Below are 72089 nucleotides of genomic sequence, written 5' to 3' on the forward strand. Positions count from 1 at the left end.
TGTAGCCTTAGGAGCTGCTGAAAGCCCCCTGTAGCCAGCAGCTGCTGGCAGTCACACAATGATACTGCTGCTGGAACACCAAAGACACTGAAGTTAATCCTTCCTCTCAAAATCCTATCAGTGATTTTAAGGGCTTTTATGCTGAGTGAAGTAAACAAATCCTAAGAAGTCACATAATGTACAATTCCATTAAGATACTATTCTTGAAATGACAAAATGATAGATATGACACACATATTCATAATTGTGGGGGTTGGGGAAGGTAGGGAAAGGGGTGAGCGGGGAGTGACTACACACAGGTTAAATGAGAGTGATCGTGGTGAGGGTTGGGGATGGTAGGGGAAGGGGTGAGCAGGGAGTGACTACACACAGGTTAAATGAGAGTGATCCTGGTGGGGGTTGGGGATGGTGAGGGAAGGGGTGAGCAGGGAGTGACTACACACAGGTAAAATGAGGGTGATCTTGGTAGTGATGAAATTATATTTTATTTTCCTCCTGTGATTGTTGGATAAATCTACATATGTGATAAAATGGAATAGAGATACGTACATATTTTACAAATGTCAAATACCTGATTTTGATATTGTGCCAGAATTATGTAAGGAGAAATAATTGGAAGAAATTTAATAAAGACTACACTGGGCTTCTTCATGGTATATTTTGCAAATTACTGCAAAAACATTATTTTAAAATAAAATAAATAAATAAATGAATAAATTCTCCCACTGGCTGACACCAACTAAAATTCAGTTGGTAGGAGAGTCATTTGGTAGGAGAGTCTAGAAAATTTAATTATTAAGTGTTCAGGATTCAAGATTTTTTTACTATAAAGCAGAACAATGAGAGATAGGAGTGAAACAGTGTATATTAATGAAGAAGAAAAATGGCATAGTATAAAATCTCTCTAATATATACCTATTGGTTAGCAAATTCAACTGTATTTTTAAAAATATGAAACCTACACATATTTAATTCACTTATTCTATAGAAGTGTATGTAGTAAATGCATTCTATAATAAGCATAACAATGGTGTTGAAAGCTCTAAACAAGTAATTGGGGAAAGTAATCTCAAATGGCTTATATTCAGAAAACAATATGCTAGTCCTTATGATATTCTCGCCACATGTTAGATGATCAGTAATATTTGCTAAGTGAATGGCTGAAATGAATATCCTAATCCTAAGTAGCATTCTATTGTGACTTTTTTTTTCTGTTTATATTACCAAATATTTAGAGTTTTATATTATAGTACTATGTAGCTGGGTGCTGAATTTGAGGGTTCGTGGAGTAAGAGCCTGGAGTCACACAGCTAATTAAATAGCGTATCACCTTAGCTCTGACTTTCTAAACAGGCAAAATATATATTCTTTTGAAAAGAGATCAAAAGTCTATTTTATTACGTAACTCAAAATGTCAAATTCAATTTCTTCTTGTTTTGTCTTTTTTAAAGATATATTCCAAGTCAGCAAAGCCTGAGAATAACTGAACAAGAACCAATATTCTTTTCTTACCCCTTCATTTGTACATTAACTTGTATTATAACCTGTATTATAAAAATATTTGAAGCTGAACTACTGGATGCATATCCAGATACATGACATCATCTCCAGAGAGCTACCCATGTCTTCTTATAAAATGAAGGCTACACTTAGTAGACTCTGATGTAATGAGAGACTTCTAATACACCAAGAGTTTAGATAATAAATAAATATTAAATTGCCTAAAGTGCTTTTTATATATGAATTAATATCATGTATTTTCATCTTTAGGTTAGTCACATAGACACTGATAATCAATTGATAACATTGATTGACTTACAAAATAATTTACTTTGCAATTCTACTTCTTGCTATTTATGCTAGATGAATGAAAATTACATGTACACAAAATCCTTTAAACAAGTATTCATAGTAATATTATCCATTATTGCTAAAAATTGGAGGTCTAGATGTCCCAAAGTGGCTGAATTGATAAACAGACTTTGGAACACCTACTGACAAAGACCCTTTCCATTGACCAGAACATCTGTCAGCCTCCTCAGAATCCTACTTCTTTCTGACGAGGCTCCAATCCAGGTATCTGTTCTTACTTAGCCCAGTGCCTCTATTTGTTTAGTCCAGTTTCAGCAAGAATCCTGCCTGGTCAGTTTAGCAAAAATCCCTCACTGTTGGTAACCGACTATCTTTAAGGTCTGCTCAAATTCCCAATTCCTCATCTTGATATCTACTCATTCTCATCGACTTTCAGCAAGAATCCTGACAAGTTGGTTTGGCCAGAATTCTCCCTAACCCCATTGTTTGCTCTTAGTAATTTTCGATCCGCAGACCTCATTTCTGCTCCTTGACTATAGGTCTCCACTTGCCCTCCCTATATCCAGAGCCAAGACCAATCTTTCTTTCCTACTACAATATCTCATTGCAGTTTTTCCTGTATATGTCATAATGAGCTCTTCTGGAATAAAGTCTTTCCTACTGATTTTAACATGTCATGTGTACTAAGTTCTTTAACATTGCATGATGATATACTATTCAACAATAAAAAGGAAAAAAATATGTATACACAAATAAATCTCAACATTATTGTGCTAAAATGAAAAAGGCCAATCTGAAAATGTTTTACATACTGTGTGATTCCACTAATCTCTAAGTGGAAAAAGATAAAAACATAGGATCATAGAACAGATAAGTGGTTGCACTGGATGGGTGAGGAGAAGCGTCTGAATGCAAAGCATTCTTGAGGTGTTGGAACTGTTCTGGATCCCGTGAGTGAAAGAGATTATAACAGTCTATATATGCCTATAAACCCCTATAACTGTCCAACAAAAAAGTGACTTCTTATATTGCATTCAAAATGTTTAGTAACCAATATATAAAAAAATATATTCTACGGCCAGGCGCGGTGGCTCACGCCTGTAATCCCAGCACTTTGGGAGGCCGAGGTGGGTGGATCACGAGGTCAAGAGATCGAGACCATCCTGGTCAACATGGTGAAACCCCGTCTCTACTAAAAATACAAAAAATTAGCTGGGCATGGTGGCGCGTGCCTGTAATCCCAGCTACTCAGGAGGCTGAGGCAGGAGAATTGCCTGAACCCAGGAGGCGGAGGTTGCGGTGAGCCGAGATCGCGCCATTGCACTCCAGCCTGGGTAACAAGAGTGAAACTCCGTCTCAAAAAAAAAAAAAAAAAAAAATATATATATATATATATATATATATATATATTCTCGTATTAACCATGTGTGATACTCATTTTTATCACAAAGTATACTATAATACAGAACTTATGTTATTCTCTTTTCTCTGTAATCAAGATTAAATTTGTGAAATAAGTTAACTTGTCTTTATGAGCATCTTTCCCAGTTTTACTTCTTTTCTCCTTCTGCCTTATGTGCCTTATTAGAAATTGATTATTTCTCTTTTCCTCTAAAAATCAATCATTTCTCTCCTAACAAATCACCTGACAGTGTGAAATAACAAATATTGATTGTATGCCCATTGTTTACAGGAAGGCTTAAATGAGTGAATAAAATAGTAAGCTCCGTCCTTGGGATATTTGCATTTTAATGAAAATAAAAGTCAAAGCACTGAGCCAAAACCAAAAGAGTAAGGATCTAATTTATAACTTTAGATATCAATGAGCTCATTTTGGGTAATTTTTGGGAGATAAGAAGACTTACAGGAAATGGTTATGATTCTTTACTTTCCCTTCCCACAATGGCAGTCACATACTCAAATTCTTTGAAAATCTTGTTTTTTTTTCTTCTTTAGAAAAATGACTAGCTGCAATGAAAAGTTTCCCTAGTATAGATAATTTTACCTGACCTCTATAATATGAGGAAAATTATGTGTTCAATATTTAAGTTGATATAATGGTCAAAAAGAAAAAAAAAAAAAGGAAAAAGGCAATTTAATCTACATGATGATAGTGGTGATTTTGCAGATTAAACCTAGGTTTATCTGATGCAATATCTAAGCAGGTCAGTAATAGCACTGAGCTATTTCTTCAATACAGAAATTTCTACCTGAAAATGTTTATTTGAATGTTCAATCTGCTGAAATGGCCTCTTGTTTTGGCTTATAGCTACTGTTGCTCTTTCCTTTGATAGCTTCCAGTATTGCAAAAATATGTTTTGAGGGACATTCCTGTAAAAAAATAATACTTGCATGGACCGTGGGAAATCAACAAAATCATAGATCCCCAGAACATACTATCATCATGAGATCAATAATTTTATTAGAGGTATTTTAGGGTCAGATTTTGGGGACCATATAATAGTACTGTAGGAAGCATTACAGTATTTTTTGGAAATATAAATAAGTATAATGCAGATCAGAAAAACAAGTGAATGCTCAGATTGAAGATTTTCCTAAACACTCTCTAATTATTTCTTGCATGTTTGCAAAAATATTATTTCACAAATTGTAATGGAAATCCTATGCTAGCTGATGAAGTAGCAGAAACACCTAATTTGATATTTTCACCAAGATAGAGGTTTCTCCAGAAGTGACTGAGAAAAGTTATTTTTCTCTATGTGCCCAGAAAAGATACTTAGAACCAAGTCAGTATAGGGAATATCTCTGAACTATATTTTCACAACATTAATGTTTCATATAATATAATAGTCCTTTTTTCTCCCAGAGTGGGAAAAAGAAATAAAAATTTTCAATTTTTTTCTGTTCTCATCAAAGATTTTGAAGCATGTGGAGTCAATCTTTTGTAAATATTGAAATTTTAACATATAAATGCACAGATTATAAAGAGAAACTTATGAAGCAATTCAGCTTTACATGTAAGTGATTTTATTGCTCCATTCTTAATTTGTATATAGATTTTGTAATGAATGCCCAATATTTCATGGGTTAGAAAAGTGATTGCTTTTTTTGTTGCTATCTAGGTAGGACTTTATAATTTTCTTCTATTTATTAGTAATTTCAAATATCCAAAGACACCTACTGAAACCTTGTAAAAGCATAAAACCAAGACTCTAGCCAATACATATGGGTCTGGATTTTTATTTTTTTTTAATTATTATTATTATTATTATTATTATTTTTTTTTGAGACGGAGTTTCACTCTTGTTACCCAGGCTGGAGTGCAATGGCGCGATCTCGGCTCACCGCAACCTCCGCCTCCTGGGTTCAGGCAATTCTCCTGCCTCAGCCTCCTGAGTAGCTGGGATTACAGGCACGCGCCACCACGCCCAGCTAGTTTTTTGTATTTTTAGTAGAGACGGGGTTTCACCATGTTGACCAGGATGGTCTCGATCTCTCGACCTCGTGATCCACCCACCTCGGCCTCCCAAAGTGCTGGGATTACAGGCGTGAGCCACCGCGCCCTGCGTGTCTGGATTTTTAAGGACACATTAATAAGAAATGTAATTACATAAAATAGAAAATTAAATTAATTTTTTAAAAAAAGAAGCAATAAAAGGAAACCAAAGTCTGTTTGGTTTATATTTGGCTATATCAAGAAAATCAATCAAAAAACAATCTGTAGAAATGAAGTTAGAAAAGATTTAATTGAAAATGAAAGATTATACTGAGTAATTGAAAATAACTGTCATGGATGAATCCCTTTTTCTTAGGGTTATCCAAGTAAAGCTGTTTTACCATATTAAGAAAGTAACAGATTAGAGAACACCTCCCTCTCTTTCAAACTACATTGCCAATATAAGACTGCATAATGAAGTAAAGTGTTTATTTATAATACTCATTATTGGAAAACCAATATTCCTAAAAATAAATGAAAATTTAAAATTTAACCCCGTCCAATAATACAATTTCTATTATAACAGCATTAAACAATTCCCTTCCATCAATTCTTTTATATTACAATCAGAGGCCTACACAAACTACAAAAATGAAAGTCATTCCACAAGTGAAGTATGGTTTATCTGAATAGAGTGGTATCTTGCTGTGCAAAGTTATCTATCTGAAACATTTCATTGGAGTTATGTTTACTAAAAATAAAAATTATACAGACATAAAGCTGACCTAGAAATTTTGTTCTAGAAAAAAAAATGGGGTAAACCGGGTGCGGTGGCTCACGCCTGTAATCCCAACACTTTGGGAGGCCGAGGCAGGTGGATCACGAGGTCAAGAGATCGAGACCCTACAAAGGATGTGAACTCATCGTTTTTGATGGCTGTGTAATATTCCAAAACCTAAAATGCAATTAAAAAAAAAAAGAAAGAAATCTACAGAACTTTCCACCCAAAAACAACAGAATATAGTATTCTCATTACCACATGGCACATACTCTAAAATGGACCACATAATCAAACATACATTAATCTTTAGCAAATTCAAAAGAACCATCTCTCTGTAAAAAAAAAAAAAAAAAAAAAAAAAAAAAAAAAAAAGGAGATCAAGACCATCCTGGTCAACATGGTGAAACCCCGCCTCTACTAAAAATACAAAAAATTAGCTGGGCATGGTGGCGCATGCCTGTAATCCCAGCTACTCAGGAGGCTGAGGCAGGAGAATTGCCTGAACCCAGGAGGTGGAGGTTGCGGTAAGCCGAGATCGCGCCATTGCACTCCAGCCTGGGTAACAAGAGTGAAACTCCGTCTCAAAACAAAAAAAAAAAGGGGGTAAAAAGAATATTAAGTTCTCAATACAGTATAATTTGACTTTAATTCCTTTTTGTGGAATTACCAACAGCAATGTGCTTCAATTACTTGATTTAAGGAAAATTATAGTAAAACAGTATCACAAAAGGTAAAAGTAAAATTAAGTGGTTTAGAAAATCATAAAGAACTAATACAGCACATTAGTTAGGAACAAACGTCATTTTTGAGAAAATGTTGAGAGTTGTATAAAGGAGAGTGGATAATTTCTCATTAATAAGATATGAATCAGAATAGATTCCATAAATTTATCAACACAGGTATTATATCCAGAGTAATTATATTATATAGTTTCCATTTTTATTAATTGCTTTTTAGATTTGTATGTGATGCATAAATAATAATCGTAAACACATAATTTTTAAATTTATAAATGACTAATTGAGGTACAATGTGATGTTTCAATGCATATATACATTTTGTAATGATCAAGTCAGGATAATTACTGTAACCATCTTTAATCACTTTAAACATTTATCATTTATTGGTAGTGATAACATTCAAAATCTTCTAGTTATCTTGAAATACACACTGTATTATTTGCTATAATCATCCTACTGTATAATAGAACATTTAGAACTTATTCTTCCTAACTGTAATTTTATAGCTGTTGACAAATATTTCGTTCCCCTTCACCTCCCTTACCCTCCTCAGCCACTAGTAACAGTTACTGTACTCTCTAATTTTATGAAATCAACTTTTTTTAGAGTCCACATGAGTGAGATCAGGCAGGGTTTGTCTTTCTATGTATGGCTTATTTCACTTAATGTAATATCCTCCAGATTCATCCGATTCATCCATGTTACCAAAAATGACAGGATTTTATTCTGTTTTGTGGCTGAACAGTATTTCATTGTTCTTTATTCATTCATCTGTAGATGAACATTATGTCGATTACATATTTTGGCTATTGGGAATAATGTTACAATAAATATGCAAGTATCTCTTCAAGATAGTGATTTCATTTCCTTGGATTATATACCCAATAATGGGATTGCTGGATCTTAAGGCCATTGATTTAATTTTCATCGTTATGTTTTTAATTTTCAAAGATACCTCCATACTGTTTTTTATAACAGCTGTATTAATTAATTTAATAGCTTCCATTTAATGTTCTATTATATTTTGGAACTGGAGCCTTTTAGGTATGTTCTTAAAGGAATCACACTTATTAATCAGTTTACCCTTCTTTTCTCTTGGAATCAAATAAGATTCTAAATACATTCAACTTTCGATTTCTTCCTTTTGTACATTTCTCAAACATTAAAACTTTGTTTTACTTACATAGGTTTTATTGTATTAACTAATGAACAATTATTAGTTAATATTTTTTTTCTTGGAGAAGTAGAAAGGATGTGACAGGGTTAAATACAATTTAGGTTAAATTACGAAGAATAGGTTACTCCTAGAACTGAGCCACCATAAATAAAGTCACTATTTCAAATTTACTTAATTGTTGAATTCTATCGAATCGTAAAATTCAAAATAGTAACAGCTTTTAGTTCTGCTGCCTTCTCTCTACACTGAGAAAGCTACAAATACTACTACTTCTATTTTCACCCTCAGCTGTATTAGACACTCTAACGTATTAAGTGCTCTTCTGAGTTCCAAAATTATACATTTATATGGTATAACATATTTCCAATAACATAACATCAAATGACATACATATTAATTTTTCTATAGCTCAAAACTCTTTGATGGACATATACAAATCTGTTTTGTAATTTATTGTGAGAAATACAAATGGTAAACTGTTATTTGTCTTTAAAATACCGACTAGTAAATGATTAAAGTTTAAGATTTAGTTGAATGAATTAAGGATTCTTGCATTAATGAATATAGTAATCTAAATGGGCTTTTATAAGGAGTTAGAAGGACATGTTATAGAAGATCTAGTAGCAAAACCAAAAGGATGGCAGAAATGAAAATCCATTAGCTAAAATGCAAACTTACCAATATTTAACAACAAAACCTCTAGGTTTATAAAAATAATCGTTTGCCTATGAAGTACTCAGTGAACAAAAAGATACTTTTGTCACCAGCTGGCTTCATCAGAGCTCTATTGTACAATTAAGAAATTAAAGGCATTTGATTTTTCTTTTACCTTTAATGAACAATTTTCTTATTTCTTGCCTCTTTGGTTTGCCTCCAGAGAACTAGTCACAATTCCCTTTCCCAAGAGAATTTTTCATTTGAAGAAACTAATAAAAGGAAGACAGATTAAATGTATGTTGCCTATGAGATTTTCATGACTACAGAGGAGTAACAAATTCTATGAACAGATTAAAAATACTCAATTTTCAAAATATAATTTCCAGTGAGGAAAACTGAGAAGTTTGTCTAAAGTTCAGTCTCACTGTCACTACTTATTTCACAGGTTTGCACAAATTACCATGGGATAAATTGCTGCAAAAGAGAAATTTCTAAACCAAAGTAATCCTTTTAACAGCATTTACTTATTTGTCATACTTCCAAGAAATTTGCCACTCTGAACATGCAGTGAGAAATGTATAGGAAAAATGTCAAAGCTAGCAGTCAGAGAAATCAAAGCAGGAAAAAAATAAGAATTTTTATTTTATTTTATTTTATTTTTTTAATTGCATTTTAGGTTTTGGGGTACATGTGAAGAACATGCAAGATTGTTGCATAGGTACACACATGGCAGTGTGGTTTGCTGCCTTCCTTCCCCTCACCTGTATCTGTCAAGAAATAAGAATTTTTAAATCTCTGAGTTAAGCAGAGAAGCTAGCAATAGGTTAGGACCCTAATTTGCTAAGCATTAAAATAGTTAAGCAACAATGATGAGTACAACTATTCTTCAGGGGAATTTTCAAAATGAGAGAAATATATTAAAGTTAAAACCTTGTTGTTATATTTCCTTACCACTCCTACTGTATTTAAGATAATTTTTTAAATTATTAATAACAAATAAAAGCTTTTTCCTTAGGATGTTCAAAATAAATATTCCCCTCTAGTTATGTCAATGCAAGGGGAAACAAATGTCAGATTAGAAATCTATTTTATTTTGCTTATTAACACCAAGTCTTCACCACATAGTTTGTTTCCTTCCTAGACAAATTTTCTTCCTATTTATAATTATAACTTTTTATGTATAAATATTACATTTGCATAGATAGCATTTTTAAAATGAAACTTTTTGAGTTCTTCTTTTTTAGAGAAAGCCTTTATTACTAATATAGATAATGGGAATTTAGCTCATTGTTTTTAAAATTGTTTTCATTGGTGGTGGGGAAAGGTTGATTAAAGCTTTTTACCTATGGAAGGAAGAATATATCATGTGTGAACAAGTTTAGTATTGGAAACAGCTTTAGTAACCTCATCTGAAACCCAAAAGACCCACATGAAACAAATGCAAATACATCTGCTGTTAAACACTGGTGAGCTCTAATATGTCAGTATTATATATTGATAGGCAACTGAAACTATTTTTATAAACTGTATTATTTAAGTAAGAATCTGAGCTCTCACTTCTAATAGCAAACTGCTAGTTTAGTCCATTTTCACACACATGCACAATTACTACTCTCCTTAAATATGCAAAGAACTATTTTTAGTAGTTTTTTTCCAAATAATTTTCCAAATACTTCTTCCAAATATTTCACGATGTGTGAAAACTACCATGATGTTTCATTTCCTGCTTTTATATTCTTATTCTGTACCATATAGCAAAGTAGTTGTTCTATTTGGTTCTACTAATGAGAAAGTCTATACCTACCCACAGGACCTGTAAGAGATTCTCATAAAAAAAAAAAAAAAAAAAAAAAAACAAAAAACTACTGCATATGAGATAAATCAATTCATGCTTTCACAAAAAGGAAGCTGATAGATGAAATAAACTTGTGGATACAGAGCTAGAATGAAATGCTGCAAACAGATTAGCTGAGCTTGTTGATTTTTTTAATTAAAATTGAACAGTGATGTAATTCTGTTAAATGAAGCTTATCTGAGCGTCCTTGTGATCATATCCACTTAAAACTTTAAATTTGCATATTTACTTATATATTTTATTCATAGCATTTACATTGTTTCACATTTTATAAATTTCTGTTAAATGATACAGATAGGAGATGGGGAAATACTGGGTAGAACAAGGCAGTTTTCTGGCAAAGGCCCCACCTTCATGCCTGGATGTCCATGGCCCTAAATGAGAACAGTCATTTATGTTTTCCTGCCCAAAAGTTGCCTTTTGGCCTACCACGCCTTCATCCTGTACCCATATAAACCTCAAACTGCAGGCTACAGAAGCAAATGAGCAGACAAGGAAATGAGGAGACAAGGAAATGAGTAGACAAACAGCAGAATGGAACAGCAGAGGAGAGAAAAGAAGGAACATCTGAAAGCTGAGGGGAGTTTGGCTGGAGTCCAACAGAAAGCAGATTGGTAGCGAGATGGCCAAACTCCAAAAGAAGACTATCTTCCCACTCCACCCCACTTCCAGCTCCACATCCATCCTGCTGAGAGCCACCTCCACCACTCAGTAAAACACTTGCATTCCTCCTTCAAGTCTCTGTGTGACCTGATTTTTCCAGGATGCTGGACAAGAACTTGGGATACAGAAAACTGTCACACTGGCAAAAAGAAGGAGAATCCACTGAGCAAGCTAACACAAGAAAGAGATAAAAACAGAGTCAGAGATATGTCTAACAATATCAAGAGACATACTACATGAAAAATAAGAATTCCACAGAGAATAGAAAAGAAAGGACACACAAAAAATTGAACATTGTTAATAGCAATTTTCCAAATTAAATTAAAATTGTTAACCCACTCATATAAAAGTTTAATAAATACCAAGAAGGATATCCTGTCAACATTTTACATTGTAAGTCAATTATAGATTACAAGCTCTATTGAAGATATATGTTTATTTTTTAGAAAATTTGTTAAAATTTAATGACATTTTACACAATAATATGCAGAAAGTAATTATTGATTTATGTAGCAACATCGATGAATCTGAAAATATTCTTTCTCTGGATAAAAGAACCAGATTAAAAAGAGTATATATTATATGGCCTCATTTATATAAAGTATTAGAAAATGCAAACTATAGTGACAGGAAGGTGATCAGTTATCGCCTTTACACAGGTCTTTGGGAAAAGGAAGCAAAGAAAGCATGGGAAGACTTTTCAGAGGAGAAACAAGGAACTCTTTCCAGTTATTTAGTTAGCTCGATGACAACTTTATAGGCTTATACATACATTAAAACTTATCACATTGTATACCTTAAATATATAAACTTTATCATGTTATGTATACTTTAATAATGCTATTGGAACTCCATCTATTTCACCATATTGATAGAATACATAAAAATGTTGTAATCTTAAAATTAATGCCAAAAAATTGTTACTATAAGAGAAAAAATACCTCTCAATAAACACAAAACAGAAAAAAACTTCTAATCTGTATAAAGGTATCTATAAAAACCTAAATGCATACTTAATGATAAGATGCTAAATGGTTTTCCATAAGACTGGAAAGTAGAATCACCTTTAATAATTGATATTGTACTAAATGTCTTTTACAGTAGAAAAGGAGGAAGAGAAAAAAGAAAAACAGAAAGGGGCATAAAATTGTCTTTATTTAAAATGGAATAATTAACACAGATATTCTTAAGAAATATACAAACAGAGAAGTTAAAGTGAATTTAATAAGACCAAAGTATATAAAACAAATGTACCGCAATATATTTTTATAAAATATGAATACATATTTGGGAAAACAAATTATGAAAATATTATTTGTAATAGCATTTAAAACATATCTAGGAATTATTTTAACATAAGATGTTCAATAGAAAATTTACAAAGTATTTTTGAAACAAACTAAGGAAACTTTAAAAGAAATGGAAAGACTAGTTTGTGGAGTGAAAGACTTAACCTTGTTAAAATGTCAAATTCCACAATTAATACAGAGATTTAGCACAATCTCAAATCACAGCAAGTTTTTTTTGTTGTTAAAGTCTAATTCTAATTTATGAGAAAAAAACAAATATTTATAATACCTACCACATGCGTAAAATGTAGTAAGCATTTAGAAAAATTAATTTCTCATCTTAAGACTTACTGTCAATAGTTAATAACAATTTTCCAAATTTAAAGACCATGTGATGTTGGTTAAATTGGTTAAAAAAACATAAAGAAGCAATTAAATAGAAAACACTATCTTTTGCAAATATTATTGGAACAATTGTGTATCAATATGGGAAAAAAAACGTGTCTTTTACTTCTACCTTATACCACCTAAAAAATAAATGAGTGCCTCATAAATGATAATATAAAGCAGAAACATATCTATTTAGAAGAAAAAGTAAGCAAATATTTGCATGACTTTTTAGTAAGTCATATTCATTATGCCCTACTAAAGGATTTTGTCATTTTTAAAGGACTATTTAAAAAATTGATAAACTGGAGTTTATCTACATTAAATATTTTAGTTCATTAAAATATATTATTAAGAAAACCAAGACAATTATACTCTGAAATAAAATATTTCTTATATGAGTGTATATGTATATAAAAATGTTTATGTTTCACAATTCAGAAATTATTTTAAAAACCATAGAAATCAATTAAAATGTCAGCAAAAGAATTGAATAGACAGTTGATAAAAGATACATAAATGATTTCTAAACACAAAAAATGCTTTAAATTATTAGTAATTAGTGAGAAGTATATTAAAATCATAAATTGGATACCCACAATAATGACTAAAATTAAAGACAGAGTTGTGACTCAGTCATATTTGATTAGTTTTTGTAATCTTATTTTTATTATTTACTTACATATAGTTTTTTTCTCCCTGGTTTAAAAAGCAATACATACTGACTCTTAAGATAACCTAGCAATAATACTACAGTCACCCTCACTTCCTAAGAGATTATTCTTCCCTTCCACTCTTTATTTTCACCTTATTTTTTTCCTGAAGCAATCATTTTCTTTTTTGCAAGATTTCAATATCAAGATTTCCCAGGTTTTTAAAAATAGGATTTGCTGAGTCTCTATTACTCGTTGCTTTTCCACTGTATTGTTTTCTCTGATGTATTGTAGAGGAATGGAGTTTATTATCTTCTAGTTTTTTCCCCTCACTTCAATAGTATCAATAAAAATATTGTTTTGTCTCAATGGTGGCAACAGTTTAATGACCACAAGTTCATGATCTTTCCTTGGGTCAGGAAAATTATAGATATTCTTTCTTTTGAGAGTCTTTAGTTTTCACTGTACTCAATCTAGAAATTATGTATTGATTCTGTCTCTTATATTAATCATTTCCTCTTGTTGGAGTTGTATCAAGTGGTAGACAAGATTTAGAGGTGTTTAAGGCTGAGAGTATTTTCTGTTTACAGAATCTTTCAGCTTTGGAGAATTTAAAAGGTATCATGAGAGGTCCGAAAAAGAAACATTGCTCTGTTGCTTAGGGTTCTTTCTACACTGCAGGCTTTAAGAAGGAATAGTAAACATAATCTTGAGATAATTTTATCTGCCCTAAAACCAGAATATGATATACACAAAGATGTGGATGTCTGAGAGAACTGGGAAGCGCGGTTTTATTTCGGGCTTTCTGTATAATATTTCAGGTAACTGAGTTTGGCAGAAGATAACTGTATCTTTAGGAAAAAATATAGAAAAAAAATCTATGACCCATGGACCGAAGATGGCTACATTTTTGTAAATAAAGTTTTATTAGCATATAAACACACCATTTGTTTATGTATTATCTATTGCTGCTTTCAATCTGGAGCAGAGTATCTGCATAGGAAACTGTAAGGCCTGCAAAGCCTAAAATATTTACTATCTGGCCCTTATAAATGCTTTCAACCCCTGTTCTAATCTCTCAAGCCCCTGGCTTGATGTATTAAAAGAGAGTTTAGAAAAAAAAATGTCTGCAAAATTTAGATTTTATCTGTTTTGGGCTTCCTAAATTATCTGAGAAAGTCAGCTTCAATTCTCAACATTAATCAATGGTGTCATAGTTCTGGTAGTAGGATTGTTTATTTCCCAAGACACAAACATTTATGGGCCAGCACTGAAGTTAAAAAACTGTAAGGACACAAGCTTTAAAACTGGGATACACAAACATCAGTATAATATCTGTAAAACATTTCGTCCTATTTTAGAAAACACATGGCAAATCAGGGTACCCATGGAGCTATTGGATTAAACTTTTGCCATTCTTAAAGGATTATATATCTGGAAAATTTATTAGTCTTTTGCCTTGATTTGGGTAGGCTTCCCCCCTTGTCAGGTTTACTTAAAATTGAATTAAAGCTTCCTGGACTCTTAATTTATTTACGTATCTCAGCCTTGCCTTCTTCAGACCACTCTACCCACTACACTTTGAAAGACCTAGATTTCTGCAACAGCATCTGACATCCTTCTGTTCCTTTCTAGGACAGGGTTGGATTTCCATGTTCCAAGTCCAATCTACTTAAATCAGGACTTAGTCCAACATATGCTTACTTCTAGTCTTCATTTCCTCAGCCATTGCATTTGCTTATATCTCATATTCATATTAATTAGCCATGGAGTGCTCTCAATTATCTAACATCTCTTCATTGCGCAACTTATAACAACTTGATGTCTAATATTATGCTTAGATTTGTTCAATGGGAAACTGAAATAGTCTTTAAAAATAGGATGTCTATGAACCTGCTTTTCCCAAGCCAAAATCTAAGATTCCTGTTTATTGCCTAATGTTAACAGTCCTTCACCGTCTCGTTGTTACTTTGTCCAGATTTGCTATCAACTGTTCATATATTGTCAATATATTTAAGAAGCATACTGAAAATTTAAAAACTCAAGGCTATTGAACATGCTTGTTTTGAGCTTAGAATTAGTAAAAATTGCATCTTAATTATGTATAACATTTTATTTTGGTTTGTGGTAGAAGTCATTTATCAAATAAAGATATTATTTATATTTATTAAGAGTTTTATGAAGATAAGTTACATTTATTCTCTCTCTATATATATGTATATATATTAAAAATCATTGATGAAGTTTATTTAATGATACATTATTGAGAGTTGGATGTCATGGCTCCCAAGGTCTATGATTTCCTTTTCTGCAATAGTGCTCATAATTCTGGTGCAGAATTATGCCGGGGCCATAAAGTAAATCAATTAGTCTTTCATCTTTTTTTTCTGTGATCTGAAGCATGTTTTCTAAGATAAAATTTATATGATTTATGGAATATTTGCTCGAACTCACCTCTGAAACCACCTAGATCTCATTGATCTTTAATGAGAATGTGCCTTGATATTTTTTTTCATCATTTGGTTTCTACATGGTTTCTTATTTTTAGATCAAACTTGACAATTTATATATTTCTTTTACAATTACTGATACCGAGTAGGCTTTTAAATTTATTAGAACTGTGCAATTCATAGTATTTTTAAATATTTCTAAACCTTATCTTTATTTCTTTTATATTTCCTTTCTTGATGGTGGTTTTGGGGCTTATGATTGTCTATTGCTCTTTGTCACTATTTTCTTTTTATTCATGATTTACTCAAAAGTTTTCCAAAATGTGTTTTTTTCACTGTGCTTCCTTAATCATCTTTATGTTGTTTTAATTTTCAATTTCCTAATTGTTTGCCTGTATTTTTATTTTTTGCTTTTTCATTCCAGATTTATGTTATTTATTTTTATCTTGTAACAGTGAAAAGTTTGCTAACTTTTAATCCTATTTTCTAATAAAACATTTTGGGGCAAAATTTTCTTCTAAGGAAAGATTTGGCTGTACCCACAAATTCTTCTTACATTGATTTTTCTGTTTTTTTATTATTAATTTTTAATAGTATGTACTTTTTATTTTATGTATACTCCGTTCACACATACTTACAGAACAATCACTATGTTGTCATCATTTTTCTAGGCAACGAATAATGAACGAAAGAGAGCAAAACTTCTTTCAAAGTTTATATTCTGCTTGATAAATGTAGATTCACAACTCTCTACAAAGACACACATGCATATGCATGCAGAGTAATAAGTGCTATTAGAAAATAATTATGAAGATCATTTCTATATTACATGGGGTGATCATGAAAGTTTATTTGATCAAGTACATTGAGCACAATTTAGAAAAATGTTTGTGAATGAAAGAAGTGAAAAGTGTCTGAACTTTTGTTCTGAGTTTGTTTTGCTTTTTTTCTCAGCAATCCAGGAAGAAATAATTTATTCAGGCAGAAAGAGTAGCAAGTGTAGCCAGCCTAGACAGCATGGTGAAACTCTGTCTCTACTAAAAATACCGAAAATTAGCCTATAGTCCCACCTACTTGGGAGACTGAGGCAGGAGAATTGCTTGAACCTGGCAGGCGGACTTGCATTCAGCTGAGATCATGCCACTGCACTCCAGTCTGGGCGACATAGTAAGACTCGGTCTCAGAAAAAAAAAAAAAAAAAAAAAAGAGTAGCAAGTGTGAAGGGCCTAAGGTTTCTGAGGAATAGCCAGGAAGCCAGTGTGTCTAAAGTAGCTAAGGCAGCAAGAAATGGTAGGTAAGGAAGAAGTAACCTTTTTGAAGCATTCCATATTTTTAGCCTCTTCCACCCTAGAAGGGCAAGCTCCTGCCCAGGCCCCATGACCCTGGAGCCTCAATAAGTTATCCCTTTGGTTGACTGGAGCAGAAAAAAAAATCATGTAAGAACATTAATTATTAAGAAGACATTTAAAAAATATAGGTATAAACATAGAATTAACTTTTCATGACACATTTTTAATTGTGTGGATTTCTGGTCAGTAAATATTATACTTTATCAGGGAATTTTTTGTTAATTTTGTTCAAAAAAGTCTATATTTCTCAATTGTATTAATAGTAATTTCTCCTAATTCTGTCAACTCTGAGCTTAAATTTGGCTTGGTGTTCACAGTGTTATCATTTTTTCCTACAGAATTGGGAAAAAATTTGTGACAGGAAGCACAACTCTACATATCACAGGTTTTCTGCTTTTATTCCCCTGCCTCATTTCTTCCCTTCATCCCTCCTAGGCTTCTTGGGTGACTGAACTGCTGCTGAGTTTTGACACTTCAGCTACCTTCTCCCAAGCTGGCAGAAATCTCATGTCTTGGTAGAATGGCCAGTCTCTACAGTTCCCACCTAACACTGAATTCCTTACGTCTCCTATACAATAAATTTCACAGGAATACGACTTGGTCTTGCCTTTGTATCTATACTTAGCTGTTGCAAAGTGCTGTGGATTTTACCTCTTCAAGGCTTATCTCTTCCTTAATATTAATAAACATTTTATATTAATCCATTGCTAGGTAGAAGATAGACAGATGGACACAGCTATAACTCTGCTTATGATAAACTTTTTCTATTAGACAAAAGTATATTTCACTATGTTCGTCATAAATTGCTGTTGGAACTTAATTTTCACTAATTTTATTAAGATTACTCTTTCTCCTTTGCCCCAACACACATGATTCTATTTATTTATTTATTCATTGTCAGAGAGAAGAGTAAAATAAAAATACCTTTAATATATTTAACATAGCGTATTTGTTTTTTAAAAATATTTTTATTTTGCTTTTATTTCTTTTGCTTAAAGAAATGATATATTGCTTTAATTTACATATAATGTGTTTTTCCTGAATATAGTGATTTTGCTTTAATTCAGCCTATAACCTACTTCAACTCTTTTTAGAAATATTCTTAAGTATGTGTTAAATCCTCAAAGTAAAAAGAAAACAATATTTTTGTTCAAATTTATGGTTTTTCAAAAGGTATGTCTGTATTCCCATGTGCTTTTCTATTTTTAAACACATGATACAGAATTTAAATTTCATCACACTCTTTTAAAAATATTCATTACTACTGAAAAAAACTTAAAGCTTAGATTTATAGCTATTTTTAAAACACTGATCTAGAGTTAAGAACAAACTAACATATTTCAAAGTTTTCTTCTCTTTACTGACATTTGTAGTTTCTTCACAGGTGATGTCATGATTTTGATTTTTTTATTGTTTTTGTTACACATATTTTAGTATCTAAATTACAAATGGTACCTGTATATCATATTTTCCATTTGTTTACATAAATAAATATTTCATAGGCCTAAATTCATAAATAACGATTTTGCTGGACACAGAATTCTTTTTTTTTTTTTTTAATGTGTATACTGTATCCATCATTTCTTCCCAGGTTATCCTTCCCCACCCACTGCTGTCCCTCCCCTGTCCCCCCAACTGCCCCCAATGTGTGATGCTCCTCTCCCTGTGTCCACGTGTTCTCATGGTTCAAGACCCATCTATAAGTCTTGAGAACATGCGATGTTTGGTTTTCTGTCCTTGGAGACAGAATTCTTAAATGGTAAATGCTTATTTGGATTTTGGTAGTCTTGCTCAGTAGTCATGTAAAGTTTAATGGTAGAAAGGAAAATTTTAAAGCTCTAGCATATTTTGTTTGTTTATGTATTTATGTATACTTTTCTCCCCTTGAATGGCTATTGGATTCCTTCGGTCTATGTTGTCTGAATATTTTCTTTGTGTGTATGTGCAACATGCTTGTGAACCTCTTCTTTTTTTATTGTAATTTAGGTCCTGGGGTACATGTGCAGACCATGCAGGATTGTTGCATAGGTACATACATGGCAAGGTGGTTCGCTGCTTTCATCCCCACATCACCTATATCTGGTATTTCTCCCCTCATTATCCCTCCCCACACTCCCCACCCCTGCTGTCCCTCCCCTAGCCCTGCCTACTGACCACAGTGTGTGATGCTCTTCTCTCTGTATCCATGTATTCTAATTGTTCAACATCTGCATATGACTGATAACATATGGTGTTTAGTTTTCTATTCTTGTGTCAATTTGCTGAGAATGATGGTTTCCAGATTCATCCATGTCCCCATGAAGGACACGAATTCACTGTTTTTTTATGCTGTGTAGTATTCCATGGCATATATGTGCCGCATTTTCTTTATCCAATCTATCGATGATGGACATTTGGGTTGGTTCCAGGTCTTTGCTATTGTAAACAATGTTGCAACGAACATACGTGTGCATATGTCTTTATAATAGAACAATTTATAATGCTTTGAGTATATATCCAGTAATAGAATTGCTGGGTCAAATTTCTATTTCTAGGTCCTTGAGGAATCACTACACAGTCTTCCACAATGGTTGAACTAATTTACACTCCCACCAACAGTGTAAAAGTGTTCCTATTTCTCCACATCCTCTCTAGCATCTGTTGTGTCCAGATTTTTTAATGATTGCCATTCTAACTGGTGTGAGATGGTATCTCAATGTGGTTTTGATTTGCATTTCTCTAATGACAAGTGATGATCAGCATTTTCTCATGTTTGTTGGCCTCATATATGTCTTCTTTTATAAAGTGTCTGTTCATATCCATTGCCCACTTCTGAATGGATTTGTTTGTTTTTCTCTTGTAAATCTCTTTTAGTTCCTTGTAGATTCTTGATATTAGTCCTTTGTCAGATGGGTAGATTGCAAAAATTTTTTTTCCATTCTGTTGGTTGCTGGTTCACTGTAATAATTGTGTCCTTTGCTGTACAGAAGTTCTGGAGTTTAATTGATCCCATTTGTCTATTTTTGCTTTTGTTGTCATTGCTTTTGGTGTTTTAGCCATGAAGTCCTTGCCTATGCCTATGTCTTGAATGGCTTTGCCTAGATTTTCTTTTAGGGTTTTTATGGTGTTAGGTCTTATGTTTAGATCTTTAATCCATCTGGAGTTAATTTTGGTGTAAGGTGTCAGGAAGAGGTCCAGTTTTTGCTTTCTGCACATGGCTAGCCAGTTTTCCCAACACCATTTATTAAACAGGGAATCCTTTCTCCATTGCTTGTTTTTCTCAAGTTTGTCAAAGATCAGATGATTGTAAATGTGCGGTGTTGCTCCCGAGGCCTCTGTTCTGTTCCATTGGTCTATGTCTCCATTTTGGTATCAGTACCATGCTCTTTTAATTACTGTGACATTGTTGTATAGTTTGAAGTCAGGCAGTGTGATGCCTCCATCTTTGTTCTTTTTGCTTAGGATTGTGTTGGCTATGCGGGCTCTCTTTTGGTTCCATATGAAGTTTAAAGTGTTTTTTTCTAGTTCTGTAAAGAAGGTCATTGGTAGCTTGATGGGGATAGAATTTAACCTATAAATTACTTTGAGCAATATGGCCATTTTCACAATGTTGATTCTTCCCAACCATGAGCATGGGATGTTTTTCCATCTGTTTGTGTCCTCTCTTACTTCATTGAGCAGTGGTTTCTACTTCTTCTTGAAGAGGTCCTTCACAACCCTTGTTAGTTGTATTCCTAGGTATTTTATTCTCTTTGTAGCAATTGTGAATGTGAGTTCACTTTTGCTTTGTCTCTCTGTTTGTCGGTTATTGGTGTATATAGGAATGCTTGTGATTTCTTCACATTGATTTTGTATTCTTAGGCTTTGCTGAAGTTGCTTGTTAGTTTCAGGAGATTTTGGGCTGTGACAATGGGGTCTTCTAAATATACAATCATGTCATCTGTGGATAAAGACAAGTTGACTTCCTCTCTTCCTGTTTGAATACTCTTTATTTCTTTCTCTTGCCTGATTGCCCTGGCTAGAACATCCAACGTTATATTGACTAGGAGTGGTGAGAGAGGGCATCCTTGTCTTGTGCCAGATTTCAAAGGGAATGCTTCCAGGTTTTGTCCATTCAGTATGATACTGGGTGTGGGTTTGTTGTAAATAACTTTTATTGTTTTGTGACACGTACCATTGATGCCTAGTTTATTGAGGGTTTTTAACATAAAGGGCTGTTGAATTTTGTCAAAGGCCTTTTCCGCATCTATGGAGATAATTACGTGGTTTTTGTCTTTGGTTCTGTTTATGTGATGGATTACATTTATAGACTTGGGTATGTTGAACCAGACTTGCATCCATAGGATGAAGTCTACTTGATCATGATGAATAAGTTTGTTGATTTGCTGTTGCATTCTGTTAGTCAGTATTTTATTGAAGATTTTTGCAGTGGTGTTCAACACGGATATTGGCCTGAAGTTTTCTTTTTAGTTGTGTCTCTGCCCAGTTTTGGTATTAGGATGATGTTGGTCTCATAAAATGAGTTGGGGAGAATTCCTTCTTTCTGTATTGCTTGGAATAGTTTCAGAAGGAATGGTATCAGCTCCTCCTTGTAAGTCCGGTAGAATTAGACTGTAAACCCATTGGACTTGGACTTTTTTTTAGTTGGTAGGCTATTAATTGCTGCCTCAACTTCAGCCCTTGTTATTGGTCTATTCAGGGATTCAACTTCTTCCTGGTGAACTTCTTCCTATTAATTTGGTTAGAATGTGAAATTTTAATTTTCAAACAGAGATATTTATTTGGATAAGAAAATTTTCATTCTTTTTCTTTCATTTGCCATTTATTGAAAAAACCTTTCAAATTATATAAATCAACATATGAATGTTTCATTAAAATATAAATATTCCATATATATTATTTCTACAGCTGTTATTCTTGCTCCATTTTGTCTTTCTTACATTTTTTTGAATTCCTATTATTTTCAGTTAATATTCTAGAACATCCCTCATCTCATCTTGTTTCTTCCCTTGAACCCTTTCATCCAAATCAGAAGTAAGTGATAGAAACAGGCCAAATCGGTGTATAGAAGACCTGGTGTATAAACTAATGTAAGCCATGTAAAAGGCTGATGCATGCATCCCAGCCAGAGACTTGGAGACATTCAGGTTCAAATAAAAAGATAAAGGAAAAAAATAACATTTCCAATAAATTTTAATTATTACTTAGGAGGTATGATGACTTGAGTGGGTGATGAATAAGAATGATATCTAAAGTCAACATATAAATTATTTGTATTCTCTATGCAAACATAGCTGCTTTATATGACTATAACTTTCATCACCATTTTATCTAGAAAAATTATTTTAATCCACAGTCAGTGGATGAGCTATTTCTCATCCTCATTTATAGTGCTAACATAGTTTCCACCATATATATAAAATCTGATAGTCCCAATAGAAATTTATTTGTGTAAATCATATTTCCATCACAAAAAAATAATACTTTCTATCTTAAATGTTCTTTGCTTGCCTATAACAGTTCTATAAAACCTGATGTTTCGGCGGCCGGGCATGGTGGCTCAAGCCTGTAATCCCAGCACTTTGGGAGGCCGAGGCGGGTGGATCACGAGGCCAAGAGATCGAGACCATCCTGGTCAACATGGTGAAACCCCGTCTCTACTAAAAATACAAAAAAAAAAAAAAATAGCTGGGCATGGTGGCACGTGCCTGTAATCCCAGCTACTCAGGAGGCTGAGGCAGGAGAATTGCCTGAACCCAGGAGGCGGAGGTTGCGGTGAGCCGAGATCACGCCATTGCACTCCAGCCTGGGTAACAAGAGCAAAACTCCGTCTCAAAAATAAAATAAAATAAAATAAAAATAAAATAGGGAAGGGTATTAAAAAAAAAAACCTGATGTTTCTCTGTGTGCTCTTTCTTTTTTTCTTACTTTCATAATCTACACATATACACAGACATAAAGTAAACATGAAGTACTTGAACTTCTGCCCTGTTCTTTTTCCATTCTTTTCTTCGGAGATCTGATTTATTCCAAAAGTACTGATTACCTAAACTGTCTATGCACTTCTTGAATCAAGAAAAAAAAATCCTTAACATTACATGCACACACTCCAGTTCTGTATTGGCAATGACATATAAAAACTTTCATTTTTCAGCTATTACTTTATTTTTATTCCTCTTTTAAATATATTTCAGTTTGCATCCTAGAGTTTATGAAAGTCATCATTAATTAATCACAATCTACTTTTCAGTAATATGTGTCACTCAGTAATAAATTCCCAATTATTCCGTTCTATACTTTGTGTTAGTTTTCTGGTATATTGTATTTTTATACGTTACAAACACGTAAGTCCTTCTATTGTGTTTTAGAAAGATGATTATCTTAAGAACAATTAAGCATATAAATGAAATTTATACTTATGGATTACACCATTTCTGTGTTCTTCATACATTTTGTAGATCTAGTTTTCATCTAGTATCTAGTATTCTATCTAATCAGCTTCATTTTAGAGAATTTCTTTTGTAAATAACTTTTCTCATTTTTATTCATCAGAGAAATAGGACTTTATTTTGAAATACATATTTTTTCTTTGAATTGAACTCTACTTTGTCTTTTTTATCCAGCACTTGAATGATGATGTTATTCCATTTTATTCTTGCTTGCATGGTTTCTGACACAAAATCTACTATTATTTTTATCTGTATTGCTCTGTCTGATGAATTCTGTCCTTTTTATCTCTGTTATCCATAGAGAGCTCCTCTTTATTACTGGACTTCAGGAAATTCCACATAGTACGTTTCTGTGAGTTGTCATTGTTTTTTTGGTTTATATTTAATGTTAATTATGTGCCCTGAGCTTCACAGATCTGTTGCCTAACACCTTCCATTATGTTGAGGAAAATTTATGACCAACATATTTTCAAATACTTTTTCTTTCCTTCTCTCTCTCTCACCTCAAGATTCCAACTACATGTATGTTAGACTCCTTGGTATTTTCCTGAAGTTCTTGTATACTCTTTTCTTTGTGTTTTATTTTCACATTTTTCCTTTTTGTGTTCAGTTTGCCTACTGTTTCTACATCGTTAAGTTCACTTGAGATTGAGTGTCAAGTCCACTAGCAATCCTATTGAAGGCGTTCTACATTTCTGAACTATTACATTTTTAAATTTTCTAGCGTGTTATTTTCCTCCAGCATGTAATTTTTATCACTACTTACAGTTCTCATTACTTTTTTGATATTTCCTATTTGTTTTACACATTGGTTATCTTTTCCACTATAGCCTTTGATGTCTTAGTCATAGTATTTTAAATTCCCTGTATGAAAGATCCAATATCTTGGTCATATCTGAGTCTGCTTTAGTTGATTTCCCATCACTTTTGTTACTAATATTTTTGAGAGGGAGTCTAGCTCTATTGCCCAGGCTGGAGTGCAGTGGCATGATCTCAGCTACCACAACCTCTACCTCCTGGGTTCAAGCGATTCTCCTGCCTCGGCCTCCTGAGTAGCTGGGACTACAAGTGCGTGTCATCATGCCAGGCTAATTTTTGTATTTTTAGTAGATATGGGTTTTCAATATGTTGGCTAGGCTGGTCTCGAACTCCTGACCTCATGATCCACTTGCCTCGGCCTCCCAAAGTGCTGGGATCACAGGTGTGAGCCACCACACCTGGCCTCCCACATGTTATTGTTTCTTACTTTGTTTCATAATTTTTGGATGAAAGCTGTTTATCATATGGAGAGTAACAGAGATAGATCTAAATAGTGTTTATGCCTCAAAATGGGTATGCTTCTTTTATTGCGAAGTCATTAGTGTGGTGGCTTTTGCAAAAGTAATCAGGAGTCAAGCTGGGTTAGTGTTTTATTCTTGCTTTTGTTACAATAATTACTCTAGTGACCTCAAATTTCTTGACTGCCCCATGCTTATAGTTAGGCTAGATTCCCAGAGGATTTTGTTCAATGTTTCTAGTTTTCCTTCCACCTTTAGGTAATCCTGGTGATTCTGTGCCTCACAGAGCTAGTCTCTCTAGGCTGTTATCCCTGCCTCCAATAATAAACTTTTGTTGTGTACTGCTGATGGTTACTTGTTAGCCTGGGCATGTGGTTCAGTGATGGCATCCTCTGTTATACTCTTTCAGCCTCAACCTTAGGCTGAGCTTCAGTCACTGAGTCTCACATTTGAGGCTTTGTCAGTGACTCTGACACTCCTCCACATGTACAAGGTCTCTAAAGGTCTGGTACTCGGACAGTTTCTACCTTTGCCCATTCCATCTGTACCTTTTTTTCTTTCTTTATTTTATTATTATTTAGTTTAATGGTTATTTACCATGAGAGAAAGAGTCCAGTATAATCAGAGCCTCAAGTTAAAGCTTGAAATAACTATCCAGTGTCTAGGTGAGTCAGACAACATAGAAATATAGGAATACATTAACTTATTTGAGTAGATCTATGTGTGTGTATGTACATATACATACATATGTGGAAAGAGAGAGAGAGAGAGAGACCTCCCCCCAAAAATAAAAACAGTGAAAAGGGAGAGACACACACAGAGAGGAAAAGGTGGTGAAAGTGAGAGAAAGTCGTATTAGCAAGCAGTAATCCAACAAATACATTGCATAAAAACCACATAGCTGAAAATGGTTAAAATAGAATATTAAGACCATGAAAAGAATGACAAAATTGTAACATTCATTGCATGAAAATACTTAAAGTCTTTCTTAGGGGTTTGGTCTATTTTCTAATTGTGCAATGCGAAATATGAGGAAAATGACCATTTTGTTAAATGTTTATTATAGTCAAGGTATCACAAAATAATTGACATAAATATTTTTGAAAAGCATTTCAGATTTGCCTTGTCATCTAGTGGTATAATTTTTTTTTTAACTTTGGGCATATGAATTTGCACCGTCTTATAGGGCTGGAGTGTTTATTCTTTGAAGTGAATGAATGACAAGTCAGCTGTTCATGATCACTTAAATCATTGCAAGAAATACTTTACCTCTTGGCATCCTGTTAGTTTTTACCTTTGTTTTTTTCTTTGTAAAAAGGGCAAGAACTTTGCCCTTTAAGTTATCCTGGGAGTTCATATTTTCTAGTATTGTATTTGCCTTGTGATTCTAACTATTTTTAAAATACCTGTTTCTGAGTCAAAATATTTTACTGATAAATGGATGCAGTCTTTTTGGCAGGAAAAAGACTAAGTCTGGTGGAGGATTTGATGTTCTTTATCAAGGTGAGATTAATGTGTCTCCCAAATTGAGTTCTGTTTCATAGTACCTTAATTCTACTCTATTTTCAATAGTAATATTCAAGTTAGTTATATATATTTTATAGATCTATTTAAAGTATCTTATGTTTAGCTATCAGTTTATCTATTTCAATATTGTCCTTAATTTGTTCAGCTTCTAAAATTTAGAACTAATAAATTTTAAGAAGTATAATTTAAAAAGCTGAATGAAACCTTTAAATGTAGATCTTCTGTGTTTAAAATAACGTTTTAAAATTAGAATTTACTCCATATGTGCTTTGCTGAAAATTTGGAACTACATGAAAATTCTCTGCAAACATAGCTTAACACACAGTATAGTAAGTAAAAAGTTGCCAGGTGAAGCAGAGATATATTCATTTTTAATATTTCAAATTGAAGTAACATGTGTTAGTAAAACTATTTAGGGTTGTTACATTAGTTGGAAAGTTACTGTGATTCTTTTTGATTGATTAAAATTGTATTGATGCATAGCATTTAACAGGTGACCCAAGAATACATTGCTATTTTTTAAGTGATATTACAATTTATGTCATATTTTGTGGAAATGTACTTGCTGACCTTGTTAACCATTTCTAATAAGCAAAAAATAAATTATGTTAACTTTCAGCTGACTATATAAATAGATTTTACAATCTTCATATTTTATACTTGCTTTAGTTTTTCCATGATATCTTTCACACAAACACTTCCAACTAAACAAGTAACGCAGAAGATGGGTATATTAGTTAAGTTTCTGCAGTGTAAGAATTAGTGGGACTCTCTCTCTATTATTGGTGTATAGAAATGCATGTGAGTTTTGCACATTGATTTTTTTATCCTGAGGCTTTGCTGAAGTTGCTTATCAGCTTAAGGAGATTTTGGGCTGAGATGATGGGGTTTTCTAAATATGCGATCATGTCATCTGCAAGCAGAGACTATTTGATGTCCTCTCTTCCTATTCAAATACCCTTTAGTTCTTTTTTTGCCTGATTGCCCTGTCCAGAACTTCCAATACTATGTTAAATAGGAGTGGTGAGAGAGGGCATCCTTATCTTGTGCTGGTTTTCAGACGGAATGCTTCCAGTTTTTGCCCATTTAGTATGATATTGGCTGTGGGTTTTGTCATAAATAGCTCTTATTATTTTGAGATATGTTCCATCAACTCCTAGTTTATTGAGAGTTTTTAGCATGAAGGATGTTGAATTTTATCGAAGGCCTTTTCTGCAGATATTGAGATAATTATGTGGTTTTGTCTTTGGTTCTGTTTATGTGATGGATTACACTTATTGATTTACCTAAGTTGAACCAGTCTTGCATCCCAAGGATGAAGCCGACTTAATTGTGGTGGATAAGCTTGTGCTGCTGAATTCAATCTGCCAGTATTTTATTGATGATATTTGTATCGAAGTTCATCAGGGATTTTGGCCTGAAATTTTTTTATTGCTGTTGTGTCTCTGGCAGCTTTGGTATCAGGATGATGCTGGCATTATAAAATAAACTTGAAAGAACGTAATTAACCAAATATTACTATGAGTTAGGGAGAAGTTCCTCTTTTTCTATTGTTTGGAATAGTTTCAGAAGGAAAGGGACCAGCTCCTCCTTGCACCTCTGATAGAATTCGGCTGTAAATCTGTCTGCTCCTGGGCTTTTTTTTTTTTTTTTTTTTTTGGTTGGTAGGCTATTAATTACTGCCTCAATTTCAGAAATTGTTATTGTTCTATTCAGGGTTTTGATTTCTTCCTACTTTAGTCTTGAGAAGGTGTATGTGTCTAGGAATTTATCCGTTTCTTCTAGATTTTCTAGTTTTCAATTGCCATTCACAATTGCTACAAAGAGAATAAAATAACTAGGACTAAAATGTACAAGGGATATGAAATACCTTTTCAAGGAGAACTACGAACGACTTCTCAAGAAAATAAGAGAGGACACAAACAAATGGAAAAACATTCCATACTCATGGATAGAAATAATCAATATTGTGAAAATGACAATACTGCCCATAGTAATTAATAGATTCAGTTCTATCCCCATCAATCTACCATTGACTTTCTTCACAGAATTATAAAAAAAGTACTTTAAATTTCACATGGAAACAAAAAAGAGCCCATATAGGCAAGACAATCCTAAGCAAAAAGAAAAAGCTGGAGGCATCACACTACCTAACTTCAAATAATACTATAAGGCTACAGTAACCAAAACAGCATGGTACTGGTACCAAAACAAATATATAGACCAATGGAACAGAACAGAGGCCTCAGAAATAATACCACAGATCTACAACATCTGGTCTTTGACAAACCCAAAAAAGCAAGCAATGGACAAAGCATTCCCTAGTTAATAAATGGTGTTAGGAAAACTGGCTAGCTGTGGGAAGTAAACTGAAACTGGACCCCTTCCTTATAACTTATATAAAAATTAACTCCAGATGGATTAAAGATTTAAATGTAAAACCTAAAACCATAAAAACCATAGAAGAAAACCTAGGCAATACCATTCAGGACATAGGCATGAGCAAAGACTTCATGACTAAAACACCTAAAGCAACGGTAACAAAAGCGAAAATTGACAAATAGGATCTAATTAAAGAACTTCTGCACAGCAAAAGAAACTATTGTAACAGCGAACAGGTAACCTACACAGTGGGAGAACATTTTTGCAATTTATCCATTGGACAAAGGGCTAATATTCAGAATCTGCAAGAAACTTAGTCAAATTTACAAGAGAACAACAACCCCGTAAAAATTAGGTGAAGGATATGAACAGATACTTCTCAAAAGGAGACATTTATTTTGCCAACAAACATGATATAAAGCTCATCATCACTGGTCATTAGGGAAATGCAAATCAAAACCACAATGAGATACTATCTCTCACCAGTTAGAATGGTGATCGTTAAAAAGTCAGGAAACAACAGATGCTGGAGAAGATGTGGAGAAATAGGAATGCGTTTACACTGTTGGTGGGAGTGTAAGTTAGTTCAGCCATTATGGAAGACATTGTGGCAATTCCTCAAGGATCAAGAATCAGAAATACCATTTGACCCAGCAATCCCATTAATAGTCATATACCCGAAGGATTATAAATTATTCCATAAAGACACATGTATATGTATGTTTATTACAGCACCATTCATAACAGCAAAGACTTGGAACCAACCCAAATGCCTATTTGTAGGGACATGGATGAAGCTGGAAACCATCATTATCAGCAAACTAACACAAGAACAGAAAACCAAATGCTGCATGTTCTCACTCATAAATGGGAGTTGAACAATGAGAACACATGGACACAGGGAGGGGAACATCACACACTGGGGCCTGTCAGGGGTTGTGGCGGCTAGAGGAGGGATAGCATTAGGAGAAATACCTAATGTAGATGAGGAGTCAATGGGTGCAGCAAAACACCATGGCACGTGTATACCTATGTAACAAACCTGCACGTTCTGCACACGTATCCCAGTACTTAAAGTATAATACAAAATAAATTTTAAAAAAAGAATTAGTGGACAGGAATAACATGGTGAATAATGGAATTGCAATAAAATCATGGAGGCTATGGATGTACATTTACAAATTATTAATACATAAAAGAATGATTCAATCAATTAAGATTTCATAATAAATTGAGAATGAAAGGTAAGCCTGACTGTTTTCCAAAATGCTAAATTATAGGCACACTGGACAAATTGAATGTGAAGAAAGACAGAGATAAATTTATTCCAAAAGACTGAATGTGGGTGCTTTGAAGATGAGAAGGAGTGTCTTGCCTCTTCTTGACGTTATTCTGAAAGAGTTTTAGAATGTTTTGGTGTGTCCTGAAATGCAAGCTACTTCATATTTATTAGATTCAAGTTGGAGAAATCAGGGCATAGGAATAACACTTCTTCTGATGGAAGGAGCAAAAATCTGAGACAAAAAGTTGAAGGTGACGACAACAGGAACATACCAGTCTATCAAGTTTCCCTAGATGTTTTCATCAAACTTCCATTCTGCAGCTGATTTTTACATATAGTTCAGGGAGGTGATTTTAGAACTTTTTCAACTATATTTTATGATAATTACAAGTTAATTTATTCATCATTCATTCATTTCACAAACACTTAAAATATTCACTTGTTTTGAAACAAATGAAGCAGAATGATGGGGTCAGCTTTTCCCTTCACATTCTCCTAAGTGTCTTCCACATTATACTCATGCAAGCTCCCTCAATACCTATGAATGCTAGTTTGAGCAAATACATCTTCAGGTTGAAGAATGCTTACTTAAAACTAAAATTTCATATTCATTTCACCCTTGCATCCCTGCCCCGACACAGAAGGCAAACTATATTGCAGGTCAGAAAGATGACATGAGGAGAAGTTTTACAGAGCAGTATAGTTGATAGAGAGAGGGAAAGTATGTGTACTGCATATCAAGTTAATCTGGGGAGAAGGTATGAAGAAGAAAGATTATCATCTGTGATTTATGGCATCAATTTTGAAAATATGAGATTAGAAATGTTTTTCTCTTATTATGTTTCTGATTGTTGGTGATCTCTTGGGTATCTGGAGACAACATAACAGGTTAAAGAAATCAGCTGGTCATAGTGGCTTGAGGTTGTAATCCTAGAAGTTTGGGAGGCCGAGGTATGCTGGTCACAAGGTCAAGAGATGGAGACAATTGTGGCCAACATGGTGAAATCTTGTCTTTACTGAAAATACAAACATTAGCTGGGCGTGGTGGCACGTGCTTGTAATCCTAGCTACTCAGGAGGTTGAGGCAGCAGAATTGCTTGAACCTGGGAGGTGGAGGTTGCAGTAAGCCAAGGTCAGGCCATTACACTCCAGCTTGGTGACAGAGTGAGATACTATCTCAAAAAAAAAAAAAAAAAAAAAAAAAGAAAGAAAAGAATAAAGAAAAATCTAGGTAGGGCATGGCAGACACCTTCTCATGTTCTTCAGTTCCCCAGCTCTATCAGGTGGACACAGGCTGAACCCAATACCTTGGCCCAAGCAAGAAGACTCTGCACTTATCTGAGAGGCTGTCCCACTGTCCTCAAAGTCCTTTAACTGTACTCTGGAAGAAACAAAGGGAAGCAGGCCCTCTTGAAGTCCACCATGCCAGGAAGCCTTGGCAAATTTAAACATGGCCTCTGCTTACATAACTTTTCCTGAGACCATGACAGCAGTTAAAATTAGTAGTAACAACATTTCACAGAAAAACAACTCATTTTTGGGGTCTAGATCTCATGAAGTTACCTGCAGCAATGAGCACAGTAAAGACCCAAGACCCACATGTACAAAGTTCCTGAATTAACAGCATAAAAGGGAATTGAGGGGTATATTCCCTTTTATGCTGTTAATTCAGGAACCTATCATCCTATAAAGGATACAGAAGAGTAACAACATTGAAGGTGAATAAATATTTACCCTAAATAGGAAAAGGTTTTCACCATAAGTAACCAGTATAAATGACCAACGTTAGCATTAGATTAAATGTTCAGTGCCAATCTAAAACCATTTTAAATTTTCTTAAGAATACTTTTTTGCAAAAATGTTTGTTTCTATAAATTTCATATCTGCCTTTCTTTAAGCATAGTCACGAAGCTAAATGCTAAAATTTAAAAAATGAATAAACATATTATTCAGCTAGGTCTGCCATTACAAAATACCATGAACTGAGTGCCTTCAACAACATAAATTTATTTTTTTCACAGTTATGGAGACTGGAAGTTCAAGATTAAGGTGTTAGCAAGCTTGGTTTCTCTTAAAGCCTCTTTCCTTGGCTTGTAGATGGCTGTGTCCTCACATGGCTTTTCTTCCATGTATGCATGCTCATAGTTGTCTCTTCCATTTGTTATAAAGACACACTTCTACTGGATTAGAGCCCCACCATCATGATCTTGTTTAATTACCTTTTCAATTGCCCTTTTCTGAATACGGTCACATTGGGGGATAAAACTCTAACACGTGAATTTTGTGGGGACAAAATTTAGGTCATAAGACATTCTAAATCTCAAAGTTCAATAGGAAAGGTTAATGTGGTAGGTAGATTAGTGGTCCCACAAGGATTTTCACATTCTAATCCCCACAGTCTACTAGCATGTTACCTTACATGGGAAAAGAGACTTTTCCGATGTGCTTCAGTTACTGATCCTGAGATGGGGAGGGTATTCTTGATGATCTGGGTGGGTCCAATGTAATCATGAGGGTCATTATAAGAGGGAGGCAGAAGGATCAGTCAAAGAAGGAGATGGAACAGCAGAAACAAAAGTGAGATTTATGCATGGCCCTGAGTTAAGGAATGCAGGCAGCCTCCAAAGCCTGGAAAAGATGGGAATTAATTATTTCTTAGAGGCTCTCTAATGAATACAGTCCTTCTGGCCCATTCTAGACTTCTCACCTCCGTAACTATTACAGTTGTATGGTCAAAAGCCATTGATTTCATGGTAATTTGTTACAGTAATAAGAGAAAACAAATACTCTATACTTTGAAGCAATTAATGGTAATATATTTTGATGAACATTGTAAATTGAAGAATAAATCATACACTGAAGGCAAAAATAAAGTTTTAGAAACTTTTTTAAAAGCCTCACAAACAAGATAAAGTAGATTATTAAAATATGAGTACAATTTAGCTAAGGGGACATGGGAAAGAAATGAATTTTAGGCAGAAGAATTTTTAAGTTGCTTCCACGTGTAGGAAAGGAAGTAATTTCAAAGGAGAATTGATTAGCTGAGATATAAGAGTTTTGAGATCTGCTGGCAATTTTAGAAGCATATGTCTATAGAGAATTGACGAGTGAAAAATCTTAAGGAATATTGGGTTATGAACAGAATGTCTTTTAAATTATTTTGTCTCTGAGCCTGACTGGAACTGTATAAGAATTAAATCTTTTAGGCGGTTTCACAACTTATATGATAGGCATCGCCTCTCAGGAAAGGAACATTTAGAAACCTATTTCTTATTTATGTGGACATGAAACTGTATAGACCAAGTACAAGCAACTGGTTAAGACATTACTACAGAGGCTTTAGTATATGCCAGACCACTTAAAAATTACACATATTATGGAGTTGCCTTGAGTACATTAAAAAAAAACTACATAGAAGATTCTTTTAAAATGATGTTTTCAAGACCAAATTTAAAAACTAATTTCAAGTGTTTTCATGACTGGGAGTGAAATACTTATAATTTTAAAAGAAGAGTAATAACATACATTTAGAACAATTTGTTATAACTTTATCAAATAAAAAGTAAACTGATGTATGTTTTAATAAAACCTGTTTTCTTGATTCTAATGCACATATCTTTCATTCTTTAACATCCCTGAAACTGTGATGTATCCTGCAATAAATGATATGGCAATTATACTTGGCAGTGTTTTGTTTTAAATTTCATCGTGATCTGAAAATATGATGGTTTATCACATAAACAATAATGACTTAGATTAAATGAATACAGTGGTCCATTACATCTTGCTTTGTTAACTAATAGATAAGTTTATACCATATAGTTCTTTAAAATATATGAAATACTGACTATAAAGTTACTATAAATAATAAAACATTAAAAATGTCAATGAGAAATTTCAGCATTAATGGAATAAATGCATATGTCTTAAAGTGATGACATTTCTGCGTGTGTGCCAAATTTCAAAATAAAGATTCATATCAATAAAAATACACCTAAAGTTTATAAACCATAGGACAGAAAAATATCAGACACAAGGGAAAGTGGAACATTTACACTCTAATTTCTCTTTATTTTTTTATCCTAGACAATAGGTAATTAAAGAAACAACTAAAAAGTACATCTGGGATCACCTAGTTCAATCACTTTGTCTTAAAAATGAAGAGACTAAGATGCATATAAAGAACTCTGCGGAGTGTGTTTCACCCACTAAAATACTGGGACAGAAACTTGGGTTTACTGGACTGAGCTTCCTGTTTTTGTTCCACTCCATCACAGCTGTGCTTTTTCCACTCTTCCAGGTGACAGCCTGGATCTGTCAGCAATTGCTGTGGCATAGAGATGAAGATGAGCAGAGTGACTAGGATGAAAAGGTACTTAATGAGGAACAAACTAAGGTATTTTAAATTGAGTTGAAAAAGTCAAAGAAGGTAAAATGTTTTAAGATTGTGTTGTGTGGAGCATAGCAGCATTTCTGTTCATTTTCAAATATTATGAAGCAGTAAGTGAAAAAAAGTACCATAAAAATACTGAAAATAATAATAATTTCCTTTAAATAAGCAATTTATTCTCCTCTGAAAATGCAGTTCCAGTTGATGAATACTTTTCCTTGAATGTATTTTAGAGTTTGTAACCAGACTTTGAGACATCATTATATTTTCTCAAACAGGTATTTGTTTTATTATCCATACTGTATGCTTTGTAATAAATAACATTAATATTGTATTTTCTAGCATCTTAGACCTAATAAATGATTTTATATACATTATCTTGTTTAATTTTTACAAAAGCAGTGTAAGATGACAGGATAAATACTATGACACCCATATATTACAAATGAATAAGTTTCAACTATTAATGATTAATGTAACTCTAGTTTTGACATATATGACTTAGCACAGTGACAGGTTTTTTGAAAGTAGATGTTTAACTTAAGAAATTTCCATTTTCAACTTTATGGTTATATATATCTGCAAACAATATATGGAAATTCCAGTTGTTCTATAATCTTGTCGACACTTATCAGTATTATTATTTTACTGTTCTAGTAGTGATACCTAATTGTGATTTTAATTTTCATTTTCTAATAGGCTGTTGAACACCATTTTATGTGCTCATTTGCCGTCCATATATCTTCTTGCATGATTTATCTATTGAAGTATTTTAACCACTATAATTGTTTTTCTTAGTTAAAATTATACTAATACTTTATATTGAGTTTTAAGAACCCTAGATAGATAGATTCAGTAAGTAAGTCATTTATGAGATTTATAAATTGCAAATATTTTCTCTCACTCTGTGGATTGTCTTTTTTTAAAAAAATTCCTTGATAGTGCATTTTGAAGAGCAAAAGCTTTTAATTTAGAAAAAAGTTAATTTATTCACTTTTATGTTTTTATACTTGCAGTTTTTATCAACTTTATATTTTTATTCTCAGTGTTTTAGGGGTTCTCTCTAAGAAATTTATGCCTACTCTCTGTAGCAAAAGATTGTCTCCTACATTTTCATCTAGTAGTTTTATAATTTTAGCCTTTATATTTAGGTATATGATACACTTCATGTTAATTTTTGTACATGGAGGAAGATAAATTTGAGTTTCAATTTTTCCATATGGATATACAGATTTCTCAGCTCCATTTATTGAAATGATTTTTCTTACTCCATTGAATTACCTTGGCAACATTGTCAAAACCCAGCAGCTCTGTATGTGTAAATCTATCTCTGAACTCTCTGTTGCATTGATCTATATATTTATATTTTAACCTATAGCACATTTTCCTGATTACCTGTATAATCACCTCAAAATTAGGTAGTGTAAGTTCTCAAGCTTTATCTTTCATAAATAAATGATATGTAAACTTTTCTACTTTATTTTAAGTTTCTGTGTAAATTTTAAAATCACTTTGTCAATTTTGACATGGCAATTGGAACTTTAACAGAAAATGCATTTATAAATATACATTTGGGAAAATTGTCATCTCAACTTATTTAGGTCTTTGCATAGTGGGAGCGTTTGGGCTTCTAGTGTACCCATCACACAAACAGTGAGCATTATGTCACGGGATCTTTGGGAGTCACTTTCACAAGAAGCCTTTCTGGCCAGGGATGTCTACCTGAGTTTTGCTCGGGCCCACTGGGCTTGTTCTGCTGACTTGGCCTGGAAGATTGGAGACACAAGAAACTTCAGATCCCCACAGAGGGTGTCACAACCCTGGCCCAGCCCCTGGGTCTGTGCCCTGCCAAAGGGCCACAGCTCTTCTTTCCTTCTCATGGCTTACAATGTGGTGAGCAGGAGTGGAAACATGTTTAAGCCCTTTTGGTGTTACAGCTCTTTCATTCTTGTCATTTAGCAGGTGCTAAGCCTGTATCCCACTTCTAGGAAGAATGATGTATGTGGACAACTGGAGTGTGAGTGAGGCAAAGAGGTGCTTTATTGAGTGACAGTACAGCTCTTGGGAGCCCCAAGTGGTTGGCTTCTATTTGCGGGCATGTCATTCCATCTTCTGCAGCCGTCAGTCAAAAGGAGACCCAGAGTGGGTAGCTCCTATCTGCAGCAGGTCATACTCTTGTCTGCCCAAGTCTGGCTGAGTTTAAGGTTTTTATGGGCTTCAGAGGCATGGAGGTGATGCTGTTTGGTTCATGGGTGACCATGGGTGGGCCCAGAAAAGCACCATAAGTTCCCAGTTTGGTCTGCAGAACTTAGAGGCAGGTCCATAAGCTTAAAACTTTCCCTGGCTTGAAGGTAGGGTTTCCCCAGGTCTGCCCCTTTCTGCCCAGGAGCTTGTCTCCTGCAGCAATTAATCTGCCATCACTGTGCCCACAGCACTTAGGCTGTTCATGCCAAAGGGCTCCTGCAGGTCCACACCAAGCTGTCCTAAGCCACTACTCAGCCTACCTCTCATGCTCATTGATGCCCAAAGTCTGGAGGAGGCCATGGTGGCAAGGGGCTGGAGTGTCAGCACTGTCTGGATAATGTGCACACATGGCTGCCTGGCAACATTGCCCAGGCTTGGCCTCAAATTTTCTCTGAAATCTGAGTGGGTGCTGGGAGAGGCCAGGCAGCAGGAGCAGACACCTTCCAGCCTATGGAGGAGAGGGGCTTCCCAGGCCCCAAAGAGCATAGGGATACCCAGGTCCACAGCCATGGCTGGATGGCTGCAGCTGTCCCCAAGAGGGCAGGGACCACATGCCTTCAACTCAGAATATCGTGTAGCTTTCACCTGTTTCTGGCTCTTCTCTGCACCCTGGAGCACACAGCCCTAGAACCACCTCCTCCTCTGCAGCCAGTGTCTTCACAGCAGCCACTCCAGATGGGCTGCATCTACCATCAGTTGTACTCAGTAGGGCTGCTTCTACCATCAGTTGTACTCAGTGGGGCTGCTTCTACCATCAGTTGTACTCAGTGGGGCTGCATCTACCATCAGTTGTACTCAGTAGGGCTGCATCTACCATCAGTTGTACTCAGTGGGGCTGCTTCTACCATCAGTTGTACTCAGTGGGGCTGCTTCTACCATCAGTTGTACTCAGTGGGGCTGCATCTACCATCAGTTGTACTCAGTGGGGCTGCTTCTACCATCAGTTGTACTCAGTGGGGCTGCTTCTACCATCAGTTGTACTCAGTGGGGCTGCTTCTACCATCAGTTGTATTCAGTAGGGCTGCATCTACCATCAGTTGTACTCAGTAGGGCTGCATCTACCATCAGTTGTACTCAGTAGGGTTGCTTCTACCATCAGTTGTACTCACTAGGTAATTTTTCAAACCTCATTCCTCTCCCAGACTTTTCCCTTTTTGAGTTCCTAGTGTCTATGATTTCCCTCTTTATGTCCAAGTGTACCTATTGTTTAGTTCCCACTTATTAAGAGCCTGTGGTGTTTGACTGTCTGTTTCCGAGTTATTTCACTTAAAACAATGGCCACCAAATCCATCTTTATTGATGCCACATGAATGCATAGTATTCTATGACTGTGTAGTATTTTATGATGTATATGTATGTTTTCTTTATCCACGTATCCATTAATGAATACTTAGGTTGATTACATGGTTTTGCTATTGTGAATAGAGCTTTAATAATAAAAAAATGCATGCAGTTTTCTTTTTGATCTAACAATTTATTTTCCTTTGGGTACATATGCAGTAGTGGGGTTGCTGGGTCAAATGGTAGTTCTGTTTTTAGTTCTTTGAGAAATCTCTATACTGCTGCTTTCCAAATATGTTATACGAATTTATATTCTCACCAACACTGTATAAGCGTTCCCTTTTCTCCACATCCTCACCAACATTGACTGGTTTCTGTTTTTTGTTTTTTGTTTTTTTGAGATGGAGTATTGGTCTGTCACCATGCTAGATTGCAGCAATGTGATCTTGGCTCACTGCAACTTCTGCCTCCAGGGTTGAAGTGGTTCTCCTGCCTCAGCCTTCTGAGTAGCTGGGACTACAGTCACCTGCCACCATGCCTGGCTAATTTTTATATTTTTAGTAGACATGGGCTTTAGCCATATTGGCCAGGCTGGCCTCCAACTCCTGACCTTATAATCTGCCCACCTTGGCCTCCCAAAGTGCTAGAATTACAGGAGTGATTCACTGTGCTTGTACTGTTTTTTGACTTTTTAGTGATAGCTATCCTGACTATTATAAGATGGCATATCATTGTGGTTTTAAATTACATTTTCCTGATAATTCATGATGTTGAGTATTTTTCATGTTTATTGGCCATTTATATATCTTTTTTGAGAAATATATGTCCATGTCTTTTGACTACTTTTTAATTTTTTTTTTTTTTTGTCTTTTACTGCTGAAATGTTTGAGTGCCTTGTATATTCTGTATATTAGGCCCTAGTTTGGAAATACTGTCTTCCACTCTCTGTTATCTGTTTATTCTGTTGACTATTTCTTTTGCTCTGCAGCAGCTTTTTAGTTTTTGTTGCATTTGCTTTTGAAGTTTTAGCCATAAAATCTTTGTCTAGGCCAATGTCCCGAATAGTTCTTCCTTCCCTTCTTTTTTGTGCTTTATAGTTTCAGGTCTTACATTTATGTCTTTAATTCATCTTGAGTTAATTTTTGTATAGGGTGAGAGATAAAGATCTAGTTTCAGTCTTCTGCGTATACATACCCAAGTTTTCTAGCAACATTTATTGAATTGACCTGCAGCACAGTGCCTCTTTCCCAGCCAGAGCATTTTAGCTGCAACCCTACCTAATGGAAGGCAGCCTGCCTCTGCCAAACACTGCCTTAGTGGGAGTAGCAAAGGCTGGTAGTTGTAACGTTCCCTGTCTTCCTGCTCCTGTGTCCCACAGCAGCAATAGCAGTATCTATTTTTGAGGTGCACAAAAGTGCCTGGCCTTCCTTCTCCCTCCCCTGGCACTGCAACAGTAGCAGATGTTTAGGAATCAGAATCCTGTAGAATTCCATATGGGCTTGATTAATGTCTCTGCCCCATCTCTAGGCAGCTCTGTGTGTTTTACTGGAGGTTAGAAGTTGAGGAGGTGTCGAGGAGGCTCTTCAATTGCTAGGATTTAAAAATCTGTGGAGCTCAGGGAGGTCAATCACTCACTACTACACTGAATCTGCTCCCGGCTTCCCAAGATCTCAGCTCACTAGACATCCTCACTTTATTCTGCTTTGATTTTCATGATTCCCATTACTTCTCTGATGCATTCCATTGTGCTCTTTTAGGTGAGCTATTCAAACTATAAATATTTACTCACTGTGTTGATTCATCTCCTTAGAAGAAGTGTCTACTAGCTGCTTCTAGTTAGTTATCTTGAACTGAAACTTCTGTTTTAGTTCACTTGAAATTTTTATGCCATCGATATTAGTTAAATTTTGTTTGTGCCATACATGTACAGATGCCTTTATCAGACCAAGGATGTTTCCTTTTACTGAGAATCAGAGGAACCCTTTCTCTGGCACCTTTTTTTCTGATGTGTCCTTCTAAGTATCCAGTGGCCCTGATTTCTTTAGTCTACTACCTTGAGCTCCTCTATGCAGAAAGAAGATAGGGTATGCTATAAAATTTTTAGCCACCTTTTGCCCTCCTCTCTAAAACTCAAAACAAAATAGAAAAGGTGGTGGTGTTGTTGCTGTTGGTTTTTGTGCTGTGGTCTTGAATTTTCTCAGAATATCCACCACCTTGGTACAGAATCATTTTCATTTAAAAGCACTTGAAAAATATCAGATAAATGAAGGGCATTTTGATCTTCCCATTTCTTCCTGAAAACACTAGATAAAAACTTCCATGTGAAAGATATCCTCTCTGTACCAGCAGAAAAGAAATAATTTTCAATGGGCAGTCATAGCTGAGATAATTCTGTTCAAACAGACCTTGTTAAAATAATTTTTACTTTCTTTATGCCTTCTTTGAGGATTTATTTATTTTTCCATAATTGTCTTCCTTTGCTCAATCTAATAAAAGAGGATTTAGGTTTTATCACTATTTTAGGTCTTCATTTTTTTTTTTAATGAGGGTTCTCCTGTCATATAATACTTATATTAAATTAGTGTGTTTTCTTCTATTAATCTATCTTATGTCAATTTACTGAGGCCCAGCAGGACTCTAAGAGAGTAGAGGTAAAGTTTTGTCTCACCTTACAATCTCTTGCCTGAAGTTCTGACTCTTTGGAAAACTCTGCTTGTTTTTATTTGGTTTCCAGAAAAATCATAATTGTATCTTGTACTTTGTCCAGAATTTTAGCTGTTATTTTCAGGAGAATCATTTTGTTAGGAACTTTATTCCTTTATATTTTAAGTAGAATTCCAATTTAGTAGAGTTTTGAAAGTTAAATTTCACACTTGGAATGACATACTTGAGTGGAAAAATGGCAATTGAAAGACCTCTTGGAATTTACATAACTGTTAATAAGAGGTTATGTTTCCATATATGAGAAGGTTAGACATCCAGGGCAATTTTAACCAAATGTCAAAAGGCAGAGATTCCCAGTTGACATTTATACTTTGTATATTTATTACTCACAGGGCGTATCAGTCTGTTTTTTGTAGGGAATATGGTCACCATTTAGTAGATAAACAAATAAGGCTTAGAAAACTAGTTAACAAACCCGAGTTTTCCTAAATAAAAAAAGTCAAAATCCTTAGTGTAGTCTGTATGACAATAACTTTTCTGGAGTATTAAAGTTGATTTGTAAATACAGTCTTAGCTCAGATATGTGAACAGCTGGAAAGAATATTTTTAAAATTTTAATCCAAGGACAAAATCTTAACAAACTACTAATTAGCAGTTTTTTACCAACCAGTCGAAGAACTGTGTAAACAACTTGAAGAAAAAAAGTTGTGTAAACAACTTGAAGAGAGATAGGTATCCAGAGAAATAAACAGAATCTAAGCATCTTACTTGAGATAGATCTTACAGCATGCCATATAAGCTGATAAGAAGGTTAAACTAAAAATGTTTAATTGATTACTTAAAGCCCAGCCTGATTTAGATTGAAAATGTAAGGCCCATGGGTTCCACAGACATAGGATCATCCCCATCTCTTGCAGCTTTTCTTCCATGAGCACCATCAATATCTTAAAGAGATAATTGAGTAGAATTCACACAACTGTCCTCCCACCATGGTACTTGTGGAACCGGGAAAGAATAGTCATTGCTGAAATCTGTTCAGACCTATCTAAGCAGTATTTGTTACAGAAAGAAAAAAAAACAAAAACAGAGGAATTATAAGCCTGTATTTTTAGGCACTGTAGAAATTTCTATAGCTGTTGGGAGGCAAATGGAAGGCCCCACTATAGTATCTACCCAGAGTCATCTTTCCTACCTTACCTAGGTAACACATGCCTTAAAATAAACTGTAAAGAGTACTTGTTTCATAGCTTGAAAACATTGATACCTATGGTGGTATGTTCATGGAATAAAGGAAAATAAAGCTCTATTCCCAAAGAAAGGTTAGGGATACTTGTGATGTCCATACTCAAGGGACTCTGGTTCATAGTCCTGCCTGAGACTGAGGTTTCATCAGAACATCAGAGAAGACAGGCCCATTTCAAACACTCTGGTAACAAGACTTTAGTAAAAATAATAGAGGAATACGGCCTGGGCATAAAACGAAAGTAGACTTTTTTTTTGGAGAGCAATGAATAGACCCAAATCTAAGTGAGAAAACAGAAACAGTATGTTACTGAAGGATTTTGAAGTATCTTGTGCCCATAGAAACAAAAGACCTTTAATTTGGCAATGATATCAACATAAACTTTGAACCCAGCCTAATTCATTGCTAAATTAGTGAACTCCCACAATGAAGGCTTAACAGAAAGAAAAGTTTGTAACTTATACATATAAAAAAGAATATTCACTATATTACCTATCATCCTGTACATGTCTGGATTTGGCCAAAAGATTCTATAGTGTACCACAAGAGAAGAAAAAAGAGATCCTAATGAGTGAAAGAAATGATCAGAATCAGAATTAGATATTCCACAGATGTGGAAACTCAGACTGAGCCTTTAAAATAACTATGATTAAAATGTCAAGTAATATAATCAGAAAAATAGACAATATGCAAGATCCGACAAATACATTCAGCAGAGAGATGAAAAGTGTAGGAACAAAATGAAAATCCTAGAAATCAATCACGGTAACATAAATAAAGAATTTCTTTGGCAGACTCATCAGTAGACTCAGTACAACAATGGAAAAAATGTAATGAAATAAATATACATCAATCAACATTACCCCAACTAAAATGCAAAAATTAATGTAATTGCTTTTTTTTAAAAAAAAACAGTGGAGAATTTAATCCACAGTATCAAATGGTGTAGATACGTGGAACTGTAATTTCAGAGTGAAAAGAAAGAATGAAGCAATAGAAATATTTGAAAAAAATTTATATTTGAAAAAATAAAATAATATTGTATATAAAATACACATGTAAAATTGGCATCACACCTCCTTATACATGCGTATTTTTGTTTTTAAAAATGTGACTAAAATGTAGTTTATTCTAAAAATGTATAATCATTTTTTTCAAACAAGATTCTTCATTTACTTTGTGTTCCAAGTAACAGAATTACCGTTTTATGATAAATCAGTTAAACAAACTATACTAGTTCTAAATGTGGCTTAAAAAATAAGAACCTCTAATTTTTGTCAGGAGAGAACTCTGGGAGCATTTATCAAACAAATTAAATATCAGTAGTTCTGACAACTACAGAAATTAAACAGAGTCAGGTTCTCGCTTTAGGGCCCATTCTCAAATGAGAGTTTTGGTGAGATGTCTTTCTCATAAAAGACTTAAAAGAACATATCAGAAAACTGAAACATATGTCTATGGGCATAAAAACTTTAAGAAAAACTTCAACCCAACATACGTGCTAGAAGGCATTTAGGTTGCTTTCATTGGTTATCCTGAGAAAAGGCATAATTACCCAAATCACAGCAGTAATCATGTGCAAAGTTAGATTAGAACTCCAAATTGTAGGCAACAGAGATTTATTAAGAATACGATAATCTGGAAGGAGAGCATCTGTTTTCCATATGCACAGGTATAAGCCTCAGTGGACTCAAGGTAAAACTTTTGGTACACAAGGAAAGAATTATAATTTAATTCAGATGATTTTACCATAGCAGAGTAAAAGATTTGAATCCATTTGGCCAACTTTCTCTCTACATTTTAAATATACACTTTACAGAAATTACTTGTTGTCTTTTCAGTAGCATACATTATAGACCCACAAAATTGTCACTTACTGCTATTTTCACCCATGAGCATTCTATTCACACTTATAAAAGCATATTTTGAATTTTACATTATAGCAGTTTTATTTACAAAATTATTGTTGTTATAAAATCTAAGATAATACTAACCGTCAATTTTTACTGAATTTCCATTTGCCCATTACTGATCCCCATTTCTCTGTGCAGCTGTAAGAATTCTAAGAAAAGACATGAATAGAAAAATAGATGTAGATATTACAATAATTATTTGAAGTTACAAAATTCTCTTCTTCCACACATTTCACAATACACTGTACATGTTTTCTGATTAAGTCTCACTGCTGTCCCTTTCACCATAAAGTGAATGGGGTTATATTTACATAATAAGAAAGTCCATGTGTCTATTGTAAAACATTCTAAGACATTCATTGAGGTTTCTCTTACCGTAAGACAAGGCTGTGCTTTGGTTAAGAAATAAAAAGGAAAATAGAAAAGAAATCCTCAACAGAATCTGCAGATACGGAAGTTGTAGGCATATAAATTCAGAGTTTGAAGAAAACAGAAGGCAATGTATTTTAATACTTGAGAGAGAGACTCCTTTGAGAATCTAATGACAATTACAAATCTTTCTTATTTGTAGCAATTCACATTTACAAGGACTCTGAAGAGGTAGCATTTATTATTCCTTTATGTTTTCATGAACATTACGATTTAACATGTGTTTTGAATAAATCAGGTGTATTATACAGAATTCAAATGGACATGAGCTTACACCTTGAATACTAAAGCCCTGGTTCTATTCTCCTCCAACACTCAATCCTCCAGCTGAAACATACTTGCTCTGACTGATTTTTTGTGATTCCATCCATAAGCGTTCTATTTAAATGAAAACACATATAAAACCATTATTTATTTTTCATACTAATACTTGTTTCTATGCACATAAATCTGGCCTTCTTTATTCACTTAACAATGTATCTTATACATTATTTTATATTAGTGCATACAGAGCTACCTCATCCTTTATATGCCATCCTAACTATGCTATGGAATGATGATCACAATATAGTCCCCCAATTGATCAGCATATAAATTGTTTCTCAGCTCTTGATGTTGCAAATGATTATATACTAAATATTCAGGTACATACTGGTAGTATACTTCTAGGATAAATATTTTGGAGAGTAATGAATATTTTAAACTTGATCAATATTTCCCTACAAAATATACTATCAACTTTAATTCTGTAAGTAATATATGAGACTGTCTATTCTCTCCAAAATATTTTATTATTTTTTTAATTATTTGCCAATCTGATAGGGGAAAAACCTATTGTTTGGTGACGTTAGAGTTTTCATGACTCTTCCACGAATAAGCTGAATATCTTTTCAAATGTTTATGGTCATACTTTATTTTCCATATTGAGAGGTTAGTCATTCCTCGCTGATTTATAGATGCATTTAGACCACTATTCTTTGAGGACATGGCATTCCATTTTGGTGCTGTGGAATTTGTTTTGGTTTGGAAATTTTTCATAGATTTCTATCAGCAGCACAGGGAGCCACAGAAAAACTCAATTATGCTCGTGTCTGGTTCTTTGTAATATTAAACTTCCTGGTGTACTTGAATTGTTATCAAGTGAACAGTGGAGCATTCCTGCCTGCTTGTGTTTTAGGCTTCATTGATCATAAAATTGTTTTGATCATATATCTTCTTAAGATAATAGACATTAACAATGGTATGCAGTAAAATTACTATTCCTGAAACAAACTTGTTTCCCATATAAAATACTGGCTTGAGAGTACCAAATCTCCAAATTGGTTAGAAAGAGAGTTCCAAATTGGTTAGGAAGAAAATTGTCAGAAAGTGAACTTTCATGCATAAGGCTTTGAAGCTGATATACATTCTGTAATACCAACTATATTTCACAGGTCTTGGTGTTGGGGTGCAGCAAATGGTACACCCAAGTGAAGGCCTTAGAAGCAAAGTCTCCCTCTGACCTTGTCCTGCCCTTCTATCTCACAGTCTTCATTCTCCGCTGAGGCTAGCCCTAGAAACTAGAATACCTCCTCCACAAGGCAGGCCATGGGAATCAGAACTCTTCTTCCCAATCCCAGCCATAAACCCTAAAAGCATTACTCTATTCTTCTCCTGCCTTTCTGTGTAAGAGCTGGGCATAGAGAAATTCTCTGACCTATTTTGCTAGACAGTAGGTCATAAGACCCCTATCCCAGAAGGGGTCCTGCCCCATACCTGGAAGAAGGAAATACTGCACAGAGAGTCCAAGAACAAGCCAAATAGGCAAGCCTTGCTGAGCTTTCCTATTCAATCTATTCCCATTAGGTCATACCTTTTTTTTGTCTAGTTATATTTCCACATGGCTGTTCATTCTCCATTGAAACTAAGAATAAAAATAAGTGGTTTTTCTCTATCTCTTTAGGTCATCATTTCTGAAGTCTCCCATGTCATGTAAAACTATGACTATGTTAATTTGTCATGCTTTTCTTTTGCTTACCTGTATTTTATTATAGGAATGTTGGTAGTGACCTTTATGACAGGAAGGAAAGGGATCAGCACTTTGTACCCCTGTACTAGGTAATCGCTTCACATTTTCAGATACTGCATCTGTAACTTGGCTGAGCATTGTTTATGTTTCCTGACAACTTCTAATAAGCTGTGAGCCAAAGAGCAAGGTCCATATGTGCCCAGAGACATAACAAATAGAGTAGTTGTAACTTTTCAATAGTTTCCTTGGGATGAAAAAAAGTGTCTCTTTATAGGCAATAAAGACAGAGTTGATGCAGACTTTTGGGTACCAAGAGAAGACCTGTATGACGTGGGAGTTCTCGTCTACTATTTCTGGAGAATGTGGGATTACAAATTGGCAAGGAATAATACAAAAGATAGGCTAAACAATACAGGTGGCTGACTCTCCATACCACCCTACTCACACAAGCGGAACAATTTGTTCATTTTTCTCCTGTAAAGTTGCTAGTATTAAACCTTTCCACTGTTAATCCCATCACTTTAGTTCAGACATTACTGTCGCTTACCAGATTTATGGCAGCAGTTTCTAACTTCTCCATCCTACAATTTTTACCTTCCAATGTAGACTTTACACTGCCATTGGAGTTCTTTTTCAAAATCTAGATAAAGTCTTCATTCAAAACTTTAATTATGCCTCCCACCAACCCCCACATACCCAGCTTCCCCTTAATCCATGCACACTACCAAATGTGAACTCATTGGCATGACATTCAAACCTCTTGGGTACTTTGGCCGCATCTTGATTTTCTCATTAGAATTTGACTGTATCTTCCAGTTTATCCTGATATTACAGATTCGCTATCAACATTTTTCGACATAGCCCAAACTTTTCTATTTCTGGACTTTTGCTTATGCTTTTTTACAAATCTGGAAGTTCTATTGCACTTAGAAACGTTGTACTTATGAAATAGCTAATTTTTTGATGGTTTATTGTATGCCAGGGATTATTTTAAGCATTTCATCCACCACCAAAAAATGAAATTAACATACCTACTGTGACTATTTCCACTTTACAAATGTCGAAACTAAAGCTTGAAGAGGTTAAATAATTTGGACTTGAACATAAAGCTGGATTTTAAATCAGCATTTTGCCTCTAAGGTTGAGAAAGACTGTGTATTGATTATCTTATTATGCTGTGAAGCATATTATACACTATTTGTACAGAAAATGTACTGAATAAATGTTTGTTTCATTGTACGTTTTATTTAAATTTATACTTTGGGCTTGAATGACATAGAAAATTAACTTAATTACCCACTTGAGAATGTCAGTGTTATCTTGACCCATTTTTGTTGAGAATGGTTTGCTCCTTTTTTCTTAAATATTTCCGTTTTGATATTTATAGTCACAGCAGATGCTAATCCCAGAATTCCAAACAAAGGTACCACAACATAGCAGTTTTGAGAACAGTACAGGATGACCCCCAAATGGTGGCAATTATGTAAAAGTAGCTATAGTTAGCAAAGTGGCAGGCAACCACTTTTTTTTTTTTTTTTGGGTGAAGAACTTAGAAAGTAAAAGTGAAATGATACAATTAAGAAAATTGACATAAAAATGCAAAATATATGCAGATTTGTGTTTCTATAACTTAGTCATAAGAAGTGTGGTTAGAAGAGATTGAGAAACTGATGGTTTTTCCAGATAATAGTTCTTATTTGATAAAGCTAAATTCTTTATCAAATTTGTGACCACTTACATTTAATTGCAAAGTATAAATATCAAAATGAAACTGTTCATAGCTTTCATAGCTCTTGTGTCAGTTGAGGCCAGGCATGAGTTTATGGACTAAAGTTTATAGAAATGAAAAAGTAGAAAACAAAAATTAAAGTCAGTGGAATTGTTTTACATTTCCTTAAAACTTGTGCATTTAAATTTCAGTATTAAAAATGTATGAAACTTAAGATACCCAGGTAGATTTTATGATATGATAGAGGCTCATTTGCTAGAAAGTACATTTCTGTATGATACTTTTTCATGCTAAATTTTCTGAAATAACTCTTTTGAATGTTATTATTCTTTATATTATAGCCTGTCATATAGTATTATACCAGGTTTCCTCAACCTCAGCAATATTAGCATTTTGGATCAAATAATTTCTAGTTGTTATGGACTGTGTTTGAATTGTCTGATACTTAGAAGAAATTCTGGTCTCTAACAACTGAAGACCATTAGCACCAATTCAGGTGTGGTAACAACAACAACAACAAAGGCCTCCAAATGGTGCAAAATACCCTGAGAGCATCACTGCTCTGTTGAGAAACATTGATGTGTTTTGACTTATTTGTCTGCAGAATTCTGCCTCAGTTCAAGGTTTTTCACAGAGAACATGCTATAACTAAAAAACATTTTACATTTCTTGTCCTTTTGCCTTTCCCTTTTTGCGTGATTTTAAGAACTGTTATCCTTACCCCTTCTTGGTTTCAATACATTTTTCTTATCCTATTTGGCATGGAAAGCATCAGTAGCAAGGACGCATACCTCTGTTTAATGCATTACTAACCATACACTCAGGCTCTTCTCCCATACCTACCTCTACCTTTAAAATCATGACGTACTCCATAGTGGGGAACAATGGTTGAGCTTGTTCTTGTGCTTCAACAGCTCAATAGCAGACAATGAATGAAGCAATTTTGACTCGTGAGTTCCTTCTTTTCAAGCATTAGCAAATCCTCATACTACTGTGTTGGATGTTGTGCGTTAAAGTGATGAAGCAAGAACACTGACCTGAAATCCCACCTTATTTGACAACCTTCTGCATGGAGCAACCTCAGCAGGTTGATGAGCAGCCAGAGGATGCAAGGAAGAAGGAGGTGTACCACAGCCTCCTAGAGTATTTTTACTTCATCCAAGGCAGCAGCTGCAGCAGCAGAGATCTAACACTATAAAAATTAAACCTGAGTAGCTGTTAACGAACACAGATTGCAGGGAGATGCAGGTTTTGTTTGTTTTTCTCTCTATATTTTTCTTTTTTTGAGATGGGGGTCTTGCTCTGTCATACAGGCTGGAATGCGAAAGTGCAAATATAGTTCAGTGCAGCCCCAAACTCCTTGGCTGAAGCTATTCTCCTGTGTCAGCCTCCCAAGTAGTTGAGGGTACAGGTGTGAACTACCACACCTGGCTAATTTCTTTTTCTTTTCTTTCTTTTTTTTTTTTTTTTTTTAAGTGAGAAGCTCTCCTTAATTACCAAGGCTACTCTTGACTCCTTACCTCAAGGAATCCTCCCCCTTTAGCTTCTTAAAGTGCTGTGATTACAGCTATGAGCTAAAGTGCCTGGCCCTATGTTAAGTTCCTTGTCACCTATAATAGCTTGCATTCTTATGCTTTAAAATGTAAGATAAACTCAATGTATATTGGTCCACTATTCATTTCACTATCGTGTATACTTCTTGGTTTTCTTTTATAATCTTTCCATCTTGCTGTAATATTGATTTGGTCTTTCTTCTTTCTTAATAAAGCAGCACACACAGCAGGTCCTCTCAATGCCGAATGCTTAAAATGTTATCAGATTTCCCAGCAAAATGCTGTTATCTGGATAGGGCACCAACACTTTCCTATTTAATCCTCACTAATTTAGGGAAGACATCTTTAACTGAGACAAAGATCTTACAATGGCATGGACCTATCTATATCCAGATGGTATAAAAATGGAAATATTTATATTTTTAGGTGACCTGGGATGAAAACTAATTCCTTGCTTCCATCCTCCCTCTCTGCCTCCCTCCATCTCTTTTTCTTTTTTCTTTCCCCTGACTTTCAGCTTCTTGTGCTGTGAGGTGATACTTTCCAAGAATAACAAGCAATGCAGTGATTTATGATAGCATTCAAAAACATTGACACTCTCATGAATTTTTCAAGATAGATCTTTGTATCTTTGATCATTACTATTTGTCTCTTTATAGTGACCTGCTCGTAATGTCAAATGTACCATTCTAAGATATTTTATGAGTCGTTTTTACTTATTTCTTGTTATTCACCCTTTGGTTTTGAAAAAGTTTGTTTTTAACATGAATCATTTCAAAAATCTAAGAAATTCTTAGTCTAGCAGTATGTTTATTAGCTTGGTCAATTAAATGCACAAATTAAGATGTATTCTTAAGAGACTAGGTAGCTCCAGAAGACTAAGTAAAGATTTTGGAATCAGAATCTTGGGTGTTAATCTAGTTCGATCACTTAATATTTGTTTGATTTCAGGTAAATTAACTGCTGACTATGAACTCCATTTTCTTTATGGCTGAGTCACCTTTATGTAATTTTAAGCCTCATGGGACTTAATTGTCAAACATAAATCACAGGAGAATGTCAAGTCATGTTTTCTTTAAAGGTCAATCTATCTCCAGTATTCTGTGATTCTACCATCCTACATATTTCAGTTGGGAGGGATACCTGTGCCCCACTGTGAATCAAATTATTCTAATATCCCAGGTGGTGTTTCTGGACATTGGTAATTTTGGAGGATACTTCCCAGGTGATTCTAATGTATAACTTTTACTAAGAAACATTGCTCTAGAAAATTTATGAGCTGAATTCCTCTAATATAAATAAAGACATACTGATTTAATGTAAGTTTAAGCTGTTATTTTAATTGCATTTTAGTGAATACAGTTGCTATGTTAATTTTGCTTTCTATAGTCATACGTTGCTTAATGACAGACACATTCTGAGAACTGGGTTGGTAGGACAATTTGTCATTGTGTTAACATCATAGAGTGTTACTTACACAAACCTAGTTGGTGTAGCCTACGAAACATCTAAGCTAAATGTATAGCCTGTTTCTCTTACACTACAAATCTGTACAGCATGTTACCCTACTGAATACTGTAGGCAAGTGTTACAAATGTTAATATTAGTGTATTTAAATATTGAAAAGTGGCAGTAAGCGTGCTGTGTAAAAGATAATAAATGGTACACTTGTGTATGGCACTTACGTTGAATGGAGCTTGCAGGATTGGATGTCGCCCTGAGTGAGCCAGTAAGTGAGTGGTGAGTGAATGTGAAGGCCTAACATCACCATACACTACTGCAGACTTTATAAACACTACATACTTAGGCTACATTAAATTTATTAAAAAATTTCTTTCTTCACTAATAAATCAATCTTAGCTTACTCTAACATTTTTGCTTTATTACCTTTTTCTTATTTTTTAACTTTGGGACTCTTTTTAAATAATGCGTATCTTAAAACACTTTGTACAGCTTTAGAAATGTATTTTTTCTTTATACCATTATAAGCTTTTTTCTGTTTTTAATTTAATTTTTTTTTTTTTTTTTTTTTTTTTTTTTACTTTTTAGCTTTTTTTGTTTAAAACTAAGACACACACACACATATTAGCCCAGATTTACACAGGATCAGAAACATCAGTATCACTGTTTTCCACCTCCACCTTTTGTACCACTGGAAAGTCTTCAGGGGTAATAACATGCATGGAACTGTCATCTTTTATAGTAACAATGCCTTCTTCTGAAAAGTCTTCTGAAGGACCTGCCTGAGGTTGTTTTACAGTTAACTTAAAAAAAAATAAGTAGAAGGAGTACACTCCAAAATAATGATAAAACGTATATTACAGTAAATATGTAAACAGTTAACAAAGTTATTTATTGTTTTTATCAAGTATTAGGTACTGTACATAATCATATGTTCCATACATCTATATGACTGGCAGCACAGTAGATTTATTTATACTATCTCCACGAACACGAGTGATGTGTTGCTCTATGACATTATGACAGCTACAAAGTAAACAGCTTCATAAGGATACGTGGTCCATCATTCACCACAATGTTGTTATGTGATGTGTGACTATGCTTCATGTGCAGTCTGTTGAGATTCTCATGATATCAGTATTTTTGTGAATCTATAATGCATATTTTAATACCATTACTGTTTGCTATATCTATCATATCCACTTTTATTTATCCAAAGTTGTGTCTATCTTCTATTAAATTTCAGCTATTACAATTTTAAGATGCTCAAACTTTAATATTCTCCAGCCATACTATTTGCTGTGATCCAAATCTTTTTTAACTGATATTTTTCTCTTTCTCTTTCCCTTCCAATTTGCCATCTTTTAGGCAGCAGTGGATTATTTAGTGCTAAAATGAAGTTCCAATTTATCATTTTAACTAAAAGAAAATTAATGTATAACTTGTTTTCTGAACATTTCCACTTTATTGCAGAGAGGCATGTGAATTCAATTAAATGCAATTATGCCATACATCTAACTAATGTGCTTCTCAAGGATCATTTTGTATGCATACTAATATACAGCAAGTGTGGCCTGCAGGAGTCATTTTGTTCTATATACAACAAGACCTCTAGGTCACAGTAAGAAGCTGAGGTTTATGAATTGTGGAAATATTTTTTGGACCTGTGTAGTAGTATTTCAATTGCAAAACAATTTTACTGTGTAATTACTGACTTAGCTTCAGGATGTACTTTTTTCAGAGTCATTAGGATTATTATATGACATTAGAACAGAACTAGATTTTTTTTAACTTTTGTTAAAACTGATTTAATCAGACTACAATAAAAACAGATGCAAGCTGATATAAAATATGAAAATAATTTGTTGTATTTAAATTGCATTCTTTTTGCTAGAAGCACAGAGCAATTTTATACAGAGAATTATGTTATAAATCCTCACATCATCCCTCCAAGGCAGGGACTCATTATTTTTCTCATTTGACAAGTGGAGGTTGAATTGAGGTTTTAAGCAACTCACCTAAGGAAATGCAAAGTGTCACTGGAAGACCCAGCAAGCTCTTTTTGTCTTTTAGAAAAATATTCTCTCAAGTTTTCTGTATGCTTTGCCACTTGAGGAATATAATGAATTTCAAAAATGTGTAATAAACCTTACCATGTTCTAGCAAAATTCTAGTGCTGGGGCAAACACAGCAGAAAACAATTCAGCAAAGACACTAATATTCTGTGTCATAACCCTCAACTAGAAGAAACCCAATTGGTAAACAGATATATTTTAATTTATCCATGACATAAAATATTACTCAGCAATAAACAGAAATTAAATATTAATGTATAGAAAACATAGATTAAATCTGCATTATAAAAATTACATTAATTCAAGTAAACCAAATAAAATGAAATTTCAATATGATTCCATTTATAGAAATATTAGATCTGCAAAACTGACAGAAAGCAGATTAGTGGATATTTAAGGCAGGGTATGCAGGGGAGAATCTATTGTAAAGGAGCTTGAGGAAATCTTTAGGCCAAAGTGTTATCTATTTATTGATTGTGTTGGTGCTAATATGATTGTATAAAATTAGTAAAACATTTAAGATTGATAAATTTTATTATAGCAGTTAAAAGATCCATAAAAAAGTTATTCACAACTACTTATATTTTCAATAGTGTCTGAAGTGTTGACTAGATTAAGTTTTTTTGACCAGTGTTCTCTTTATTTCTTTTCTAATCAATTTTAAGAGATATTTACAATTTGGTAAGTCTGTTTTAAATTTTAAATTTATTGATCCTCTCTATTACCAGTGTTTTCTACATCATTTCTTATGTGATTATTATTTATTTGCTTCTAGTTCCTTGAGATTACTTTACTACTGTTTTTTCTAATATCTTGAGACAGATAATTAGTTCCTTATTTCTTCTCTAGTATGTGCATTTTTTCATTTTTAAAAAATTATACTTTAAGTTCTGGGGTGCACGTACAGAACGTGCAGGTTTGTTACAAAAGTATTCAAGTGCCATGGTGGTTTGCTGCTTCCATCCCCCACCTCGTTATCTGCATTAGGTATTTCTCCTAATGTTAGCCCTCCCCAATCCTCCCACCCACTGCAATCCCTCCCCAGTCCCCCACCCTACAACAGGCCCCAGCGTGTGATGTAATATATGCATTTTAAGGCTATTCCTTTTCTTCTACTCACTGTTATATCTGCATCTCATGACATAAAATTTGGATTTTCATTATTCTTTAATTCAACATATTTTTGAAGTGTCAAAATCAGAGTTTTTAATGGAATATTGAACTACATTGGTATTAATAGAATATGCCAATGCTTACCCATCTATATAATCACATCAAACAAATTTACATCAACTTCTTCTTCAATACAGACTTTTTAAGAGTCAAGTTTATTGAGGTACAATTTAAATGCAATTAAGTTTATAATTTTTAAGTACATAATTTAATAAATGTTTCAGGTGTGTGGCTATATGACTGTCTCAGTTGAAGATGTCAAATGTTTCCTGAACTCCAAAGTAGTCCCTGGTGCCCTTGGATAGTCCACAGTGTCCACTAATGGCTACCACTGGCAATTCCTGATCTGATTCACTTCATTTGCTCTTTGCCACTTTCAGAATGTTATATAAATGAAGCATCTACCATGTAAACTTTTCTCTCTGTCTTCTTTCACTTTTAAGATTTATCTTTGTTGTTGCAAATTCATTTTTTTAATGTACAGTATTCCGTTAAATAGATAATTGCAATTTGTTAATTTATTTCTAGTCTGGAAATTATTTATCATTGATTATCAGAAAGTTGATATAAATATAGGTCTTTGAGTAAAGGTATGTTTTCATTTTTCTTGGGTAAATACTTAGGAATGAAATGTCTGGGTTACATTGAGAGCTATGTGTTAAACTTTTCAAGAAACTGTGGAGTCTTCCTAAGTAGTTGCATTTAGTATGACTTGCATTTACACCAATGGTATCTAAAAAGTTCCAGTTGCTTTAACTCCTCCTCAGTATTGACATTCTTAATCTTTTAATTTTAGCCATCCTAGTAAGGCTGATAGCACTAACCCATTGATTTCACTTGGGTTTTCTTAATGAAATATATTAAGCATGTTTTCATGTGCTTATATCTGTTTCTGCATCATTTTTGAGGAAACAGCCATTCAAATATTGGTGCCTCTTGTATTGAATTTTTAATATTTTGTTACTTTTATTATTATTGTAATAGTTATTTAGATAATCTGGTTTCAGATTTTTAGTTGGATGTATGTTTTACAATATTTAAGGTGTGATGTAAAGATTAAGTTTTCTCTGTTCTTCAGCCTGGGGTCTCAGACAGGCCCTATGCACCTGGGATTACTTTAAAAGCCTTCCTGACTGCTGCTCACTCCCACTTTACCCAAACCCAAAGTCCAAGGTACTAAAAATCTGCCTTGTGCAATTTAGGACTCAGGCAGGAGCATATGCAGGAAGTGCTTTTCTGGCCCTCCTCCAGTAGCATTGCCTTTTTGCTTCAACTCCTTTTCTGGAGACAGTAAGTCTTTATCTGGTCTTCATGGGGAGCTGGGGCAAGACTGACTTCTATAAGTGAAATTCCAGGAACAGAGAAACTAAAATCTATTTGGCATCTCTCTGCCCTAGGCTGAATCTATCTTTTTCCTGTCCTCCCCAATCTTCTCATCAGTGCTCCACAAAAACCAGTAGAAAAGCGATGATGAGTACAGGCTGGTTGTGTCTGAACAAACGCTCAGCTTTTCAGGGCTTGGTGAACTTTCAGTGATTTTTTTCGTTACCTGCTTCTATGGCCGACTTCTCTCTATTTGAAGTTGGTCAAAGGTGAAATAGTTTCTGTGTTCTGTGTTCTGTCTCTTTGGAGGAATTTGCCACTGTGATGTTTGGAGTTCAGTTTACCTGTTAGCTTGCTCTTTGATGGACTCCAGATTTTGTACATCTTTGTAGCTATTACTTGTTAGGATAGGAGTGACATTCTCCTGTGGCTTTCTACAAACTTAGTTGAAGCAAAAGTCAAGTTTCACATAATTTACTTGTTTATTCAATCCTAGATCATTGAGAAATATGTTTTTAAGTTTTTAAACATGAAAATTGTCTACTTTTATTTTAGTGTCATTGTTCTTGATTTCTAGCTTAATTGCATTATTGTCAGAGATATGGTATATTATATCAAATATATATAATTTGTTAAAACTTGCTTTATTTGAAAAGCATTTCTGGTCTGCAGTTTTAAGGTATGGTATTCTTTACGTATATGCCCAATAAATGTCAGACACAATTATTTTGTTTCCATTTCCAATATCCTTATTGATATTTTGGATACCTCAATTATTTGGACAGTGCTTTAAGATATTTCACTATTATGTTAGTCTTGTCTATTTCTATGTGTAGTTTTGAAATTTTTTTCTTTATAAAGATGAATCCTTTATTATTGGTGCATATGAACTTAAAATTGACTTAGCTTTCTGGAAAATTAAATATTTAATCTTTATAAATGAAATTCTTTATGCCTAGAACTACTTTCCCCCTTAGCTTCTGTTTTGCAAGATTATCTTATGGCTTCAATAATTACTTTCATTGAGGAGTTTTAAAATTTTTACCCCTGTTTAAAAATATTCTTTGTCTTTATAATTTAACAGTGTCTTATAAAAGTGTACACTTGTAATTGTTAGTCAAATTTGGCATCTTTTGCTTTAAAAATAAATACTGAGTTTATTTATATTCAATGTCATCACTGACATATTTAATAATTAATATTTATCTTTTTTCTACATTTTTGACCTGCCTTTTTTAAATTTCCTTTTCTCTTCTTTCTTGGATTTCTGTGAATACATTGTGGCTTTCTATAATTGGGAGTCACACATGATGTTCTTAATCATTTAGAAGACATTTTTAGGAATTATAATGTGAAAATATAATTTATCAAATCTGAATATAATCCCTTCATCTATCCAGTAATTGCACAAATACTAAGACCCTAAAGTAACTACACTCTACTTACCTAGTTCTTGGCTTCCGTGTTATTGTGTCAATTAAAAAAATAAATATTATTATATGTTATGAATTACTAGCACTGCTTAAAACATTAGTGCATATTAGATTCATTCATGTAATCACCGTTTTATTTGTACCTCAGAAGCTGTCCCATCATGGATTACTCTCTAGGATGACATTCATTTTGTCTGAATTGTGCATGTCCTTAATAATTTCTTTTATGATTTTGGTAGTGTTATAGTCAGTTTAATTTTTTTCATATTTAGTTTTTGTGAAAACAATTTTATTTTATTCTTAAGATATTTTGCTGGGTATAAAATTTGAATATGGAAGTTATTTTCCTTTAACACATTTCCTTTTCTTCTGAAGTTTGTTGCAGTTATTGATAAGTCTTCTGTCAATAAATATTGCTACTTTGAAAATAATCTTTTTTCACTGTTTTAAATGATCCATTTTTCTATTTTGTCATGATCTTTTGGTTTTATTTTGTGATTTGTATTCAGGTTGATTTTTTAAAAATAGTATTTGTCCTACTTAGAATTTGTTGGACTCATGTTTTTGAATTGCTTTCTTTTATAATTTCTGAAAGGTCTCAGTAAATATGTCTTCAAATGTTATCCTAGTTTAAGTTTCTCTTTCTTTATCCAGGACTCAAGTTAAAAAGCTAAAACTAATCTTTGAGCAAAATTAGTATGAGAAGGAATAACAATTGATTTATTGATATACTTTTGAAGTTTGAAGCTCTCCAGGGACCTAGGGCTAGCTTTTCTATGTTAAGAACATAAAGATTAATGTTATAAACCTGAATTAACTGGTTGTACAGCCAGATTTGTCTGTGTGACCATGCGCTATAAAAGACCCCACTGTAAATGTTGGGTTTGGCATTCCTAAACGAAGTTTCTTTGCATATTATTTTGAAGTTCATAATCTAAAAACTAAGCATGTGCTGTAAAATTAAAAAAGGACTATATGTAACTATGCCAGGATAATAAGGGCCCCTGAGAATCGTGCAAACATATTTTTCTTTCTTTCCTTTTTTTAAAATTATACTTTAAATTCAGGGGAACATGTGCAGAATGTGCAGGTCTGTTACATAGGTATACACTTGCCATGGTGGTTTGCTGCATCCATCCCACCATCATCTACCTTAGATATTTCTCCTAACGCTATCCCTCCCCAATCCCCTCATCCCCTGCTATCACTCCCCTAGCACCCCCATGCCCTGATAGGCAGCAATGTGTTATGTTCCACTCTCTGTGTCCATGTGTTCTCATTGTTCAATACCCACTTATAAGGGAGAACATGTGGTGTTTGGTGTTCTGTTCTTGTGTCTTTGCTGAGAATAATGGTTTCCAGTTTCATCCATGTCCCTGCAAAGGACATGAACTCATATTTTTTATGGCTATATAGTATTCCATGCTGTATATGTGCCACATTTTCTTTATCTAGTCTATCATCGATGGGCATTTGGGTTAGTTCCAAGTCTTTGCCATTGTAAACAGTGTCACAACAAAGATATGTGTGCATGTGTCTTTATAATTAAATGTTTTCTAATCCTTTGGGTATATACTCAGTAATAGGATTGCTGGGTCAAATGGTATTTCTTTTCTAGATCCATGAAGAATTGCCACATTGTCTTCCACAAGGGTTGAACTAATTCACACTCCCACCAACAGTGTAAAAGTATTCTTATTTCTCCATATCTTCTCCAGTGTCTGTTGTCTCCTGACTTTTTAAATGATCATCTTTTAACTGGCGTGAGATGGTATCTCAATGTGGTTTGATTTGCATTTCTCTAATGACCAGTGATGATGAGCTTTTTTTCATGTTTGTTGGCTGCATAAATTCTATGCTGATGGTTAGGAATAATCAATCTCATGAAAATGGCCATACTATCCAAAGTAGTTTATAGACTCAATGCCATACCCATCAAGCTACCACTGACTTTCTTCACAGAATTAGAAAAAACTACTTTAAACTTCATATGGAACCAAAAGAGAGCTGTATAGCCCACAATGCTAAGCAAAAAGAAAACAAAGCTGGAGGCATCCCGCTACCTGACTTCAAACTATACTACAAAGCTATAGTAATCAAAACAGCATGATACTTGTACCAAAACAGAGATGTAGACCAGTGGAACAGAACAGAGGCCTCCAAGGTAATACTACATATCTGCAATCATCTGATCATTGATAAACCTGACAAAAACAAGCAATGGGGGAAGCATTCCCTGTTTAATAAGTTGTATTGAGAAAACTGGCTAGCCATATGCAGAATGCTGAAACTGGATCCCTTCCTTAGACTTTATACAAAAATTAACTCCCGATGGATTAAAGATTTAAACATAAGACCTAACACCATGAAAACCCTAGAAGAAAACCTAGGCAATACCATTCAGGACATAGGCATAGGCAAGGACTTCATGACTAAAACACCAAAAGCAATGGCAACAAAAACCAAAATAGACAAATGAGATCTAATTAAACTAACAAGCAAAAGAAACTATCATTAGAGTGAACCAGCAACTAACAGAATGGGAGAAAAATTTTAATCTATTCATCTGACAAAGGGCTAATATCCAGAATCTACAAAGAACTTAAAGAAATTTACAAGAAAAACACAAATAACCCCATCCAAAAGTGGGTGAAGGATATAAACAGACACTTTTCAAATGAAGGCATACATTTTTTTCTCTTTCTATACAATATTGTTTGCCTTTATTCAACTCTTAAATGGATATGAATATGCATTATGAAGAATTAAGAGTCCTTTTAATCACCTGACCTTATAAAATGGCTGCAATTCTCTAGTAACTTGTTTTTCTTATTTTATAAGCTTTTTCTTTGATACAGGTGGTGTTAACTAATGTAATGTCAAGATTACCTCAGTTAAAATAGCATAGAAGAGAAATATGATTTTTCTTACCATTGTGATAACCAAATATGTCACTGAACAAATGATTAAATATCACATAAATTATAAAACCCAATGCATGCCCTAGTTTAATTATTAAGGAAGAATTCAGGTCATTTACTAAATAGTAATCATGATACCAATAATGATACTGATTCTCTTATAATACCTCCAAGATTAAATTCTTACAGCCTTAGTAATCATTATGACATGGGGTTGTAATTACTGTCAATAAATAAAAGTTTTTTTGTTTTCCTGGAAACATCTATAGAGCTTTTCTGTACTCTATGGAGCTTTGGAGGTACAGAGCGTTAGGGGTCAATTATTCCATAGTAGCAGCTAAAAATTTTGTATATTTTATATTCATCTTGGTACTTATTCAATATTTGAAAATTAATTCTAAAAAACAAAAAGAATTCACAAAAAGACATGCTATTTCACTTTTCAATGCCTCATTTCATTAAATGTTGTTTTAAGAGAGAATATTATGGGTATGGGTTGTGTTATTTTTTTGAACTCAATGCTATTTAAACACATTGATTGTGTTTTAATTCTTATTATTGAAGGATGTCTGTAATTTTCGCTTACCTATTTTTTCTGTTAGACATAACCAAAGTATGACAAAATATTAGAGGAGATGTTGTCTTTCTTGTTTTATTCAGTAGTTTCACTATTTAAAGAAAACATGCATTTTGTAAAATAATGGATATAGCAATTCGGAAGAACTACTTTGTTCTTCTAAGTTGTTGATAATATATTCAGCACTTTAAAATAAAATTGTATTTATTTTTATGAGAAATTTCTGATGTTATTTTTTGTGATCTCAAGTAAAATTTTTAAGTGTAGCTTTTTACTAATGTTTACCATTATAAATAACTGAAGTAAACACCCATTTTATATGTTTCACTATATATAATTAGAGATACAACAGAAAGAGATGAATTTTATATTTTTTTATTTCAATGAACTAACAGATACACAAATAAGAAAGAGAAAGAAATCAAACATTATTATTACAGAAAACCCCATTACACTGTGAAGATAATTTGAGAGGAAGATAGGAAAAAGGATATTCTAAACAATCAGAGGTCAGTTAACTAAATGAAAGTGGTAACCCTTAACTATTAATAACAACCTTGAAAATAAATAATTTAAACTCTCCAGTTAAAAATGCAAGCTGTCTAAAGGAATATAAAGTCATAACCCAACTATAGGCTGCCTAAAATATACTCTTTTTGCTTGGAAAAACACACATAGACTGAAAGTGAAGAAATAGAAAAAGATATTCCCCACAAATGGAAACCAAAGAAATGCAGGAGTGACTACACTTAGACAAAATGCAACTTAAGTTGAAAAACATAAAGAGAAAGAAACAAGTTCATGGACAAAGAGGATGTGAAAATTGTTGGGGTATATGAACTCAACACCAAGAGCATCCAGATATATGAAAATAGTATTTTTATGAGTCATAGAGAGATATCAGCCCCAATGCAATAATAGCTGGGTGCTACAATGACTTTTAGCATTAGAAAGATTATCTAACAAGAAAATGAACAAAGAAATATTAGACTTAAACTGTGCTATAGACCAAATGGACCTAACAGATATTTACAGAGCATTTCATCCAACAGCTGTAGAATATGCATTATTTTCATCCGTATATAAAATTTTCTCCGAGATAGATAATATATTGGGCCATAAAACAAATCTCAATCACATTTTAAAAATTAAAATTATGTCAAGTGTCTTCCCAGACCACAGTGCAATAATATTAGAAATTGATAAGAGAAACTAGAAACTGTACAGATAAATAAATTAACATATGCCCAAAGGACAAAGTGGTCCATGAAGAAATTCAGGAGGAAATTTAGAAAATTAAAACACATAAAAATAGAAACAAAATATACTAAAAACTATGGGATATAGCTAAATCAGTGCTGAGAGGGAAGTTTATCATGATAAATACCTACCCAAAAAAGGAGAAAGAAAACAAGAACAAATCAAACCCCCAAATTCATAAAAAGAAAGAAATAATAAAGACCAGAGCAGAAGTAAACAAAATGGAGTTAAAAAATAGAAAATATCAACAGAATAAAAAGTTGGTTTTTTGAAAAGATAAACAAATTCATAAACCATCAGCTTGTCTAAAATAAAAAATAAAAAATAAAACAGAGAACCAAACAAAATCAGAAGTGAAAAAGGAAAGATTACAATTGACACCACAGAGATATAAAAGTTTATTTGAAACTACCATGAACGACTATATACCAACAAATTGGAAAATGTAAAGAAAATAGATAAATACCTGGACACATGTAATTTTTCAAGACTGAACAAAAAGAAATAGAAAACCTAACAAAACAATAATGAGTACCAAAATTGAATCAGTAATAAGAAGGCTCCCAACAAAGAAAAGCCCAGGACCAAATGGCATTTCTATTGAATTCTACCAAACTTTTAAAGAATAATTTATACCAATTTTTCAACTATTTCATAAAACTGAAGAGGAGAGATTCCTTTTTAGTTCATTTTATGAGGCCAGCCTTACCCTGTTAACAAAACCAGATAAGGACACAACAAAAAGAAAACTATAGGCCAATATCCTTGGTGAGCATAGGAAAATCTTTAACTAAATATTGGCAATCAAACTGAATCGAACAGCACATCCAAAAAAAAAAAAAAAATCATGAACAAGTGAGATTCATCCCAGTGATGCAAGGATTATTCAACATATGCAAACCAGTAAATTTATTATGTTGCGTAAACATAATGAATAAAAATCATATGATCATCTCAATAGATGCAGTATAAGCATTCAGTAAAATTCAACATCCTTTATGACAAAAATTCTCAACAATTTAGAAGGAACATTCCTCAACACAGTGAGGGGTGTATATGACAAACACACTAATATTGTACTTAACAGGGAAAAGCTAAAGCTTTATATCTAAGAACTTGAAGAAGACAAGGATGCTCAGTTCTACCACTCTTACGCAACATAATACTGGAAATCATAGCCAGGACAATTAGGTAAGAGAAAGAAAGAAAAGGGTTTCAAATTAGAAAGAATGAGATAAAATTCTATTTCATTGTAGGTAATATAAATTAAATATAGCAAAACCTAAAGACCCACCAAAAAAACTCTTAGAGCAGATAAATTCAGTAAAGATGCAGAATATGTAATCAGCATAAAAAAGTCAGTAATGTTTTGTACATTAATAATGAACTAACTGAAAAAGAAATAAAACAATTCATTTACAATAGGTACAGAAAATAAAATACTTAAAAGTAAATTTACTCAAAGAGATGAAAACCTTCACAAACACCGATGAAAGTAATTGAAGAGGAAACACACACACACACACACACACACACACACACACAAATACACAAATCAGAAGACATCCTATCCTCATAGACTGAAATAATATGATTAAAATGACTTACTAATCAAAGAAATGAACAGATTCAATACAATCCCTGTCAAAATACCTTTGGCATCTTTCCAATAAATAGAATAAAAAGGAATACCCTGCAATTTTTATGGATTGACAAAAGATCCTGAATGAGTTTAAGCAATACTTAACAAAAAGAACACAGCTGAAAGCATTACACCACCTGTTTTCAAAATATTCTACATGCCATAGTAACCAAAACATCATGGTATTGGTATAAAAACACAGAAAGCAATGGAATGAAATAGAGAACACAGAAATAAATCTAGGTATTTATACCCAACTAATTTTTGACCAAGTTGCCAAGAACATACATTGGAAAAAGGTAGCCTTACCAATAAATGGTACTGAGAAACAGAATATAGATATGCAAAAAAAGAAAAAAGAAAGACACTAGACTGCTGTAGATCACCATATGCAAAAATCAGCTCAATATAAATTAAGACAAATACAATACCCCAAACTATAAAACTACTAAGAAACAACATGAGAGAAACGATTCAGGACACAATTGGGCGAACATTTTATTGGCAAAATTTCAAAAGCATAGGCAACAAAACTAAAATGTTTAAATAAGTCTATATCAAACTAAAAAATTTCTGCTCAGAGAAGGAAACAAGAGTGAAGAGACAATCTGTAGAAAAGAAAATAACTGCAAACTATACATCCAATAAAAACCTATATCCAGAATACATAAGGAACTCAGCAAAAAAAGTGACAATGCCAACAAAAACTAATCATCTAATTTAAAAGTGGGCAAATGAACTGAATAGACATCTCTTTAAAAAAGACATACAAATGGCCAACAAATATACGAGAAAATACTCTACAACACGTTATCAGAAAATTGCAAATGAAAACCATAATAAGATATTATTTCACCCTAGTTAGAATGGCTATTTTTTTTTCTTTTTTTTCTCCACAAAAACGCTGAAAATTCAAAAAAACAGAAGAAGGGCTATTATTAAAAAGACAAAAAATAACAGATACTGGTGAGAATGCAGTCAAAAGGGAGCTATTATACACTATTGGTTGGAATGTAAATTAGTATATGTATTATGGAAAACAGTATGGAGATTTCTAAAAAAAAAAATTAAAAGATAACTAACATTTGATCCAGAAATCCTATAACTTAATATTTTCCCGAAGAAAAGAAAATCACTATATCAAAGAGATATATCCATCTCCATGTTTATTGCAGCACTATTCACAATAACCAAGATATGAAACAAACCTAAGTGTCCATCAATAGATGAATAGATGGAAAAATGTAGTCGTAAGAAAAAATAGCCACACACACTATGAAATAATATTCAATCACAAAAATGTTTGAAATCTCATCATTTGTGATAGCATTGGATGAACCAGGAGGACATCATAGCAAAAGTTCAGGCACGAAAATGTAAGTATTCATGTTCTCACTCATATAGGGGTCCTAAGTAAATTTAAGCTCATAGAAGTAGACAATAAAATTGTGATTGTTGTCAGTTTTGGAAGGGTAGGGAGGAGGGGAGGACAGGGAGATATTGATTGGCAGACACAAAATTAAAGCAAGAAAGAAGCAGTAAGTTCTAGTGGTCCATAGCACTTCAGGATGAACATAGTTAACAAGAATTTATTGTATAATTTCAAAAAGCTGAAAGAGAGGATTTTGAATGTTCACTAAAAGAAATGATAAATATTTTAAGTGATGGATATGCTAATTATCCTGATTTGATCATTACACATGGTATGCATGTAGGAAAATATCACTTAGTATTTTCATAAATTTGTATAATTGTTACATGACAACTGAAAGTAAAAGAAAAAATAGCAATTCATTTTTATTTGCGTGTGTTACAAATATGAGAAAAATACAAACTAAGCTCCACATCACAACAGAGAAAAAAGATCAGAAGTGACAAGTTACATATACTGAATGATGAGGTTTTACATGAAGAGATCCTTAGGGGGTGAGTCTTAATTGTTTAACATCCCAGAATTGTTCTGGAGTGAACTACTAGAGTATTAATAATGTGTGCTGCTACTTCAGGAATTAGCATTTCTAAATAACTGAAGTTGGAATGCTTTTTTATGTAAATGAAGAATAATATATTTTTCTTGAGTCTGCTCTAGAAATAGCATTAAGTTTTGCTATGCACAAAGAAAAAAGAAAAGAATGATCTTGTAACACAGTTTTTAGAGAACACCATCATACATGCTTTCTTGCCGTATGATGTCATATCGCCAACCAAGTAAAGCCTGTCACCCTGCCCTTATGTCTCTGCTAAATTGATGACTTGCTTTAACAAATAAAATATGGCAAAAGTGCTGTTGTCTTAGGATCTGGTAATGTAGATACCTATAGCTTATGCTTTCATTCTGGGAAATCCAGTGACCATGTTCTGAAGAAAATTAAACTGTTATAACAAATAAGGGGAAAACACATGGAAAATAAAGGGAAATTGAAGGAATATCAGAGTACCAGACATGTGAGCAAAGTCATGATTGACTTTTTAGTTAAGCCCAGCTGCCAGCTGCTAGCTGATTAAGTGACCTCAGACAAGAATACACATAGCAGAAAACTACCAGGCAGCAATTTCTAAATTTATTATCTAGTGTTGTGAGAAATAATCAATGTTGTTTTCTAATTGTATTAGTTTGCTCGGGCTTTGATAACAAATAACACAAGTTGGGAGGTTTATACAACAGAAATATATGTTTTTACAGTTCTGTAGGATGGAAGTCCAAGATTAAGGTGCTGACGGGGTTAGTTTTTCTGAGGATTCTCTCCTTAGTATGCCGATGGTTGATCTCTTGCTACCTCTTCTTACACTTGTCCCTCTGAGCGCGCATGCACCTATTCTTTCTCTGCATAGTCTAATCTCTATAAGGACAATAGTCAGACTGAATCAGGTTCAATCTTAATGACTCACTTTAATTACTTCTTTGTTATTATACTGTAAGTTTTGGGGTACATGCACAGAACAGCAGATTTGTTACAAAGGTATATACATGCCTTGGTGGTTTGCTGCATCCCCCCACCATCTACATTAGGTATTTCTCCTAATACTATCCCTCCCCAAACCCCTTACCCGCTGAGATCCCTCCTCAGCACCCCCACCCTCTGACAGGCTCCAGTGTATGATGTTCCCCTCCCTGTGTCCATGTGTTCTCTTTGTTTGACACCCACTTATGAGTGAGAACATGAGGTGTTTGTTTTTTTCTGTTCTTGTGTCAGTTTGCTGAGAATGATGCTTTCCAGTTTCATCCATATCCCTGCAGAGAACATGAACTCATCCTTTGTTATGGCTTTTTAAATGGTCCTATCTCCAAATACAGTGACATTATGAAGGATGTGGCATTTGAGACTCAGGAGACACAAATCAGTCAGTAGGATTAGGACACAAAATTTAAAGTTAAGTTATTGCACAGGAATAATACCTGAAATAATAACTAAAAGTTATAACTTGTAGATAAAATGAACAGAAACTGGTATTCAATTGAATGAACGGAATGAGATGGAGAAACATTTGAAATGTATCTTCAGCCATTGCAAGGACATTACCCACAGCTATTGAGATGCTACAGTCTTCCACTGAAATGTTCCAAAGCATAAAGATATATGTAGTATACATCTTAAAGATTAAAATAAACACAACAAAAATTTGAAGATGAAATAGATATAAAAACATGATGAGAGAGAGAGAGAGGGACGAAGGAAGGAAGGGAGGGAAGGAGGGAAAGAAGGAAGGAAAGAAAGAGAAAGAAAGAAATGGAAAGAGAAATAGGAAGAAGGAAATAAACGAGAGATGAAACAGATTGAAAACAAATAGCAAGATGATAATCTTAAACCTAACCATTTAAATATAAATGATCTACACACCTAAATTAAAAGGCAAAGATTGTCAGGTAGAATGGAAATCAAGACCCAACTGTATGCTACCTACATGTATTAGGTAGTATATAATAGAAATTGTAGATAAATAGTAGTAGCATAATGCTAACTATGTTGAATGCAAAGAAAAAAAACTAGGTCAAAAGTAAAAAATGTGACAGAACATATGCCATGTTAACATTAAAGAAGACTGGTGTGGCTACGTTAATATCAGACAAAGTAGATTTAACAGCAAATAATATCACCAGAGTAAAGGGGTATTTCATAATGATAAAAAGATCAATTACTCAAGTACATAAAAATGCTAAACATTTATATATTTAGAATTACAAAACACATAAAGCAAATATAGATACATATGACATAGACTTGCAAAGGGAAACTTAATAATTAAAAATTTATTTGGTTTTCAATATCTGTATATCAATAAATTATAGAACAAGTAGATTTTTAAAAAGAAAATCAGTTAGGAGATAGAAGAAAGGAACACTATCAAGCAATGTAGCTAGATGACCTTTCTAGAACATTCTACCCCAAACCAGTATAATATGTATTCTTCTCAAGTGCACCTTTAACTATAATAAATCAGATCATATTCTGGGACAAAACATGTCTCAATACATTTTTTCAAGTCATATCATAATATGTTCTTGGATCACTCAAAATGTTACTGATTAGGAATTAATAACAAAAAGGTATTTTAAAAATTCTAAGATATTTGGAAACTAAAAATATTTCTATTTTTTATTTATCAAAGTCTGGGAGGGGAGAGGGGTAAAGGGATGAAGAGCAGATTGTTAATGAGTACCAAGTTTGATAGTAAGAATAAGTTCTGATATTCTATTACATAGTAGTATGAATATAATGTATTGACTTAATGTATTGACATTGACTAACAAAATAGTGTATATTTCAAGATAACTAAAAAAGGGTATCTTGATAATTATCACCAGAGAGAAATGATAAAACTTTGAGGTAACAGATATGCTCACTACTCTGATTTGATTACTCTACAATGTATGCATGTGTTGAAACACAATTCTCAACCCCATACACATGTACAATTTCTATGTGTCAATTACAAAAAAAAAAAAAAAAATTAAAAAGAGAAAATGATAAAGACTAGTTTGGAAATCAGTGAAACAACAGAAAAACAGAAAATTAGAAAAAGTTAATGCTGGTTATTTGAATTAACAAAAACAAAAAAAAACTGTCCACAAACCATTGATCAGAGCAACTAACAAGAAATAGCAAAGACTCTTGTGACTAATATCCAAAATGAGAGGCATGGTTTCAATACATGTTCTAAAGCTATTCAGAGGTTAACATTGGACTATTATAATGAATGTGATGATAGTGTAAACCTTAGATGTATAGTATAAATGTATAAATCATAAAGATCTTAAAAAGTTTGAAGATGAAATAGATATAAAATTATACTTAAGTCCCGAGAGAGAGAGAGAGAGAGAGAGAGAGAGAAAGAGAGAAGTACAAAGTTACAATTTGATAGTAAGAATAGCTCTATTCTTTCTATAATAAGAAAGAAACTAAATTTATAATTTGGATTAAATGAACAAGTCATTGAAAGACAGAAGTTGCAAAACCTCCCTCAAAAAGAAATAACATGCATATCACTAGTTTTATAAAATAAATTGAAATTATAGCTAAGATATTCTTATAAGAAAAACCTCACGTCTGGATGGTTCCCCTTGTAATGTTTAACAAATATTATTTTGCACACATTTTTCCAGAAAACTGAAAAGGAAGGTATTCCTCTCACTCATTCTATTAGTAAATTACCATTATATAAAAATTTGAGAAAAAGGAGGAGAAAAATAAAATAAAACACAAATCTACATACCAATATCACTAGTGAACACAGATGCAAAAATTCTAAACAAAACCTAGGTAATTAAATACAACATTGTGTAAAATAAATAAAATGTTAAAATTATACATCATGACTAAGTGGGATTTATTCAGGAATGTAAGGCCAGTTTAACTTTGTATATCCTTAAATCCATGAGCCTGGAACTTAAGACATGGTAAAATGTTTTTGGAATGAAAAACTGAATAAATAAATGGTTCATTCTCTACTTGAAAATGATCTCAAAATTTATCCTTCTGGAATGTTCCTAAAATGAAACATCTTTGACTCTAGAGACATTTGGTCTTTGTCTTATTCCTCTTCTCATATGTGCTAATAGTGTGCCATTGGTCTAGCTGCTTAGCATTAAACTCAGTATCACCTTCTTTAAATTAATAATAAAATAACCCATAGGATTATTGTGATGATTAAAAAAGCATGTAAAAGGCCTATATCTACATCTTCTACATACTTAACATTCAATATAGCTTTGCAATAATAAGAAGCTGAAATGTTGCCTTCTTTTTGATATTCAAAAACTTCCCACATTAACACAGTTCCCATTTAATGTATTCTTTTTACTTAACATAGTAATAACATTATAATTTATTTGTTTACATATGTGCTTCCCCTACTGCTGGACACTTGCTTTATTAATTTCTATCTATAAGAATTATCAGTACAAATACAGTGGGATTAGACTCATTAAAATTTATGGAATTAATTTTTGATGAAAAGAATTTTTACATTACCTGACTTCAAATGATACTACAAGGCTACAGTAACCAAAACAGAATGATATTGGTATCAAAACAGATATATAGACTAATGGAACTGAACAGAGGTGCCAGAAAAAATGTCACACATCTACAATCATCTGATCTTTGATAAACTTGAGAAAAAGCAATGAGGAAAGGATTCCCTATATAATAAATATAAATGGTGTTGGGAAAACTGGCTAGCCGTATGCAGAAAGCTGAAACTGGATCCCTTCCTTACCTGTTATACAAAAATTAACTGAAGATGGATTAAAGATTTAAATGTAAGACCTAAAACGATCAAAACCCTAGAAGAAAACCTATGCAATACCATTCAGGATATAAGCATGGGCAAAGACTTTATGACTAAAAGTCCAAAAGCAATGGCAACAAAAACCAAAATTCACAAATTGCATCAAATTAAACTAACGAACTTCCGCACAACAAAATAAACTATCATCAGAGTAAACAGGCAACCTACAGAATGGGAGCAAATTGTTGTGATCTACCCATCTGACAAAGGGCTAATATCCAGAATCTACAAAGAACTTAAACAAATTTACAAGAAAAAAACAAGCAAACCCATTCAAAAGTGGGCAAAGGATATGAACAGACACTTCTTAAAAGAAAACAGTTATGCAGCTAACAAACATATGAAAAAAGCTCATCATCACTGGTCATTAGAGAAATGTAAATCAAAACCACAATGAGATACCATTTCACACCAGTTAGAATGGCAATCATTAAAAAATCTGGAGACAACAGATGCTGGAGATGACATGGAGAAAGAGGAATGCTTTGCCACTGTTTGTGGGAGTGTAAATTAGTTTAACCACTGTGAAAGACAATGTGGCAATTCCTCAAAGGATCTAGACCAAGAAACACCGTTTGACCTAGCAATCACATTACGCATATATACTCAAAGGATTATAAATCCTTCTACTATAAAGACACATGCACATGTATGTTTATTGCAGCACTGTTCACAATAGCAAAGACTTGGAACCAACCCAAATGCCCATCAATGAGAGACTGGATAAAGAAAATGTGGCACATATACACCGTGGAATACTATGCAGCCATAAAAATATATGAGTTCATGTCCTTTGCAGGAACATGGATGAAACTGGAAACCATTCTCAGAAAACTAACATAGGAACAGAGAATCAAACACTGCATGTTCTCACTCATAAGTGGGTGTTGAGCAACAATAACACATCGACACAGGGAGGGAAACATCACACACCGGGGCCTGCCAGAGGGTGGGGGGATTGGGGAAGGATAGCATTAGAAGAAATACCTAATGTAGATGATAGGTTGATGCGTGCAGCAAACCACCATGGCATGTGTATACCTGCACATTCGGCCCATCTCTTCCATAACTTAAAGTATAATGATAAAAAATAAAAACCCTAAAGACTAACAAAGAAATATGTTAGAACTAATAAATGAATTCAGTGAAGTTGTAAGATCTAAAAATCATTTCATAAAAACTTTTTTCTTTTAATTTTTGTTGCAAAAATTGTACAATTTGAAGGTAGTATTGTTATTAGTTCAGAAGCCTGAGAAATATTGGAGGAAAAGAAAAATAACACTTTTTAAAATTTAATGTTTCGAGTTTCTACTTTCACAAAGGCATCCTCCTAAATTAAGCGAAGTCATCTATAAGGAGGGTGGTGGTGGGCGAATACTAACTAGAAGGTGAGTATCCAGAATTTATTTACCATGAAATAATTATTGGTAAATGAAACAATCAAAGCAAGTAAAAAGATGGAATGTAAAAAAAAAAAAAAAAAAAAAAAAGTAAGTAAGGAAATACAAAAGGAAACAGTGGAGGAGATGATAAAAGGGTTAGATAATACCAACACATTACAGTTTCATGGAATCTTGAAGAGGAAATGACTTGTGAACAAATGGATCTTCAGCGTAGCTAATCAGTAAGGATGTGTATTGAGTTAAATTATCTGAAATTCCTCACCTCATAATGTCTAATTACTGCTAATGGACTCTTAAATGTGGAATTTTGGTAAGATCAGACTGTGGCTATTTTTTAAGATTCTCAGACTCTCTGTCCCAAGTCATTGAGCCTGTCTTCTCCCTGGAGTCAGTTTCCTTCACTTACAGCCTTACTACAAATCTCCAGGATGTTTTGAAAGGACAGACCTTAATACTCTATGGCCTAATACTC

The sequence above is a fragment of the Saimiri boliviensis genome, chromosome 8, assembly GCF_048565385.1.
Source record: "Saimiri boliviensis isolate mSaiBol1 chromosome 8, mSaiBol1.pri, whole genome shotgun sequence".
Taxonomy (NCBI): Eukaryota; Metazoa; Chordata; class Mammalia; order Primates; family Cebidae; genus Saimiri; species Saimiri boliviensis.